Here is a 60948-nt window from a genome sequence, read left to right as displayed (position 1 = left end):
CCCACCACCTCTGCCCAGGACCATCTCCACCTCAGGAGCATGGGTTGGTCCCTGGTTTACACCGAGGCTGGCATTCTTGTCAGAGACCCTGGGCCCCAGCCTACACCCAGTTATAACAGTACCTTGTGGGGTTTGGGAGGAGGGACCCCTGTAAGCAGGTGTGGGCAAAGACTTGTCTCCGCCCATTCCCTTTGGTAGGTTCCAGAAAGTCTCCAGACCCATTCAGTAACCCAGCCATCTCATGTGTGTGTAGACAAGCGTTGATACTTATTTATTTTATGGGAATTGGGGAAAAGTTAATGTGGACATTCTGGGTCAGTTGGAGGCCAATGAGACGACATCAAGGTGGCCCTCCTGGAGGGGTGAAGGGAAAGGGTCAGAGAAAGGGGCAAACCCAGGGAGGTCACTTCCCTCAGAAGATAACTAGCTTGGGAGCAATGGCTGACACTGTGGGCTCACAGCCATATGTCCCGTAGCCCAGGACTCCCCCTTTGTGGAGGGTGTGAATTGGGAATGTCACCTTCCTGGAACTCCTGCCAATGAGGCTCTCTTTGGATGACAGGATTTGGGGAGGCAGGGCTGAGACAGGGAGGAGATGACAAGACTCAGGGAGGGTTCCTCAGCCTTCATCCCTAGGCCAGAGACCTTCCTAGGTCTGCACGTGCGTCAGCTGGATATCACCGGCCACCTCTAGAGTGTTGATATCCGGCAAGTTCATCAGGCGGTGGCGGTATTCACAAATATGCTGACCATCCACGGCCACCTTGAAGCAGTGACCTTCACATAAGATCCACACCTGGGCAGAGACACCACAACGGGGCATTTGAGAATCCAGGCTGTATCTTCTTCCCCGTGCTCTCCCCTCCCTTGGAAGCAAGTCCCAAACCTGGCCTTTAGACAGCCTGAATGCTCTGCCTTTTACTAGACAACAGCCTTCTCTTTGCCTAGTACATTCCCACATGCTGTTCTCCACCCTGCAGACAGAGAAAAGTGCTGGCAGCCCCTCCAACGGCCTTCCATGCCCCTCTCACCTCCTGACCCCCACCCATCCCCCACCATCTACTCAGACGGTGTCCCCACCCCCATCTCACTCTCCAGATGAACCCTAAGCCATTAGTGACAAGACTTGGCTCAGGATGTCTGTGTCTCCAGTGTTCCCTGCCTGGTCTCCACCAAGCCATTTTTAATGAAACAACTGACACAAATGTTAAAGCTTCCTGACCCAGGGCCACCGCTAACACTCATAACGCACTGTCTGAGCACCAGGCTAAGACATCACGCTATATGCGGTCACCGCCCAGAGTGTGCTGCAGACCCCATCACGTTCCACCCTTCTGCTCTATGAGACTCAGTTTTATTAGCTCTGTGTTCTCCTGAAACTAAAATCCAAGCTCGGGAGGCTGGAGAGGTGGCTCTACAGCTAAGAGCACCGTCTGCTCTCGCAGAGGGATCATTTCCCAGCACCCACTTGGCAGCACACAACCATCTGTGACTCTAGTTCCAAGGGATCTGATGCCTTCTTCTGACCTCTGAGGGCCTCAGGCATGTGTGAGCATGGTATGCATCCATGCTGAAAAACACTCGTACATAAAAAACCGAGCCAGGCAAGCTGCACGTCTGTTATTCCTTCCAGCACTTGAAAGGCAGGAGGATCAGGAGTTCAAGGCCAACTTCGAACATATAGCAAGTGTGAGGCAAGCCTGGGCTACATGTCTCGACAACAACAGTAACAAAATGCAAGCTCGTTTTATGACATTGCCCTGTGCTCTAAGTCTTGTGGCAGAGAATGCCGCCATTACATTTCCGGGGCAGGGTCTCAGCATTGATTTTTCTTATTTAAGCTCACTGGGTAATCTGATGTCAGAGCCAGGGTGGATAAGGTCTGCTCAGGGTCTCAGGCTCCCAAGCCTCAGTTCTACTCCAGCTCTTCCTCCTCGGTGACACATGACTGCGTAAGCAAGCGAGTGAATGGCAGTTCACCCTCGGCTTTGATCGGCACACGCTGGGTGTGCGACCTCCTGCAGGTGAACCGTCCTTGTGAGCTTATCTGCCCCTCTGTAGAACGCAGGAACAGCCAAGCCCCACAGTGCAGGGCTGTACGCTGCCCTCTTCAGGAAGCCAAGGCAGCATCAAAAACTCAAGGTCAGCCTGGCCAACAGAGTGGGTTCAAGACTAAGCTAATGAAGACCCTGCCTCAAAATAGAAGGAAGGAAGAAATAAAAAGAAGAGAAGGCAGGGTTAGGAAGCGGGCATGGTGGCTGAGGCCTGTACTCTCAACAAGGTAGATAGATCACCTGAGCTCCAGGCCAGACATCCTACAGTGTGAGCTGTAGGTAAGCCTGGGCTAACGTGAGTCCCTGCCTAAAACAAACAAATGAATGAACGAGGGCTGGAGATGTAGCTCAGTGCTACTGTGCTCGCCTAGCATAAGGCTGTCTGCCCGTCCATCCCCAGAACAGGGGGAAGTGGACACAGCAGATACAAACCCTTCCTTTGCCCTTACCTTTCAGAACTCATGAAATAATACCAATCTGTACAACACCCTCTCTCCTTTGGGGTGCAGCCCTCATAACCCCAGGAATCTGCTTGTAGCCCATCACAGACCCCTGCAGCCTCCTCATGCACCCCAGCATCTTACTGAGAAACTCTGGCCACGACTGAAGGGCATTCTCCCAGGCAGGCTTCGCTCTTCGGGCCCCCAGGAGTTGTTGATCTGAGTGTTTCGGACCACAACCTTCTCATTGAAACGGGGGTTCAGGTGGAAAGCAATGTCACCCCCACAGCGAAGGTTGATATAGAACCTGGAATGGACAGTTCACAGAGACCCTGTTTGGCTACTGAGCTCTGGGCTCGGCCCCTACCCATCACCCCAGGTGGCTCAGAGCCACAGGCTGGCCAGAACAACTCTGGGAGCCTCTGTTCTAGGAGCCCCGGGGGCCCGTCTTACCTCTTAGCATCTGACAAGACCACGCCTGATATGACGATGGACTTGGATGGGTAAAACCCATTTGGGATGCTGGTGAAGAAAGGTACAGCCTGTTGGGAGGGTGAGAAGAGAGTATCTTCAGCTGGGCTGCAGCAACAGCAGGGGACTCAGCATAAGTGTCTAAGGCCTCCAAAGCCTGGCCCATGGGGCCTGCACCTGCTAGAAGGAATCCAGGTTCCTTTTCCTTGGTTCATTAAATGTCAAAACAAAACAAACCTTCCACTGTTTCCCAAAATACATTTCAACTACAACTAGGGGAACATTGTTGGGGCACAAATGGCTTGTTGGGGTGTTGGCGTTTGAATGAGAACGCTCCTTCCCTGACCACACAGAGGCTCAACTATTTGAATAGTTGGTTCACTGTTGATGAAACTGTTTGGGAAGGATTGGGAGGTGTGGTCTTGTTGGAGAAAATGTGTTGCTGGGGAAAGGCTTTGAGGTTTCAAATGACCTGTACCATTCCCAGTCTCCTCTGCCCATCAACACCCCTCCCCCTCCCCGTCCCCAGGCCTCTTACAAAATGTGAGCTCTCAGCTCCAGCCCTGGCATTATGCCTGCCTATCTGCAGCCATGCTCCCTGCTGTGATAGTCATGGACTTTTAAGCCCCAAATTAAACGCTTCCTTTGTAAGTTGCCTTGGTCATGGTGTTTTATTACAGCAATAGAAAAGGAACTAAGGCAGGTCTACAATTTGCTCAAGGGAGCATTTTAAAGTTGAAAGCTCTTTTTCAACTGTCTACTAGTGGATATTTACATGGATATCTGAACTGTTTACCTGGATTCAGGAGCCTTCATTGATCCTGTAAGTCAGAGAAATTGTCCCACAAAGCCACTCTTTACCTCTCACTCTACTAACATAAGCCAAGGCTCTCCTCAGGAAATCACTTACATAGGCTGGGGTGGGGTATGCCATAGGAGGGATTCCAGGAGTCTGTGGAAGAGACATGAGTGACACATACTTCAAAGGACCTCTAACATCCAGCCCTTGAGGCCTCCCACCCCCCTTCTCTGTCACAGCAGCATCCACAGAACTTCCTGCCGTTTTCCTGGACCCCATGATGGTCCCCTGCCTTTTAACACTTCCTGTGCATCCCCATCAATCCAGACTCCCCCACCTCCACTGTGCTATGGGAAGGACAGGTAGACTGGCTATCAGTAGTGACTTGGTGGCAATTCAGGGTCGCTCTGTGCTAGGGGAAGGACAGACAGACTGGTTGTCAGTGGTGACTTGGCGGGGTGGGGGGAGGGGTTGAGCTTAGTAAGCAAACTAGGGCCTGGAGCCACCACATTCCAGCCTGGACAACTAAAAAGCCAGAATGTCTGCCAGTCATATTCCTATAAAAACTGTTTCTGAGTCTCTGCTGTCCCACAGGGAGTTTAGGCTGCTACTCAGAGGGCCCAGCCCCAGCTTTCTCCATGTATTTCCTAAGCACTTTGGTTCCAACTTTGTGACTCTAGGGGATTCTGCTTTTGACTAAAGGAAAGTGGGGGAGCTATGAGATAACCAAAAATTTTAGACTTACAGAGAGCATCTGTCCAGGGATGCTGTGAACTGTCTGGATGATAGTTTGAGCCTGGGAGAAAGAAGTAAGTTCTCACCATTAGAAGGACCACTACCTGCCACCAGGGGGCGCTACATAATCTCCACCCGTAAGCTTGAAGCTCCGACTGCAACAGGGTAGGTCTTTCACATGACTCCTCCCAGACACCCATAAATACACTGGGGCTGGGGAGGAGCATCTCGCTGTTGGAGGGGAAGATAGATTATGACTAGAGTTCTGCTTGTTCACCACCACCATGCATTGCTTATGGGACGCTGAGGGCTTTGCGTGTGATTCTTAAACACTCCCCTCCGACAGGATTCACCCTCAGCACCGTTCTCCATTAGATCAGAGCCAGCCGAGCACACCTGCAGCCCCTCCCACCAACATCCCTGAGGCCTGGTGGGTAGGGAGTGTGTGTCCTCTTGTCTGCCCTTATGAGGGATGCTGAGTCTCCTCCCTTTAACCCACAGCAAGAGCCATAAAGAAAAGGTTCTTTAAAAAACACACAAGAGAGCAGAGGACTTACCACGGGTGCCTGGTGGGCAGGCTGAAAGCCCTGAGTCTGAAAAGGATCAAGGAGGAGGGTTATCTCTGGGGTCACGTGGGGTGAGAAATGACCTCAGACTTCAGGTGTGGTTCTCGTGGTCAGTTTCACCTCCTTCCTGAGCCTGCTGCGCCCAAATTCTCACCCTCGCAAGGGTGCACTGGGGTACTCGGGGACTGTCCCTGGCCCCCTGAGAGAGGACTCGACCTATCTGACCACATCATTCTCTGGGCCCACAGAGGTGAGAGCAACATCCCCAGCTCCCCACGTTGTTAGCATTTAGCTTTGTCGTGTGCTGAGCACACAGCTCCAGTGCTTTCCAAAGAGGGCAGCATCCTTGACTCCCATCACCCCTGTTGAAGCCTGAGGCTCAGGAAGGTTAAGCAACTTGCCTGGGCTGGCCCAGGCACAGAGTAAGAAGGTCCCAAATGGAACCCGGCTAAGTCATATTGTATCTACCATATCCGTTGTCCTCCCTGTTAGCATTCTGTCTAAGCCCCGCCCCACAGTAACCTGGTAATAGCCACGTATGTCTGACATAAAAGGGGCTGCTTGCCCCTCCTCACTCCCTGTTCTCTTGTTCTCTCTTGCTCCTCTCATGCTCTTCGCCCCTCATTCCCTTCCCCCTTTTCTCCACATGCTCATGACCAGTGTCTGTCTGTCTGTCTGTCTGTCTGTCTCTCTCTCTCTCTCTCTCTCTCTCTCTCTCTCTCTCTCTCTCTCCCTTTCTCTCCCCCTCCTCCCCTTTCAAGTCCAATAAACTCTATTCTATACTGTACCATCATGTGGCTGGTCCCTCAGGGGGAAGGGATGCCTCAGCATGGGCCTGCCAAGGCACCCCCTTCCCCCACACCTCACCACATCTCCATAGAACGTAACCGCCCCCCTCTTTATATAAACACATCACTCCCAGGCCAGGGTCAACGTTGGGCTACCCTACAATGGCTTCCAGATACTCTACCAGACCTAGAGTTAGTATGGCAGAAGGCAGGTGCCATTCTGAGCCAACATGAACCACAACTGCCTGAGTGACCGCAGGGCTGCTGGCTCCTTCCCACCGCTCCTCCAGCATATCCCTCCCCCTTTGTTAGCTTCCTATTCTCCCTGACTGTGAGAAAAAAAAAATCCATGTTCTGAGTCCCTGTCGAATGCCAGCACCATGTGAGGAGCTGGAAATACATGAATGAATGAACAAGTCGTGGTGCCAGTCTTCCGGGGTTCCTGGGCATGGAGAAGGTGCACAGGCAAAGGAAGTCACGACCCACACAGCACAGACAAGTGCCAAGTCCACCGTAACATGAGGTGGGTCAGGGGAAATTCTTGAGTGCCATTTAAACAAAGAATTATAGTGTGATTATTAGTTTGCCAGGGGCAAGGTGACCAGAGGGGACAGCCTGTGCAAAAGAGAGGTGGCCAGAGAGGGCTTTGAGTGAACCGTGGAGGTGGCACGACTGAGCGGAGGTAGGAAGTGAGCTGGTGCCAGACTAGACAGTGTTCTGTTGTGTCTAGGAGGGGATCTGTGCTTGTATTTATTTATTATTTAGTTTTGGTTTGGTTTAGATAGGGTCTCACAAGCTGAGGGTGATTTTGAACTTCTGGTCCTTCCAGGCTCTGCCCCCAAAGTACTAAGATTATAGGCATCCACCAGGCTTTGTGCTCTGTTTAGAGACTTTCAGCCCTAACCCTAAAGAATTTTACAACGGGACACTGTGAGATGGAATGTGCTAGGCGAGGTCATTGTGCAGTAAGGAGCCAAGCCACACTTGGCACATGTGAGGAGTTACCACAGGCTAGACCGAAGAGTGGCTTGGGGGAGGGAGAGGGATGCTTAGAAGAACAGAGCCAGGAGGGGCACAGTGGATGCAACTGGGTTGGTTTGATGGGGTCTGAAGGCTTCTGATTAGCTTGTGGGCTGGCCCTGCCTCTGGGCTGTATCCTTTGAACCTCCTGGCCGAGGTTAACTCACTCGCTGTTTGCGCCCCTTGGGCATCCGTGGGAACTGGACTGGCTGAGAGAATTGCATTGTGGAGAAGACAGGCTGGACAGGGGCTGCAGTGGAGTTCTGTTAAAACAAAAGCATGTCTGGGTGACAGAAGCAGGAGGCACTGCCAAAGCAAAGCTAGGCCAAAAGTAAAGGCTGGCTCTGGCCAGGCAAAAAACAAGCACAGGCTCCAGACCCAGAGGAACGACACCAGGAAAGGGTTAGGTTGGCATGAGCAAGGTCAGGGTGCTCCTTTATGCAACTCTGTACCGTGGTTTTGTTTTTGTTTTTGTTTTCCGGAGCTGGGGACCGAACCCAGGGTCTTGCGCCTTGTGCTTGCTAGGCAAGCACTCTACCACTGAGCTAAATCCCCAACCCCATTTTTTTTTTTAAAGATTTATTCATTTATTATATGAGTACACTGTAGCTGTCTTCAGACACACCAGAAGAGGGCATCCAATCTCATTACAGGTGGTTGTGAGCCACCATGTGGTTACTGGGATTTGAACTCAGGACCTCTGGAAGAGCAGTCAGTGCTCTTAACCGCTGAGCCATCTCTCCAGTCCATAGCAGTTTCTTTTTTTTTTTTTTTTTTTTTTTTTTTGTTCTTTTTTCAGAGCTGGGGACCGAACCCAGGGCCTTATGCTTTCTAGGCAAGCGCTCTACCACTGAGCTAAATCCCCAACCCCAGGGTGCTCCTTTAGTCCCTCCCTCCTGCTTCCACTCCTGCAGGAAGGGTCAGGAAAAAATATCGAATGTGAGCATGAGGCTAGAGGGAAAGGAGCCAATTTTCCCACAGGATCACTAGATATATTTAATTAATTAATTTTTTATTCATTCATTCATATACTGTGTTTGGTATTTTTGTGACAGAGTCTCGTGTAGTTCAGGCTAGTCTTAAACTCACTATGTAGGAGAGGAAGAGGATGACCTTGAACTCCTCACTCTTCTGACATTGGAATCATAGACCCGAGACACTAGTCCCAGCTGGACTTTCAGATCTTGGCAGCACATTGAAAATTCTAAAACAAACCGGGTAGTGGTGGAGCACACCTTTAATCCCAGCGCTCAGAAGGCAGAGGCAGGGGGAGCTCTGTGAATTCAAGACCAGCCTGGCCTACATAGCCAGTTCCCCAAACAGCCAGGACTACATACAGAAACCCTGTCTCAATTGTCTTTTTAAATACAGACGAATGTGGTCTGTAATCCCAAGCATTAAAGAGGCTGGAGGCAGGAGGATTACACTGTAGAGCCAATCTGGGTTATAAAGAATTCAAGGCCAGCCAGAGCTGTATAATTAAAAAAAAAAAAAGTCCAGAACTAGTCCTGGTGTTACAAATCTGTCTGTAATCAGGACACTGGGGAGACTGAGACAGGAGGATGGACACAAGTTCATGAAACACTGTCACAAAATAAATAAATAATTTGTTTTCAGAGCTGAGCCTGGTAACATATATCTGTAATCCCAGCACTCAAGAGGCTGAAGCAGAAGAGTCATAAATTAGAGGCCAGCCTGGGCTACAAAGTGACATTCTGAAAAAAAAAAAAAAAGAAACAAAGAAACAAAGAAACAAAGAAAGAAAGAGAGAAAAAGAAAAACAAACAAATTCACATACACATAAAAAATTTGTGTGTTTGGTTTGATTTTTGTTTTTAATATAGAGGTCAAACAGACCCAGGCTGGACCCTAGGAGCCAGGTTGTGCCCTCTGATTTGGATTCCATTTGGTTCCCTTGCTCAAGCCCTTTTAGAACTCCCTGGTCATGCAATAGACAGTTGCAGACAAGGAGCAGCTCTGGCATTTTCACCAAAGTAGATTGTTCATCACAGCGAAACCAATGCCAAAAGGGACAGAGAGACAGATAACAGGCAGACAGACACCGAGTCAGCAAACCAGGGCACCTCCGAAGCCACCTGGGGCAGAGGCTTGCTGGTACCCTGCTGAGTGGGCACAGACCCAGCTGAGCCCAGCTGGTCACTGTCCTCTGCCCCTGGGACAGGTGCAAGCCTTTCCTGACCTGGAAGTTGATGAAGGACAGGTGCAAGCAGCCCGAGACCGAAATGGTGTCCACGAGGTGGTAGGGCACGCGGTGTGAGTACTGTACGAAGAAGTTCTTGTTCACCATCACCTGGGGGGAGAGAGTCACTGTGGGAGGAGTGCCAGGCCAGGCCACACCTGAGCTCTCCTTTCAGAAATAAGGATCTGAATCTTACATCCAACCCTTCAAGGCAGGAACATCATCTGCAATGCTGTGCCAAGAACAGAATGTGTGAGCCGCTGCACTCAGACCCATGATCCTCTGGGCTCCTGCTCCTGGCTGGCATTCACTTATTTAGTTCAGGCTTACTGTTGCTTTTCAGAGTAACTTTTTTTTTTCTTTTTTTTTTTTTCGGAGCTGGGGACCGAACCCAGGGCCTTGCGCTTGTTAGGCAAGCGCTCTACCACTGAGCTAAATCCCCAACCCCTTCTTTTTTTTTAAACATATTTTTTATTGTTTATTTATTTTATGAGTACACTGTCACTGTCTTCAACACACAAGGAGAGGATTCCATTACAGATGGTTGTGAGCCACCATGTGGTTGCTGGGATTTGAACTCAGGATCTCTGGAAGAGCAGTCAGTGCTCTTAACCACTGAGCCATTTCTCCAGCCCCAGAGTAACTTTTCAAAAGTAACTTTTGGAGTTACTTTATTTCACCTGTGTAGGTGTTTCTCCTGCATGTATATATGTGCACCACACACATGCCTGCGGTGACATAAGAAAGTGTTGATTCCCTTAGAACTGAAGTTACAGAGGGTTGTGAATTGCCAGGTGGGTGCAGGGAATTGAACCCTTGGGCCTTCACAAGAGCAGCCAGTGCTCTTAACCACTGCAGCCCCTAGGTTTATCTTTTCAAACTTAGCTCCTGTCAGGTAATTTTTTTATGTGGTTAAAACAGGGTCTTATGTAGCCCAGGCTAGCCTCAAACTTGCTATGTGGCTAAGGATGACCCTGAACTACTTGATCTTTCTGCTTCCATTACCCAAATGGCTGTGATTACAGCCATGTAGTACCATGATCAAATCCAGAGCTCTGTACATGCTAGAGAACTATATCCTAGACCTTACCTGGGCAATATTTACGTGTGCATTGGATGCTTATGGGCAGCAGAAGAAAGACAAACTCAGGTTGCACTTGGAGGGCACCCAAGTGCACCTTAGAGGCACCCTAGCGTCCCACAGACAAGCTCAGGAAATGTCCCACACACCCGACCCCTGCCCAAGGACAGTGCCTGGCCTGTAAGGACACTTTGCCTTTAGCAGAACCTGAAGAAAGGTTAGACCAATGTGTTTCAGCAGATACAGGTTAAGTCTGGGGTGTAGCTCAGGGCAGAGCCCTTGCCAATGTGCAGGAGGCTAGGTGTGATCCCGGCACCATAGGAAGCAGATGCTACTAGGGACCTGCCGTTGAGGAATGGAGTTAACTTGGGTTTTGGGTCAAATGAGGCTTCAGGACAAGAGGCCCTACCTTGCTTTTGACAGTTGTTAGCTGAGGGAAGGGAATCTTTCTAGTGCTGTAGCCACACTAAGCCCATAGTCCAGAAAACCACCCCACACCCATGCACACAAAAGCAACTGTAATAACATCCAGTGGGTGGTTGAGGGGGGAGAAAAGACCTAAAAGTCGGAGGGGGAACTGGAAAGACAAGGGTTCCAGAGGAGTGGAAGTGGGGATAAGATGCAGGGACCGGGAGTGTGTGTGTGCCCAAAACACATTCTACCGGTGTATGACATTATCAAAGAAAAATTACAGGGTTTCTGGTGGTGGTTGTTGGAGCTGTTGTTTGTTTGTTGTTTTGTTTTTAAGACACATGGGGGCCTCAACGCAATATGGTGACAGATTGATGTCTTATTTTCTAAGGAATAAAAGCAAGAGGTTCATCTGCAGATTACAGGCTGTAAGGCAGAGGGCAAAGGTCACATCTCTGTAGTGGCTTGGCTGGGACCTGATCTCATTGAATGTGTCTGTTTAAATGTGGTTTGCCCAGGGAGCGGGTCGGGGGAGGGATTCCCCACTCACCTTGAATTCCGACCTCTGTACCAGGAAGCAAAGCTCAAAGGGCATCCCCTTCTGGAAGGGCATCTGCATCTTCCTCTCCTCAGGCCCCCACTTTCCATTCTGCTTTGTGTTGCAAACCACATATCCTCCTTCCTCAAACCGGGGATTGAAGTGGAAGGCAATGTCATTTCCACTGAAGCCGGTCTGAAAGTTCACCGCAATCCTAAGGCAGAGAAAGGAACCTCTGGAGCATGGCTTACCCCCAGGGTGGGGCAGAAGTGCCTCTGACTGCCTGGCGTGTTAGCGCATTTTGAGTTCATCTAGTTCAGACCTAATATTTTTTGTGCAGTTACTGCATCCTTCTTGTGCTCCTTTCCTGTTTAAGATTCCTTTATTCTATATGAGTACACTGTAGCTGTCTTCAGACACACCAGAAGACGGCATCAGATCTATCATAGATGGTTGTGAGCCACCATGTGGTTGCTGGGAATTGAACTCAGGACCTCTGGAAGAGCAGTCAGTGCTCTCAACCACTGAGCCATCTCTCCAGCCCCCTGTGCTCTTTTCTTAAAAAGTAAAGTTGACAATTAGTAAGAAATAACAGCAAAGAGCATGCATCTTTCACCACAGACTGGCCACAAGATACAGAGAAAGCAAGAAAGCAAACTAGAACAGTGCTCGCTAGGTGCTAAGCGGGCTTCTAGGGGAGAGGTGTCATCAGTTGTCTCACTCAGCTGTGCACTGTGTGTGCATCTCTGTGATCAGAGTTGGTTTTAATTGTTGACACATCTGGGAAGGAGGAACCTCAGCTAGCTAATTGCCCCCAAGGATACCCCTAGGAATGAGTCTATGGGGTGTTTCTTGGCTGCTGATTGGTGCAGGAAGGCCCAGCCCTCTGTGGGTGGTGCAATCGAGCCAGTAAGCAGCGTTCCTCTGGCCAACAGTAGCTACTACTTTGCACTTGGATTCGAGGCCCATCCCTCGGGTGGGAGTTCACTTCAAAGTTGAACAAAAGCCTGTGGCTGGAAGGTGTTAGGCCCCGCTAAGTGGATACGATGTGCACACAGAGACACCTCTGTATTTATGTCTTTTATACTTTTATTGATTAAATTAATTATTCATTTACTGATAATGCTGCTGTCAGCTTCAGTCGAGAAGCTTCTTTTTGCAACAGGCATTGGTAAACTGCAGAAAGTGTGACAGCTGTGCATGGACATAAATAAGTAAAAGATAAATAATGAGAAACAAACGTACATGAGTCACCTTTATCAGCCCCTCAAGCCTTAGAGAATATTTCAGGAGAGAGGACAGAAGGACTGCGTGGACGATGCCCCGGAAGGGGGTAAGCACTGTGGAACACTTCTCATCCGCGTGTAACCTGGCCATGGTACTTCTGAACCCAGAGCAGCTACCGTTAGTCTGGAGACCCACTCAAGACTGGGTCAGACAGCATTCTGTCTGCAGGGAGGAGCGGCTCTCCACACCTCATCCTTTCCTGGGGATTTTCAGGCAATTAATGGGGGATGGGGGGGCAAGGAGTATCTTTCTTCAGCAATGTTGTCACATCACCTAAGTGTACACACTTGCACACACACACACACACACACACACACACACACACACATGTGTAATAATTTTAAAAAGAAAAAAAGAAACAATTCAAAAGTCATATGAACTGTTCTCCAGGCATGAAAAGCCTTCACTCCTAGTTTGGTCCTCACAGAGTGCCTTTGTGTTGGAGAGACATTAGGTACGGAAGTCAAGCTTAGATCCTGATCATAGCCCCAGTGTCTCCATATGACCCTTGACCCACACTAACTCTGTAAGTTCCCCTTTTACCAACAGTGGAAAATTCCCATTCTTGTCACTTTCCTGGGAGGAAGCCTCTCCCCCATGGTCACTTTTGAAGTACAGCTGGGGCTCCAAGAGGAACAGTTAAAATCACAAAACTTCAGGACAGGCAGGCTCACAAAAGGAGCATAATCAGTGTGTGCCCCACCTCTCCACATCACAGCCAGCTTGGATTCAAGATCCAAGTTCAAGTCTGAGACTCTCCTCCCAGGGGCCTCACAGTCCAGCCTTCCCTTTCCTGAAGAGGCTGGTGCCTCCTTATCCACTCACTCTGGACTCCATAGCCCTTACACAGAGCTCTGTCATCTGCACGCCACGCAGTACCCCGCACAGTGCTACACCCAGAGGCAGCCCAACAGACATCCCACCAAGCTCCTCTTACATGGGAAAGCATGTTCAAGTTTTCTGTTGGAAGATGTGTTCTGGAACAGTCTAGGCAACAGAACTCTGACAAAGTCCTCAAAGGCTGATGCCCTAGACATCAGGACCTATAGGAGCTCCTGTGGCCCTAAGGCAGGGCCTGTCCCATCTGGTCATGTTTGGGGGGCTTGACAGACACAGGATCACAACACTGAAGCCTGAGTCCTTTTTTGAGACAGGTCTCATGTGCTCCAGCCTGGTCTCAAACTTGATGTGTAGCTGAGGATGAACATGCACTCCTAATCCTCCTGCCTCTGCCCTCCTGGTCTGTTATGTGCTACCACATCTCCCTGTCCTGCTGCCCCGAGCCCCACCTCCCACCCCCTGTCCTAGGGTTTGAGCCTAGGACTTGCGTGTTAGGCAAGCATTCCACCAACCCAGCTACATCCCGAGCCCCTTTATTTGTCTTACATCAGACAACGCTGCTTTTCAAACTCCCCAGGATTATTTCTGCTTTGGCACATTGTAGCTTCTTCTATCTTGTGCTTTGAAAAACCCATGCCTGAGAAGGGATCTCTCCTAAGCTCCAAGGGAAAGGCACCAGCTTTGGGAGGGAGAAGGGCAGTCTGTAGCAAATGCTGGAGTGGGGCTTTCCTGGTGCAGGTCCTGAGTCTGCAGCTGGGAGGTTGTAGGACAATCCCCTACAGCACTGCAGAGATCTCACACAGGCCAACATGGCTGTGACTACTCAGGAGGATGGCAATGGTGGGAAAAGCTAGCTAGAATCCAAACAGTTGGAGATGTGAAGGAGACTCAGAAGTGTTCCCAATGTCCCATTTAAGGCCACAGTGGACTGTTGGGGGTGGGGATGAACAGCTGTGACTCTAGTGGGAGGTGGGCTGGCTCTTTAGCTGGCAGCTGCCACATAGACCCACCCAAAATAGATGAAGGCCACACCTCAGCGGAGGCCACAGGAAACCCAGGGCCTTCCTCAGCCCTTGAGAGCACTCCTGGGTGCTTCAGTGGCCCGGCCCTCTTTTTACTTTTTATTTTGAGAGTCTTGATAAGTTGCCTAGGCTACCCTTGAACTTATTCAATAGCCAGGAAGGCCTTGAATCTGAGATCCTCCTGCCTCAGCCTTCCTTGTAGCTGAGCTGATAGACCCATCAGGGGCTTACTTTTCTTTTTAAAGATAGGACATCATGTACCCCAGGCTAGCCTCAAACTTCTTATATAGCCGAGGTTGACTGAACTTTTTTTGTTTTGTTTTCAAGACAGGGTCTTGTCATGTAGCTCTGACTGTCCTGGAACTTACTATGTAGACCAGGCTGGCCTTGAACTCAGAGAGCCACCTGACTCTGGCTTTGAACTTCTGATCTTCCAGTACCAACCACTCCCATGCTCGGATGACAGACCTACACCACCATACCTAGTTTATGTAGTGCTGAGCTCTAACCCAGGGCTTTGTGTGTGCTCAACAAGCACTCCACTAAGTCAACTGCATCTCCATCATTGGGTTGCCCTTGACAGAAGCTTTAAAATATTTCCCTAGAACTCAAAAATTGATAGAAACACCTGGACAGACAAAGCCAGAGAGACTGTGCAAGAGTTAAGAATGCTCCCTGCTCTTCCAGAGGACCCTAGCTCAGTTTTCGGCATCCACGCCAGACAGCTTCAGGGGGATCTGATACCACTCTTCTGGCCTCCTCCAGACCTGCGTGTGTGTGTGTGTGACACACGCACACACACACACACACACACACACACACACACACACCACACACACACACACACACACACACACACACACACACACACACCACGCACACACACACAACACATACAATACACACATCTGAAAAGAAAATTAGATAAGGCTGTTGTGGGAAATAGAAGAACTCTCTTTGCAACACCATACCACAGTGTCAAGAGTGCATCTTGTGGCCTGCCGTTCTGGCCACTTCCCTCCTCAGACTCTGAGCTCTCTGGGAGCAGGATGCTCTGAGCCTAGGAGTCTAGTGAGTCTGTCAATGGCACCAGGATGGCAGGAGGTATGGGCAGGGCCAGCCCTCCATACCCTGTGGCTCCACAGTTGCTGAGGCTGGAGGTTAACATCAATGCCACTCACATACCTATTTGGAAAAGGGTGGACGGTCCCCTGGAGGGTGATCTGAAGTCCGTTCTGCAACCCTCCTTGGATTATTCCAGTAAAGGGGACGACCTGCAGAGGGGAAATGGAGAGATATCAGTTGTCTGACACTTGCCCAGTGTGACGGTACCCAGTTAGGGCCGGGGAGGACATGGCCACCAAGGGGCTAGAATCCCAGCCACACAGATCTTAGAGTCCCCCACAGAAGCGGGCCCAATCCAGTTAGTTACACAGTCATTCTGAAACTATCAGACTACCGGGTTTCTGAGGCTTGGCCGGCAACTGACCTCAAGTCACTTCCTTCCACAGTCTGTTGGAAGTGACAGCTGTAAAACCTACAAGAAGGAAACAGCATGAAAATGGCCTAGAAGGTAGGGAACTAGAATGCTGGTGAGGACTGCCAGCCCCAACCCAACTTCACCAAAAGACCTCAGGGCCCTGACTGGGGACTCAGGAGCCCAGAAGACCAAAGGGTCCCACCACTGTGTTTTGGAATTCAAGCCCTTTCCTCTTAAGAGATGGTCGAGAGGACGCTATCCCCCAACCCCCACCTCCATGTAACAATAATGGTTGCTTGTTACATGCTTGGTGTTACACGCTCCGTTCTTGGGGCCAGCTCTGCTGCAGGTTGCTGGAGGCAGCCTTGCTCCCAAAGCTCTCAGCTTCTGTTCCTTCCCTAGAGCTGCCCTTGCAGCCTGTGAACCCAGGGTCCACTCCATCCCAGGGCCCACCAGCCATCTCTCTGTCAGGTCTCTCCCCACTCTCCCTAAAGTGACTGGGCCCCAGTGGGAGGCTCAGAAGGGTTCCAGGCTTGAACCCTAGTCACTGATCAATATCTCCGTGGCTTTTGAAAACTTAGTCTCTCTTTGCCTCAGTTTCCTCATTGGTAAATGGAGATAAACCATCTCGCCTGCTCCTGGACTCAGCTCCGTCACAAGGCTGGCACCCCTCTGCCCTGACTCACCTTGCCTCATCCTCTCAAACCTGAATTCCCAAACTAGTGACTCACAATCTTCCAGTATACCCTTTTCTACCAAGGGTGGCTCTGCTGCCTGCCAGGGCTGTCTCCTGGCTGATTCTCCTATCACTCCAGGGTGTTTAAGTGGCTTCTCTGACACCTCCTTTGGGTCAATGCCCTTGGTAAATTAAATGCTCTAGGAGTCAAAATGGTGCCAGAGTTGAGTGATGTGGAGAAGCAGGGACTGGGACAGATCGGCCTCACACTGTATCTGGCAGAGCCCTATCCTCTCAGCTCTAATGAATAGTCAGCACCCAGGCCCAGTGCTGGGGGAACAAAGCAGGCAAACACAAGAGACAGTTTAGTATCCTGGGACCCTATTTGGCTTGGAGTTAGGCACATTCCGACCCTTTTAATAATTCACTAGACAGCCTCTTTCCTTCGTCTGCACTTACTATGCACATACGTACATGCACGTATGCAAACAATGCAGCTAGAGACCACAGAGGCTCCTGGAGCTCACACCTGCACCAGGCTGTGCCACTCCCACAGCTGAGCAATGGTGTAAATTCCCCTGCCCCCAGGTAACAATCGAATCCAGACAGCTCCCATTCAAATATATCCTCCAATGTGTTCAGGTAGGGAGGAGAGAACAGTTCAATCTAGTCTGGATGGATTGGGGTGTATCTTCAATGGGACAAAATTGGAAAGGGAGACTCTCATTTAACACCCCATGCCTCTGCGTGAGGGAAGGGGCACCCACAGTAGGACAAATGAATGTATACTCCAAACTATCAAAACAGAGAACCATTTAAACCAGGCCCTTTAGCAACCAGCTCCTCCTTCTCTCGAATCTTAAAAATGGAAGCCTTGAACCCTAGCTGAGCCCTTAGAGTACACCCGGCCCGCTGTCACTTTTGAGCATCTCCCATGCTAACCTGCCGGGTTGCTTCAGATAAAGCTGTGTGGCTTCCTTTGCAAATCCCTGTGAGTCAAGGGATCTTACTGAATAAGTTGCCAAGAACTTGGAAACACTGACAATAAGGAAGGGGAGCTGCCGAACTTTCACAAGAACACAAATCTGGGCCGTCGCGTCGGGGTGATTTTATGTTCTAATTCTGGGGTGCTCAGGACTCCTTCAAGATGTATACGAATTTTGGTCAGGTGAGAGTCTATGCTCCTGCGATCTCAGCCTTGGAAAGTGGATGCACGAAGACCTGGGTTCAAATCTATTTAATGTCAAAAACACGTCCTGTATTGCAGACATACGTGAGGGACTATTTTCAGTGTCAGGCGTTGTTTTGCAATAACTCGAGATCAGAAAGGAAAGTAGGTGGGTGGAGGTATAAGAGAGCAAGAAAGGTGGGTCATGGGATAGCTGGCCATTTCAGACACTTCTTGGCAAGCGCCAACTAAGTTGTCACAGCCCGACAGAAAACACTCACCCACAAAATTCAGCCCAATGGCTGTTAGAGGGCAAACGCTGGACCGGCGGAGGGATCTGCCATGTCTTATGTCCTATCTAGGACCTTCCCTATGATACAAAACTGCTAATATGTCAGTACTAAAGGCAGAGAGAATACAGGATTGGCTTCCTAGACATGGCCTTATGGCTACCGAGAGCATTTACTGTCCCTTCATCCTAAGCAAAGAGACCCCCTCAGCAGTAAGCGCAAATACCTCTTCATTCTAAACTTAGACTCCTCCTTCTAAAACCAAAGACCGCCCCCTAACCTCACCTCCCACTCTAAAGTCTGTAGATTTAAAGACCTTCCTTTGTCTGTGGTTTGCTGGTCTTTGTTCTGCGTTGTTGTTGCACCTCCGCCATGTTTCTTCTAGCTTCTGCTGCCGTTAGTGGCTGGCGTTATTAGGGAATTTGATCCTGTCTATCACTAACACCCCCTCCAGGTCCTCCCGCCTTATCTAACTGTCACTGCCTTCTGACCTTTACCCTTGGGTTGTCTGCCTGTCCAGAACCCATGGAAGCCTGAAGCGGCTCCCTAGACGCTCCAGACCCATTTGACGAGCCCCACTGTGACCAGTTCGGGGAAGTGTCTTCTCACATCTCATACTGGCTCTGTCACCGAGTGTTTTGGCAACACAGCTTGCCCGTGTCTGAGTTCCCGTATTCACACCCTCATCCCCACTCCCATGCACACCTGCGGAATGCAGGAGCCCAGCCAGCCTGAGGGAGCTGTGGATCGGCCTGCGGGAACCGTGTTGTTGTTATTTTGTTTCTGTGACGCTAGGGATTAAACCCAGGGTCTCAAACTTGCTGGACAAGAACACTTCCTGCGTCCCTAGCCTGACAAGAGATGATCGGTCAGAAGGGTATTGGAAACTCCTCCAGGAGCAGGAGAAGAGCACAGCCTGCTCAGGACAGAGGACCCAAGTGCAGATCCCAGGATCCACACGTGCAACTCACTGCTAGTAACTTCAGCACAAGGATCTGATGCCCTCTTCTGGCCTCCTTGGGCACTATACACACATGGCAGATGCTCACAGAGACGCACACATAAACAAAACCCAAAATCAGTCTTTTGAAAAATAAAGAAACTTCGGGGTTGGGGATTTAGCTCAGTGGTAGAGCGCTTGCCTAGCAAACCACAAGGCCCTGGGTTGGTCCCCAGCTCCAAAAAAAAAAAAAAAAAAAAAAGAAAAAGAAAAGAAAAGAAAAAATAAAGAAACTTCCTCCCTCTCCTGAAATTTCCTTACAACTTTGTGCTGGCAGCTGAACACTTGATACTTAACCCGCCCACACTCCTTGAGGGCCACAAATTGTGAGGCTCAGGAGGCATGCGTGATAGCCGTGAGGTCATGTATGTGCACAGAAAGGGTAGGAGAAAAGCAGAGGCAGACGAAGAACAGAGGCGGGTAGGTCGCGGAGGCACGGCAGTACAGATCCCTCTCTGAAGTATCAGTTTTCCCAAAAAAACCAAAACAAAACAAAAAAAACCCCTTCGTGAGACTTCCTGTCTCTGTTTGTTGAGGCAACCTCATGTAGCCCAGGCAGACTGTAGCTGAAGATGACCCTTGAACCTCTCAGTCTTAAGCTCCTAGATGTTAAGAGAGCCACCCCCCACCCCACCCCACCCCCGCTTAGATTTTAGTATCTTAAATGGTGTCCCTAAAATCTGAGACGGATTATTTTGACATGAGCGAATCTTATAAGCAAAACACGCGAATAGCAAAAAGACGGGAAAGGACCTAGAGTCCACTAAAGAGAAAAAGCCAATACAGAATACCGGAAGCAAATGTTTTGGGGTTGTTGTTTTGTTTTGTTTCTGGGATGCTAGGGGTTAAACCCAGGGTCTCAAACTTGCGAGACAAGCACACTTCCTTGTATCTCTATATACGTGCAATAAATAGTATCAATTATGCTCTTTGCATATGACCGATTCAGTGTAGAGAGGATGGAGGCGGGAACACCGAAAAGGCGCCACCCGTGGTATTTATTCATTTTTGTGTGGTTGAGGAACTCAGAGGACAGCATGAGGAGTCGGTTCTCTCCTACCACCCTGTGGGCTCCAGGTCACCAAGCCCAGTGACAAGAGCCCTCACCTACTGGGCCCGAATGAGATCGGTTGTGTAGAAAGTGGGAGGGGCTACTTGTACTCGGTTACTAATTCACAGATAAACTATCTCTGGAGAAACTCTCCAGGACTGAGAGGCTGTGTGTGGCACGCCTCGCCCTTCCCTCACCCCCAGCAAAGGCCCAGAACCTGGGAATATGTTGACTTAAGTGATAAAGGGACTGTGCACTGTGCAGATGGACTGAAGTCCCCGGACATGGGGAGATTGCTGAATTACCCAGGCCAGCCTCACAAAATCACCGGTATCCTTTAAGAAGGGGGTCACGGGGTGGGGCTCTGAAATAGATGGAAGAAAGGAAGAGAGCTCTTCTGGTAAGACGCATCGGTAGATAAACGCACTTGTAACCAACCCAGATGATGCAAGTTAGACCTTCAGGACCCAAAGGATGCATAGAAAAGTCTGCCTCCCAAAGTTGTTCTCTGACCTCTGTCACTTACATGCAGAGCAAACAAGCAAAGAAACAAAAACAAACAGATAGATTTTGTTTAAAAGAAGCATGAGCTGCTGCTGCTGCTGCTGCTGCTGCTGCTGCTGCTGCTGCTGCTGCTGCTGCTGCGTTTAGGGTAGCATTTGCTGCTGGACATTGAAACCGAGGCCCTTGCAGGTGCTGAGCCAACAACACTAAATCACAATCCTAGAATTTGAAGTTTGATGCTGAGACTTCTGCCCTCCCTGATCAGTGACAGAGCAAAGGGTTGAGTTAAACGTGGGGAGCCCGGGGATCTCAGATCTTCAGCGACGCAGCTCAGCAGAAAATAATGGAACCAGCAACGGATCCCTGCTGCGCCCAGGAGATGCTGTTGTTTTTCTCAGGATTTCTCCATAGGGGCTGGAGAGATGGCTCAGCAGTTAAGAGCACTGCTCTTCCAGAGGTCCTGAGTTCAAATCCCAGCAACCGCATGGTGGCTCACAACCATCTGTAATGGGATCCGATGCCCTCTTCTGGTGTGTCTAAAGACAGTTGCAGTGTATTTACATACATAAAAAAAATCTGTATAACCCCCGAGGTCTTGGCTCTCACCTCCTTGTGCTAGTCTGGACCCTGGGCAGGTAGGTCAGTCATCTATATATGCCTTCATCCCTGCTGGGACTAGTGGGGTAGCAATGGCAGCCTGAAGAATTCCTGGGAAGATGAGGCACGATGCCAACAGGAAGTCCCTGGTTCAGGGGACCCTTGATTGAGCAACTGTTCACCCTAAGAAGAACGCACCCTCCTCCCTGGCCAGACTTATCTTCTACCCAGAGGCTAAGATCTTTTGCTTCCATTTCCTTTTGGGGCATGCAGAAGGCAGAGTCTACAGCCAGAGTGTGGTCAGCTCAGTGGTCCACTGGGGCATATACAGTCCAGGCACCAGCAATATCTGACGTAATTTCAAGCCAGAAAGCCCAGCCTCGAAGACCCTGACAGTCCCTAAAGCACCCTAACAGCCTTGGTTTTACTGACTTTGTGGATGAGGAAACAGAAGTGCAGAAAATTAAAAGCAATTTGCCTGGTTGAGGACAAGCCTGAGGTTTGAACAATAGAACTAATGTTCTCAGCCATAGGTGACATAGGCTCGCTTTCATGAGGAAGCACATAAATGTCCTTGGCCCCTGGATCACCAGGGTCACACAAGAAGGTCATCCTGACCAGCTCCGTCTTCTTCTGGACCCTCATGGGAGTCAGCAACCAAGCCTGGCCCTGGCATGGCCCTCAGGCCAGGACAACACTGTTCCTCAGCAGGACAGGAGTCACATGACTTTTGTACACCGTCAGTCAGTGTGTGGCCCACATCTAGAGAAGTCAGTGAGTCACTGAGGGAGGCCAGCCAAGTAGAAGAAACTGCGACAGTGATCAGGAACTGCACATGGTCTCCATGTCTCCCACCAGGAACCTGCTTGATTCCCTCCGTCCTATGAGAGGATTTCCCTTCATATTTGAAAATATTGCTTCCGCCTTTATTTATTTATTTATTTATTTATTTATTTATTTATGTTTGGCTTGATTATTTTAAAGGCAGGTTTTGTTGTATAGCCCAGGCTAACCTTGAACCCACTATGCAATCCAGGGAGGCCTAAAGTGCATGGAGACCCTCTTGCCGGCCTCCCAAGTGCTAAAAAGTCTACCTTCTAAGTCCAAGTTGTTAGCCCTGTCTGGTGGGAAACCAGAGTGGGTATATCACGCCCCTGTGGCACATTCTGTCTTTGAAGGCGCCACAGAGGCACTGGACAGCCCTTTCTAATTTTCCCATCTACCTTTCGGAGCAGCTGTCAAGTCAGAAGCCTCAACAGTGTAGCTGAGGACATGGCAACTTCCGGTAGCCCCAAGCAAAGCTCAGAGCGGTGCTAGAGTAGGTTGATGCTGGGCTCTGGTAACCAGCTCACCTACAGTATCCTGCGGTCTCCGCCTGCACACACTGTGAGCACAACAGAAGGTTCTGGGACACTCACTTCTGCCTTCTTTCCTGCCACCTTCCTACGAGTGTCCCCTCTTCTGAGAAAAGCACTTTCCTTCATTGTCACCTACCATAGCTGAGGACATATGGCAAGGCCTCAAGCTCCCAAAGCCTCAGTTTCTCCACACACAGTGTGGCTACCAAGCTCCCTAGTGTATAAACATAACCACCTATAGACAGAGGAAAAAAGGAGCCCACATGAGCCCTCTGCACACTGCACTAAAGGACAGTCCCTACCTCCTTGCCTGTCTGCACACATTCTGGAAGTGTTCGTGGGTGAATTCTGATGTGGCCTTTAGAGGACAGACAGTTTTTGGGGAGGGTTTCCCTGTTGCCCTCCCGCCTACTCCCAGGCACCTCCATGTTCCGGGTGCTGTTTAAACACCCAAGTGTACTATCTGCTTTCTCTTTAACCTCAGGAGACAGAGTCTAGCATTATTTCCATTTTAAAGACACAGTGCTAAGGCCCAGAGAGGAGAAAGTACCGAGTGTGACATCACCTAGTTTGTAAATTGCTGAACAGAGGTCCGATACCTGCCACCACCACCACCCACAATTCCACCTACAACGCCATATAAACCATCTCCTTTCTAGAGGCTAACAGGGTAGCTCAGAGAAGGCACCTATTACTCCACCTCATAAGTCATGAGTGGAACCCTTGAATCCCAGAGGCACAGCAAGCTTAGCGTCTTCCCAGGATGACCCTGCCTGGCATGTCTGCCCCTTATGTGTCGTCTGCAGGACACCCTCACCGCTCTCCGTGCAGCTCTGTTGCTTCCCCAAAGACCCAGAGCAACTTCCCCTAGATGTGGCAATTAGCTCTTCCTGAATCACCCACGACTGTATCCCACAACTCACTGGGTTCATGTATGGAGGCTGGGTGCTGAAGAAAGCCATCTCTTCTGTCCCGGGAGAACCAACGCTCTCTTCCTCACTTGCTGGACAGAACTCTGCACAGGGCGGGACTCAGCTAGGAAATAGAAACCACAGCTACCTGGCACTGACTCAACGGGGAGGAGCCAGGAATCAGTGGCTGAAGGAAGTGTCTAGAGAAAAAATAAAGGTGATGTCAGGGTGGAGGGCTGAAGGTGGGAGGACACTGGGTGCTCCCTGCGACACCTTGCCTTCCCCTTCCTGAGCTTTGCCCAACAAACCTGTCACTCGGCCAGCAGGAGTTTCTCCACAGCCTCGGCCAGAAGCGGATGTGCTTCTAAGCCTGTGTCATCACCCCATCCAGCAGAGCCGAGGCTTCGCTTGCCCTCTGTGTGGGCATCCATGTTAAAGACCCTCTTCAGTCTTTTGTATGTGCAGCAAAAGGGATGCTCAGAAAATTTTAGGGGCAGCATGAGCAAGGTTACCTAACTCCTGACGGGCACTCTAAAATCCCTGTGATGATTTAGGCTTTCCAAGAAGTATTTCTCCCTTGTGTAAAATCTTAACCATGTAGAACTATTTTTGCAAGAAACATACCACCGGGGTTGGGGATTTAGCTCAGTGGTAGAGCGCTTGCCTAGGAAGCGCAAGGCCCTGGGTTCGGTCCCCAGCTCCAGAAAAAAAAGAAGAAAAAAAAAAAAAAAAGAAACATACCACCACTGAGGTTGTTAGTATGGAGTATGTGGGTGCCCTGGGAACTTCATTTCCATCTGCCTGTGAATTTATTGTCCTTCTTGTCTCTCCCCTATTCTCCTCCCTCATTACCCCTAGTACCGTCATTTTGGGGTAAGAAGAGGAAAAATATTTTGGACACAGAATATCCCAAGTGACAAGGAAGGAGACCCAAGGAAATGTTTGAAATAGTTTTCAAGCCAGGTGGAATGACACATCATGAATTTCCAGCCTGCCTTATCTACAGCATGCATACCTCTTCCCTTCCCCTCTCTCCTCTTTCTCCTCTCCCTCCTCTTCTTCATGTAGGCCAGGTTGGCCTTGAACCCAGTACATAGCCAATGACCTTGAACTTCTGATCCTCCTGCCTCTACCTCTAAAGTGCTTGAATTATAGCTTTGACTCACCTGTACCTGATGGTGCTGGGGTTCAGGCCTAAGACTTCCTAGGAGCTAGACAAGCACTCCACCAACTACATCACCAGCCTTTCCCTGCCCAAAACCAAAACACAAAACCAAAAGCCTGCTCTTGTGGTTTAGGTTATGAGGTAAGGAAAATAATCGAAGAAGCAAAGAATTGCAGGATGGGTTTGGGGTGGGGGTGGGGAGCCAGGACAATAGACTTTCCTGGGTTCACTCAGGTCTTTGGCATTGCACCCCTGCTAACTAGGAGCAAGCTCGCTGTGAGAAGCTGTTTCTTTATTTCCAGAGAAGCATGGGCTGCAAATTTATTCCCACAGCATCAGTGCTCGGAAGTGCACCCTGCACCATGGGACGATTGGGTTTGGGGACTGGTCCTTTACATGGACCAGTGTGGCTTAGCAAGACAATCTCTGTGAATTTGATCTCTTACCTATATTTCCACCTCTGCCTTCAACCGTGAGGTCATCAGACAGTATCTTGGTTTGTGCTTCCCGCCCTCCAGGGTAGCGAGAAAGAGACACACATTCTCTATGAATTAGTGAGCCTGCAACGTTCTGCTACAATCTCACAAAATGGCCCTCCAGGTACCAAGGGGAAGCCCCTCATTTGCCAGGCCAGGCACTTAGCTGAGACACTCTTCTTACACTCAGCTGAGACACCAAAATTCGCCAAGACTAATTCTTAGCTATGCTTCCTTAGAGGTCACGTGTCTCCTTTTACCTTCGTCCTAGTGACAAGCTCCCCACTCAACAGGAACTGACTGGATTTAAAGAGCAGACTATCTTATCCTGTTGGAGCAAAATGGGAAGGAAATTCTTCACAGTCCTCCGGCTATCACTGAACCATGGACAGTTTTGTCACGCGAGGCAACTACCAATGGGTTGGGATTGGGGGACAACTGGAACCCCCATTCTCTGCAAGTTGGGATTTAAAAGAAGACTGCTGCTTTGGCTATGATACGGCAGCCACGCGCTCCTCCTATGCCGGGGCCTTTCCATGGCTAAGCATTTTCCCAAGGGAAAGGAGCACACAAGTTGTTGTTCAGAACAATCCTGTGCACCACAGCTCCAAAAAGAAAACAGCACACAGTCACGTGAGGGAGACACCAGGGAACTGGTACATTTGAAGAGCCCTTGGCTCCATGGGGATGAGGAATAAAGGAAAGAGACAGACACGGTTGAGCCTGCGCAGTGGCAATTCCGCGCACATCGAATCCAGCAACAGGCTGGCATTGGGGCTGCTGCCTGAGAGAGGCGTTAAATGCTCTGGGTCTTGGTCTGGAAGATGGTTCCTGCTAATCACATAAAATTCTTCTATTGAGGGCTGGAGAGATGGCTTAGTGGTTAAGACTGCTCTTCCAGAGGTCCTGAGTTCAAATCCCACCAACCACATGGTGGCTCACAACCATCTGTAATGGGATCTGATGCCCTCTTCTGGTGTGTCTGAAGACAGCTACAGTGTACTTATATATAATAAATAAATAAATCTTTTTTAAAAGTTCTTCTATTGAACTTTATTGAACCAGCATCTGGTTTCCTTCTAGGCAGATAGTACCTCAATAAAGCACAGCAAAAAGGAAAAAAATTCGCCTAGAGCCCTGGAGGACATGGGCCCAGCTGAGTTTAGGGAAACAAGTCATTTAGGAGTGACATTTGATCTGGAGGTGAGTCACAGTCAGCTGTATCACTAACCTGTCATTCCCCAGAGGAGGGATCCAGGGCCCTCTGCCCTGAAAGGCAACTCCACAGGCTAATGTATTTTTAGAGTAATCATTGCAGCAGGGAAATATCTTCAAAGCACTGTGACAGTCTGCAGAGAATCCTGACTTTGTCTTTTATAACATACAAAAAGCTACCTTTATAAGCGGGTGAGATGGCTCAGTGGGTGAGAGCCCTTGGCGTGGGAAGGATGAGGGCCTGAATTTTTTCCTCAGAATGAAAGGTGGAAGGGAGTAGCTGGGTGGTGATGGCACAGGCCTTAACTCCCAGCTCTTAGAAGGCAGATATCTGAGTTCAAGGCCAGCCTGGTCTACAGAGCGGGTTCCAGGACAGCCAGGACAACAGAGAAACCTTGTCTCAAAAAAAAAGGGGGTTGGGGATTTAGCTCAGCGATAGAGCGCTTGCCTAGGAAGCACAAGGCCCTGGGTTCGGTCCCCAGCTCCGAAAAAAAGAAAAAAAAAAGAAAGAAAGAAAGAAAAAAGAAAGATAGAAGAGAGAACTGACTCCTCCCATACTGAATTCTATACACTATTTACAATATATTATGTATTTATGTAAATATATAAAAATATACATTAGCATGTATATTTTCTGGGTGTTTTTGTGTGTGAAGTATGTGTGTATATATATCTGTGTGTGCTCACACATGTGTGTATGTATGTGGAGACCAGAAGTTGGCAAAGACAGTTTCCTCAGTTTCTCTCTCATCTTGTTTTCTGAAACAGTTCAGACAGCTTTCTGAACCTGGAGCCGACTGATTTGGCTAAATGCCCCAGGCAGCACTCTCCAGGGATCACCCCGTTTGTTCCTCTCACCATTGGGTTTACAAATGTGTTCTGGCTTTTTACATGAGTGCTGGGACCTGAACTGAGGTTCTTATGCTTGAGCGGTGGCTGTGCCATCTCTCCAGCTACTTTTCTGATATAATAATAATAATAATAATAATAATAATAATAATAATAATAACCAAATGAGATTTATTTTGTTTATGTCTCTATATGTGGGGATTGTGGGCTGATGTCTATAAGCAGGTGAGGGCTGGCACAAGTTAAGTCAAGGCCATGATTGGGCAATAAAAAAGCAAGGCAGGGGGGTTGGGGATTTGGCTCAGTGGTAGCAAGCACAAGGTCCTGGGTTCGGTCCCCAGCTCCGAAAAAAAAAAAGTAAGGCAGGGACATAGTTTTTGTAAGGTGAGAGGGAAGAGAATGGGAGAGAATCAAGATGGAGACGGAGAAGGACGACACAGATGCGGGTGGTCTTTTTTTTTTTTTTTTTAATTTGTTTTATTTATATAAGCACACTGTAGCTGTCTTCAGACACCAGAAGAGGGCATCAGATCCCATTGTGGATGGTTGTGAGCCACCATGTGGTTGCTGGGAATTGAACTCAGGATCTCTGGAAAAGCAGTCAGTGCTTTTTTTTTTTTTTTTTTTTTTTCTTTTTTTCAGAGCTGGGGACGAACCCAGGGCCTTGCGCTTCCTAGGCAAGTGCTCTATCACTGAGCTAAATCCCCAACCCCGCAGTCAGTGCTCTTAACCGCTGAGCCATCTCTCCAGCCCCCCGGGTGGTCTTACATGGCCCTAGGTAGTTATAAATATTTCTTAAGGGATGGATTTCTATAGGACAATTTATCTCATCCAGGTGGGCGGTTTATATCTTTATCAATGGGTTGTGAGTTTATTGTGTGGGTGTATTGTAAACTGAGAATTTAACATATAAGTCTGACTGTTAAGTTACAGTTTATTGAGTCTTGATTTTACCAGGTAGCTGGAACCAGAGAATTTGCTGCAAGTAGAGAGCCGCCGGGAGAGATGCTAACCAGAGCCCTCCAGTGCTGGAACTAACTCTAGGGAGCAGCGTGGCAAGGCGCTAGGCTGGAAGGGCTGCAGACCTCGTGGGTCAGAGAGTTCTTGGGGCCAGCATGGAGCAGTGCTGTGCTGAGATAAAGACACCCCACAGAGCCATGTGGCCCTACAGGACTGGCACTAGCACAGAATGAAAGGTTTTTTAAGTATTTACCATAACAGGGGTGGGCAGGGGATGTGTATGAACATTCTGTTACCTGAGGCCAGGAGAGGATGTTGGAGTCCCTGGACCCTGGTGTTGTGAGCCACCCTACCTGGGTGCTGGGAACCGAATTCTAGTCCTCTGAAAGAACAGCAAGTGCCCGCAGCTGCTGACCCATCTCTCCTCTTCTCTGATGTTTTTGAGAGAGCGTCTCCCTATGAAGTTGTAGATTGCTTGGAACTCATGATATAGACCAAGCCAATGGTAAACTTTTGGAGAATTGTCCACTTCCCTTTGACAAGTGCTGGAATTACAGGCATGTGTCACCATACCCAGCCTACATAGCATAGCAACCAAGTATATCTTGGGGCTTTATTCACTTGGGAGTGCCCACTGCTCAGAGACTCTATATCTGGGAAAGATATTTTTGTGGGTGGTGGTGTTGGGTGCCTCGTACAAGTTAGCAGAGTATTCTAATGCTAAGATGTGTCTATATCTGAAGTGTCAATCTGCCTCGTAGAGCCTTTGAGAACAGCAAAAATTCAGCACTAAAATTTCAGGCTGCAGATCCATGTCAAGTCCACTGTTTGTCCTGGTTGTAACACCATGGCGCTTGTGTTCCAAGCTTCTGTAAAGTGGTTTTCCTCAAGTCCCTCAGTTGCTTCATGGCTTTGGGATTATGCATGCTTGACAGTCTAAGCTGATTCATGAGTGTCCCAAAGGGGATATAAGGATGTGAGTCTCTTGATTGTATAATTTTCTGGGTTATTGACCCAAGTAGTGAACCATTTCCATAGTTACAGAAAGAGGAAGGGCCTGCTTGCCTTTTTTCTTTTTCTTTTCCTTTCTTTCTTTCTTTCTTTCTTCCTTTCTCTCTTTCTTTCTTTCTTTTTTTTTTTTTTTTTTTTTTTTTTTTTTTTTGAGAAAGGGTTTCAGTGTAGCCCTGGCTGTCCTGGAACTTGCTCTGTAGACTAGGCTGGCCTTGAACTCAGAGATCCTCTGCCTCCCAAGTACTGGGGTCAAAGGTGTTCACCACCGCAGCCTGGCAGTTTGCTTGCTTTTTGATGAAGAAAGCTGTTTTCGTTATATTCAGAGTTGCCTGTTTTATTTAGGGGTTGTGGGGTCAGTCATAAGTGGTTATATAAAAAACAGTGGAACGGAGAGATTTTACATTATTACTGCTTACCATGATATTTTTAGGCTTGACATTTTTATTTTTACATATATAATTTACCTTCAATGCATAAGAAAATAATTTAAGCACCATGGTAAGAAAAAACCCTCCAGTTCAGAGACTGCCAGTAACCCGGCAAAGGAATTTGAGTTCTGGGGTCTCGGAAGCCTGGAGTGTGGCAATTTTTGTGTCTTCCCTAAACATCTTTTTGAGGTTTGCTTCTGTGGTGTTGGTTGTTAGCCTGACCCCTTCTAGGACCGACTATCGCCCTAGCACATGGCGCTGCTACTGTGTGTTCGCCCATCTGCTTAAAACTTGCCGTATTGTCTACATTTATCACGGGGTGCATGTGTGGGTACTGGGGTGTGTGCCATGGCGTGAGTGTGGGACAAGTTGAAAGAGTTCATTCTTCTACCACATGTGTCTGGGGATTTGAACTTACACTGGGACACTTGGAAGCAAGCGCCTTCACTGGCTGAGCCATCTCGCAGGCCCCTGGTCGCATTTGATGGACAGTAGGGTTCATTCCATTTAGGGATGTTAGGCTTAAAGCTGCTGTGAATTTCTTAATTTCCTCCACCACCTCCTCCTCCTCCTCCTCCTCCTCCTCCTCCTCCTCCTCCTCCTCCTCCTCCTCCACCACCACCTCCTCCTCCTCCTCTTCCTCTTCCTCTTCCTCCTCTTCTTCCTCCTCTTCCTCTTCCTTCTCTTCTTCCTCCCCCATCCTCTTCCTCCTTCTCCTTTTCCTCCTCCACTTCCTCTTCTTTTTCCTCCTCTTCTTCTTCCCCTCCTCTTCTTCCTTCTCTTCTTCCTTCTCCTCCTCCTCCTCTTCCTCTTCCTCTTCCTCCTCCTCTTCATCCTCTTCCTCCTCTTCCTCTTCCTTCTCTTCTTCTTCCCCCTCCTCTTCTTCCTCCCCTTCCTCCTCCTCCTCTTCCTCCTCTTCCTCCTCCTTTGTTCTTTTAGGACAGGGTTTCACTCTGTAGCCCCAATGGTACTACAATTCTCTCTGTAGACTACTAGAATTTGAACTCACAGAGGTCCACCCGCCTCTGCCACCAGTGAGCTTGTGATTAAAACTATGTGTCTCTCAAACTTCCCTATCTTGTACACATCCTTGTGTGACCTAGGGTTTTTGTTGTTGTTTTGTTTTGTTTTGTTTTAAAGCAGATCCTCCTTTAGCCCAGACTGGCCTTGAATTCTCAGTGAATTAAGGATAACCTTGAACTCCTGATCCTCCTGTCTCTGCCCGATGAGTGCTGAGGGTTTTGTGTAATTTAGGCAATCAAACCCCAGGACTTCGTGCTCCCTAAGCAAGTACTCTGTCAAGTGAGCAATCACGTAAGCTGTTATTTACTTTGAGTAATACCTAGGGAGAGAATTTCTAGGTCATAGGAGGTTTGTCGATGAGAAACTACAGAGTCAGTTTCCCAGTGGGTGAGCAGTGCATGGTCTCAGCTAAGGATGAGTTGTTACCTGGTCCTGCTGATACTAAGCATGGACAGCCTCTGTTTTTAGCTGTTTTAGCAAATAAAAACACACAGTTTTAAAAACTTTTTATGTACTGGAAATATACCAGCATCCTCTTACATGCTGGGTAAGCTACATTCACAGTCCAAAGCTTTCAATTTTGAGGAAGTCTTTTCTGTGAATGGTTGGTATCATGGGATACTAAGAAGGCTGTGCCTGGGAGACACGGAGCCTCTTACGATCCTTTTCTAAAAGCTTTAGAGTTTTAGTTTATATAGGAGTCTAGAAATCACATCTATGTTTTTATTTTGTTTTTAATATATGGAGGCCACTATACATGCTTTTTTCCTTTTTCTTTCTCCCCTCCTCACCCCCAATACCGCTGTTTTTCAGAATTTGCTCGGTATGATAGCTCATGTCTATAATCCTAGCACTCTGGAAGCTGAAGCAGGAGAATCACAAGTGAGAGCCCAGCCTGGGCTACGTAGTGAGTTCAAGACTGGTCTAAGCTACTAGTATTTTTTTCTGTTTCCACATTGCTGCCTTGTTGGGCATTGGTCTCAGGAGTATTCCCTGGTCATGTCCTGTTCGGCTGCTGTGCTCAGCCATCCCGCTGCCCGATCAGCTATCCCACTGCCTGATTACACTTGTGTCACACAGTGTACACACTTGATTACTTGTATAGTAAGTCATGAAACCATCATGGTGTGAAAGATACACACTTGTTCTTTTTCAAAAAAAAAAAAAACTGTTTTGAAGCTGGGTATTAGACACATAAACCCAGCATTTGAGGGGTAGAGAGAGGAGGATCAGGAATTCAAGGTCATCAATTACATTTCCAGTTTGAGACTAATCTGGGCTACAAGGAACCTTGTCTCAAAAAAAAAAATAGTTCAAGGTCATCCTTTATAGCAAACTCTGGAGGTGGTCCTGGGCTTCAGGAGACGGTATCTCAAACAAATGATTTGATCTCATCTAGATAGTGTGTCCTGTGTGGTGGTGGGGGGCTGGGATCAAACTCAAGGCTTTATGGGTGCTACGCAGAGTACCTACCTAGCCCTCTTCATGTCTTTTCCCATAAGGTTTAGAATCAGCTGGCTTATTGTCTCCAGAATCACCAGAGACACATTTCAATCGGAAGTAAGCTATATTTATTTATGTACTTACTTATTTATATATTTATTTTTGAGACAAGGTCTTATTATGTCTCTGTGTCACTTTTTGCAGGGCAGGCTTGTAGGACTCTCCAGGGTTTGACAGTGTTTACCCACTCCTGAGCCTTGCTGATGCATGTGAAAGCCTTTGTTCTTTTGGCCTTTCTGTTTGGCCATGGTGGGGGTAACAACTGGGCGCCAACATCTTTGATGTCAGTTTTTGGTTTCAGTTTCTGTTTTCCTGTTGAAAATATAAACTTGTTTCTCCATTGTGCTTCCCAGGAGTTAATCTCCATCAGGTGGTTGGGGTATATATACTGTAACCTCAGTAAAGCTCTGGCATTCTTTTAGTGTCGTCCGTCCATCCCCCCACCCCCCCACCCCCACCCCTGGAGCTGAGGACCCCACCCCCACCCCCGGAGCTGAGGACCCCCCACCCCCACCCCCACCCCCACCCCCGGAGCTGAGGACCCCCACACCCACCCCCCCCCCCCACCCCCGGAGCTGAGGACCCCCACCCCCACCCCCACCCCACCCCCGGAGCTGAGGACCCCACCCCACCCCCACCCCGGAGCTGAGGACCCCCCCCCCCCCCCAGGAGCTGAGGACTGAACCCAGGGTCTTGAGCTTGCTAGGCAAGCACTCTACCACTGAGTTAAATCCCCAACCCCTGGCGTTCTTTTAATATGAATGACCTGAGTATGTGTTCTTTCAACCTTACAGGCTGACCCCATACTCAGAGATCTGACTGCCTCTGCCTCTAGAATGCAGGGCTCACATAAAGGATTATCTCGCTCACTTTTTTTTTCTACTGAAGAAGAGTTGTGGGGCTGCACAGATGGCTCAAGCATTTGCTAATCCTGCAAAAAATCCAGGTTCAACTCTGAGCACCCACAGGATAGCTCACTACCTTCAGAAGCCAGAGCTCCAAGGGACCTGATGTTGCCTGACCTCTGAGGACGCCAAGCATGCTTGTCAAGGTGCACATTTGTTCAGACAAACACCCATAACACATACAATGAAAGATAAATCTAATAGAAACGTTATGTATATGAAATTAAAAGTTCGTGGTAATCAAAAGATTATGTAGGTATTCTCATTTCTCTAGTTTATACTACAACAGATATGTTATTTGTAAACCTCGGCCTTAATTATGCCTAATTAATTGCAGCAAATATACCCACTTAAATGTTTATTTGTATTAGTATTATTGGGGTATTCTGGTGCTGCAGTGTGCATGAGAAAGTCAGAGCACAGCTCTCAGGAGTCAGTACTGTCAGGTTCAAAAGGAAACTAATTCCCCAAACTCCAAAAGGTCATCCAAATGTCCAGAGATGAGTTCAGTCTTGATTCTGGGGATTTTTGTTAGTTAGATAAAAGCCAGCATTCCCCAGAAACCTGTGAAAGTGGTTCCCACTTGTGGAAATGAGCCATTTCCCCTATTTCTGGCAAAAGGGAGATATGGCTCCCCCATTAACTTATGCCTCTGGTGCCTATCAGTTTGTCAGAGTCCATGTTAGCCCTGAGGCTCCCTCAATATAACTTATTACACCACATTTCAAAGTCCAAGCTAGCATCCTAGCCCTTCCTGCCTCCTCCCCTACCCTGAGCTCCTGCCAGCTTCTACTTATTCTTCTTATAAACCTTATCTTCTCTATGTCTGTTCCTGCCTCTCTCTCTCTCTCTCTCTCTCTCTCTCTCTCTCTCTCTCTCTCTCTTTCTCTCTCTCTCTCTCTGTGTGTGTGTGTGTGTGTGGTCTGCAAACCCTGCTCCTGCTTTTCTGTTCTCTCTCTCCTACTGTCGTCTCCTTTCTCACAGATAGCCTTGCCCAGGCCTAGTTGGCTGGCCAAGTTCAGTCTACTTTTTCCTCTCTCTGCTCTGGCCTCTTCCGGATGCCTCTGACTGCTCTCTCTCTTTTTCAGACCGATATTAAAAGCCTTCCCCTTGACCATACCTGGCAGTGGTCGTGCTGTCTGTTGATAGGTGTTTTTCTTCCATTGCAGGTTCCCAGTATGGAACTCAGGACTTCAAGTTTGTACTGAAAACGCTTGGCTACACTGAGCTCACCGGCCCCCAAGTTTTCTTTTTCTTTTTCTTTTCTTTTCTTTTCTTTTTTTCTTTCTTTCTTTCTTTTTTTTTTTTTTTTGGCAAGTAAAGGAACTAACATTGAATTTCTCAATACAGTATTTGAGAGCCTTCATACTTAAGGGATGTGCAAGTTTATTCTTGTCAAACTTCTCTCAATCCAGATTTTCAACCTGAGACGCAGAGGGGTGACAGATAAAAAGGTTTACTATTTAATAAAACAAGATTTACTTTCAGAGTTTGTCAGCTACAGTCTTTTATATCAATGTAAAGTATTCAGAGACTCTTACATTTCTGAATTCTTTAAAAAGTTCTCACATTTGTTTATTTTGTGTGTGGTGGGGGAGGGGGACATGCAAGCCACAGCAGGCATGTGTAGGCACCAGGCAGTGAGGGGAGTCAGTTCTTTGCTTCTATCTTGAGGATCCCAGGTCCCCAGTCAATCAGCCTGAGCAGCAAGCATCATTACCTATAGTGTCAGCCTAATGCTATTTGTATTTTAATGCTAATACTGGGTCCCCACGGCCCAAAGAGAGGAGTCCACAGGTGCATATGATGCTGACTGATCCTGACCTTAAGTTATTTCTGTATGGTAAAGATGCCAACAGCCAATAGCTGGGCAGAAGAGACATAGATGGGGTTAGGATTTGAGGGCTTGGGGTTAGAGGAGAGATGAGGAGGAAGAGGAGGAGGAGGAAGAGGAGGGGAAGGAAAAGGAGAGGAAGGAAGAGGGGGGAAGGAAGGGAAAGGGGAGGAGGAGGAGGAAGAGGAAGGCAGGAGAGGGCCTGGAGAGATGGCTCAGTGGTTAAAAACACTGGCTGCTCTTCCAGAGGTCCAGGGTTCAATTCCCAACACCCACATGGCAGCTCACAACTATCCAGTTCCAGAAGATCTGACATCCCACAACCACCGATATATGTGCAGGCAAAACACCAATACATACAATAAAAAGTAAATATAAATAAATAAATATAAGAAGAAGGCAGAAGGAAGGAGGAGAAGCCGCTGTGGGTTAGGAGTTAAGACAAGGCAGTGTTAGGGCAGCTCAGTTGGATATAAGAGCAGCCCAGTTGAAACATTGTAACAACCCGAGGTTATCAATAGGAAAGTAGACTCTAACAGCATGGAGAGTAGGCAGCTGCCCAGCAATTGCGCTGTTTTAAGGCCTATTGTAAATATAAAGGCCGTGTGTGTCTTTCATGTAGGAACTTAAATAGTCTAAGGCAGGGTGGGAACCTCAGGCCCGGATTTAAATACTTTCTACATTTACCTGCCTCTGGGCTCTTCTGAGTCCTGCCTTAGCACAGGGGGCCATGACAAGGTGATGATTCTTATCTTTGAGAAAGTGTTAATCACACATTTTTTAGCCAAATTTGAAGTAAGCTTTATTAAATATTGGCCAGACAAGTGGATATTAGTCAGATCCATACCCAAACTCCCAGAGAATGGCCACAAGTCACATTAGTCAGGTGCTGATAAAGACAAAACCCTCAGAGCTACATACTTCCCGCCTTGGTCTAATTGGGGGCAGGCATATATCCTGACGTACTTCCTGCCTAAGCAGCAATAACCTACCTGTGATCAAGTACAATTTGAGCAGTGGAAGCAACCAGCCTTGTTTACAGAAGTGAAAATATATGGCTGTTATCTTAGACGAACCACAACCCCCAGCATTCTAGGAAGTTGTCTGTTTTTGGGCAAGTGGGGCTCGTCTGTTAGGGGTGTTTTTGTTTTACCAATCTATTAAGTGACCTTTAGCCCTCACAAAGGCACAGTACACACACACGCACACACACACACACACACACACACACACACACACACACACACACGCTAGCACACCCAAACTCACCCTAAGTATGCTTTTGGGCTGGGGATGAGGCTGAGTGGAGTAGCTGGTGGAGCATGAGGTCCCCCTAGAGCTCTTTCCAGCGCCATCAAAATAAGGAACCAAGTCTATAACTTGAGTTCTGTGCTTTTGTTGTTGTTGTTGTTGTTGTTCTTGTTCTTGTTCTTGTTTATTTTTGGGACAGGGTCTTATGTAGCCTAGGCAATCTCTGAGCTCACTGTGTAGCCTTAAACTCCCAGTCCTGCTGCCTCCTCCATTTTCCAAGTGCTGTGATTTACCACACTGCCTGAGTTTGTGGTTTGCATTCACAGGTAAAGAAGTGCAAAGCAGTTTTGCTTGTTTTTTTTTTGTTTGTTTGTTTGTTTGTTTTTTGTTTTTTTAAAGAACAGGGGCATTCAACTGTCATGTTTAAATGTAAAAGGATTTGGTTTTATCTTTGTGTATGTGTTGTATCTGTGTGTATACAAGGGTACGTGTTTGTGTAGAGCCCATGGAGATCAGGAGAGGTGACATATCTGGGAGCTGGAGATAGGGACTCTTGTAAGCAACCATGTGGGTGCTGGGAATCAAATCCAGGTCCTCTGCAAGAGCAGCAAGCTATGAACTGCTGAGCCATCTTTCTAGCCCTAGCATATACATACGTGTGGTGTGTGTGTGTGTGTGTGTGTGTGTGTGTGTTTGTATTTTTTTAAGGTCTTGTCCCACCCTCCATAACCACAAAACCCATAAAACTCATTCCTTTCTGTATCTGAGCAGAGACAGCAAGGACCTAGAGCTGCCGTCATCCCCACTGTCACCCCTCCATCTCAGACAGGCCCCTCCAGCATCTGCTAATTCTTAACTCCATGGGACCATGGGGAAGAGAGTAGCCAGAAAGCACCCTAGTGAGGGCAGACTGTCAGGGGTAACATGTGGGACTCCCTGCACCGCTCGGAGAGGCTGTCCCCTTCTCACTGCCCCACAGAAGCTCCTCTTCCAGCTTTTAGTTTGTGGGGACAGGGTATCATTCTGAAGCCCTGGATAGCCTCACACTCACAGAAATCCTCCTGCCTCAGGTTCTCAGCTGTGCCTCTTGCAGTGTTCACATCTATACCTTGTAATCACTGGGCAACGCTTCATGTGAATGCTCACAGTGAAGGGAAGTCAAATGGGCAGCGGTGCCTTTTGGATGGGGGAGACTCCAGGACTCGCACAGCCTGAAACTCCCGTGTAGCAGATCCACCCTTCTGCTCTGGACAGCTGCTGAGTCATGCTTATTGCCTAGAGGAATCGAAACTGAGCGCTGGGAAGCAGACACCTGGAGGGGTGTGGAGACCGGAACAAGAATTCCCTTCTGCAGCAGAGCAAGAACCAAGGCTCAGCCCTGCCCGCCCTTTGGGTCCCACTCCAATTCTCCCTCCCTCAGGACAAGTCTTCCGGGGGAACCTGACACTCTGGAAAACTTCTTAAGGATATTAACTGATTTTCTGGGAACAGAGTGTAGGAGAGGGAACAAATGCTGCAGCGGTGGCCAACCCTCCCCACCTTGAGGCTGTAACAAGCCTTAAGCAAACCTGTCAGCCATAGCTAAGAAGGGACAGTTAGCATAATGAAGCGCCAACCGCTTCAGGGATTGCAACAGGGCAGCGTGGTTGTAGGGCGGGACTGGAAATTGCACGTTTCAACCATAGTCCCTTTTGAGCTACATACACATTAGGGCGCTGCCAGGGCTAAAGTTTTGCTTTAAGTCTTAATTACCAAGCTTAAAGATCTAAAAACAGAAACCGCCCCTAACCTGCGAGCCCTGACTGCCCTAGGACAGACCACTTCCTAGAATGCCAGGTGCTGATGCTCGAGGAAGATAACAGGCCATGTTTACACTTCTGAAAACAAGTCGCTTGCCCCCAAGCACGGGATGTGCTTGACCACATGTGCGTTGAAGTAACTTAGGCAGGAAGTATGTAGCCTTGTGGGGTTTGCCTTTATAAGCACCTGACCAAGGTAATTTGTGGCTATTCTCTGGGACTCCTGGGTACGGATCTGGCCAGTGTCCATCCTCCTGGCTGGTGTCTATTGTCCCGGCCAGTATTTAATAAAAACTTGCTTCAAATTGAGCTAAAAGTTGTGACAGTGGTCTTATGCTCACCCGGTCGGGTTATCAATGCATCTTAAAGAATGGCTCGTGTATCCAGCACAGGCGACCACAGGCACAGGTGCCAGATCAAGTTAAGGTCAGGGAGAAGGCCAGCTCCTGAGCCTCACAAGCCCTCCGGAGTCTATATGACCCACGAAGATTCTCTGCAGCAGGAAAAAGAAACTCCCAGAAAAGGCCAGAGCCTTAGGATGTTTACTGAACGTCTGTGCATGTCCGGATAGGAGTACGGTTCTCCCAGCCTGGGGTGAGGGGCTCCTTCCTTTCAAAGGGTAATTCAATTGTCATTTGGGTTGGCAGCGGTGGAAATTACTACCTGCAGTGAAGGAAGTGAGTTTGCTTCAGGTCTGAGGAAAGTCTGTGTGTGGAGCCACAGCAGTTGGGGGAGACCAGATAAGAGAGTTCCACTGTCGATACTCGGTTCCCTCACCGTAAGTCAAAACTGGTGGCAGATCTGCTTCCTAAGGACTGCGGGTTAAGGAGCTGCTGGTTGTCGGGCGTCCAGGATGTAGAATGAACACGCTGGGCTGGCTTCTGTCTTTTGTTTCTTCCTGACCTTGCCACGGTAGTAAGGCCAGGGTGGTCTTCTGAGGGAAGTGGGTGTTGTAGAATCTCAGCTCTTGTCCAGACAGACCATACCAGGCCAATGCAATTCCACGTGGGAGAGGTTTACTGGGGGTTATGGAGACAAAAGGGAAAGAGAGAGAGAGAGGAAGAAGACGGGGGCGGGGCAGGGGGAAGGCAGGAAGAGTCTGCTCTTTATTTAAACCGTGATGTAACCACTCGCAGGTAAAGGTGGGACATAATCCAAATGGATGCTGGGAATGTATGGCCATTGACATGGCAATAGATGCACAGATCCCTGTGACCTGTGGGTAACATCGCCGCTGGATTCGGAGGTGAAAGTGGACCAACAGTGGGTCTGGCTGAGCAGAGATAAGTGCCCATCATGGACAGGACAGCACGCTAAGATGATGGTGACAGAGGGGCTCTGTCCACACACATGTTTGTGCACACTTATATCTCCATGCAGCAAAGCAGCAGGCAGCTCCCAGGGACTGCAGAGCACAGGTAGAGGACAAAGCGAATGACAGTTACACTGGAGAAGACCCAGGCCCGTCCAGTAGCCCCAGGTCCAGGCAAAGGAGTCACAAATAGGAAAGGGGCATGCTTATTTTAGCGGGATCCCTGGGAGGGATTGAATGTGTGGGTTCCCAGGAAACAGGGAATTCTGGCTTAGCTCATTTGTAGCAGTGGTTGTCTGGAAGCGCCGAGAGGCCTTCTATGGGAGACTGAGGCTATGGCTCTGTAAGTGAAGGCCTTCTCCATGCTCCCCACACAGTTTTGATGGAAGAGACAGTCCACGTTTATACATACCATTTATCGACTGTTCAGCATCTGAGACTGTGTCTTCCCATCCCCTGAGTGGTATCTCAGCACTTCCTTATAACCCAGTCCCCAACAACGACGCAGGGAGACAAAATCTAGGAACACAGTCTAGCCTTTCCCTCCACTCCAGTGGCGGGGCAGAACGCATAAACATACGTACACACATAATGTATACATACATTATGTACACATACACACATAAGCATATGGGCATACATACATATATAAACATACACAGACATACATACACACATACACATAGGTACTCACACACTGAGAGGCCAAACCTATTCCATCTTGGGACTGGCCTCCATCCTAAAGAGAAAAAGAAGCCAGAGAACTTGGCCTGCAACTGTACCCAAGCTGCACCCAAGAACCAGGAAGGACCCCACGGCTTGTCCTTGGCCAGAGTCACTCCCTAGCTACTTCCTAGCAACAGTGAATCAAAGATCAGTCTGATTGTTTCAGATGTACTTTCAGACCGTTTGTGATTACGGTTTTGCCTCAGAGCACCCACCTGTTGGCTGACAACAGACATTCAGTTAGATGCTTGCCACGATAGACCCCACCTTACTTACTTTCATTTTCTATAAAACCTTGTCTCCATGAGAGTTCAGGGCTGCCTCACCAAAAACCGTGGGCCTGTGGTGAGCAAACACAAACTCGAGTTTGTAATAAAGAGATTCTAATGTGATTACATCGGAAACGGCTCGTTGGTGGTCTTTTGGGGTTCAGAAATGCTTCGTGGCACAACAACACAAGTATTCAAAAAGACTTTAATATAGAAAAAAGGTACAAGAGCAGGTCCCCTGCGTCTGAGACACTGCCGGAACCTGAAGGGACCGACCAGATAAACAGTTCTCTGCACCCAAATCCCGTGGGAGGGAGAGCTAAACCTTCAGAGAGGCAGACACGCCTGGGAAACCAGAAGAGACTACACTCTGCACACATTACTGATTCCAGAGGAAAACACCAAACGCCATCTGGAACCCTGGTGCACGGAAGCTCCCGGAAAGGGCGGCGCAGATCTTCCTGGTTGCTGCCTCCGCGGAGAGCTCATAAGCAACACCCCACGAGCAAACTTGAGCCTCGGGACCACAGGTAAGACAAACCTTCCTGCTCCAAGCGACCTGCCTAGTGAACTCAGGACACAGGCCCAGAGGAACAGCTGAAGACCTGTAGATAGGAAAAACTACACGCCTGAAAGCAGAACACTCTGTCCCCATAACTGACTGAAAGAAAACAGGAAAACAGGTCGACAGCACTCCTGACACACAGGCTTATAGGACAGTCTAGCCACTGTCAGAAATAGCAGAACAAAGTAACACTAGAGATAATCTGATGGCGAGAGGCAAGCGCAGGAACCCAAGCAACAGAAACCAAGACTACATGGCATCATTGGAGCCCAATTCTCCCACCAAAGCAAACACGGAATACCCAAACACACCAGAAAAGCAAGATCTAGTTTCAAAATCATATTTGATCATGATGCTGGAGGACTTCAAGAAAGACATGAAGAACTCCCTTAGAGAAACACAGGAAAACATAAATAAACAAGTAGAAGCCTACAGAGAGGAATCACAAAAATCCCTGAAAGAATTCCAGGAAAACACAATCAAACAGTTGAAGGAATTAAAATGGAAATAGAAGCAATCAAGAAAGAACACATGGAAACAACCCTGGATATAGAAAACCAAAAGAAGAGACAAGGAGCCGTGAGATACAAGCTTCACCAACAGAATACAAGAGATGGAAGAGAGAATCTCAGGAGCAGAAGATTCCATAGAAATCATCGACTCAACTGTCAAAGATAATGTAAAGCGGAAAAAGCTACTGGTCCAAAACATACAGGAAATCCAGGACTCAATGAGAAGACCAAACCTAAGGATAATAGGTATAGAAGAGAGTGAAGACTCCCAGCTCAAAGGACCAGTAAATACCTTCAACAAAATCATAGAAGAAAACTTTCCCTAACCTAAAGAAAGAGATACCCATAAGATACAAGAAGCATACAGAACTCCAAATAGATTGGACCAGAAAAGAAATTCCTCCCGTCACATAATAGTCAAAACACCAAATGCACAAAATAAAGAAAGAATATTAAAAGCAGTAAGGGAAAAAGGTCAAGTAACATATAAAGGCAGACCTATCAGAATCACACCAGACTTTTCACCAGAGACTATGAAGGCCAGAAGATCCTGGACAGATGTCATACAGACCCTAAGAGAACACAAATGCCAGCCCAGGTTACTGTATCCTGCAAAACTCTCAATTAACATAGATGGAGAAACCAAGATATTCCATGACAAAACCAAATTTACACAATATCTTTCTACAAATCCAGCGCTACAAAGGATAATAAATGGTAAAGCCCAACATAAGGAGGCAAGCTACACCCTAGAAGAAGCAAGAAACTAATCGTCTTGGCAACAAAACAAAGAGAAGAAAAGCACACAAACATAACCTCACATCCATCCTTAATATCTCTCAACATCAATGGCCTCAACTCCCCAATAAAAAGACATAGATTAACAAACTGGATACGCAACAAGGACCCTGCATTCTGCTGCCTACAGGAAACACACCTCAGAGACAAAGACAGACACTACCTCAGAGTGAAAGGCTGGAAAACAACTTTCCAAGCAAATGGTCGGAAGAAGCAAGCTGGAGTAGCCATTCTAATATCAAATAAAATCAATTTTCAACTAAAAGTCATCAAAAAAGATAAGGAAGGACACTTCATATTCATCAAAAAAAAAATCCACCAAGATGAACTCTCAATCCTAAATATCTATACCCCCAAATACAAGGGCACCTACATACGAAAAAAGAAACCTTACTAAAGCTCAAAACACACATTGCACCTCACACAATAATAGTAGGAGATTTCAACACCCCACCGCATCAATGGACAGATCATGGAAACAGAAATTAAACAGAGACGTAGACTAGGAGAAGTCATGAACCAAATGAACTTAACAGATATTTATAGAACATTCTATCCTAAAGCTAAAGGATATACATTCTTCTCAGCTCCTCATTGTATTTTCTCCAAAATTGACCATATAATTGGTCAAAAAACGGGGCCTCAACAGGTACAGAAAGATAGAAATAATCCCATGCGTGCTATCAGACCACCACGGCCTAAAGCTGGTCTTCAGTAACAATAAGGGAAGAACGCCCACATATACGTGGAAGTTGAACAATGCTCTACTCAACGATAACCTGGTCAAGGAAGAAATAAAGAAAGAAATTAAAGACTTCTTAGAATTTAATGAAAATGAAGGTACAACATACCCAAACTTATGGGACACAATGAAAGCTGTGCTAAGAGGAAAACTCATAGCGCTGAGTGCCTGCAGAAAGAAACAGGAAAGAGCATATGTCACCAGCTTGACAGCACACCTAAAAGCTCTAGAACAAAAAGAAGCAAATACACCCAGGAGGAGTAGAAGGCAGGAAATAATCAAACTCAGAGCTGAAATCAACCAAGTAGAAACAAAAAGGACCATAGAAAGAATCAACAGAACTAAAAGTTGGTTCTTTGAGAAAATCAACAAGATAGATAAACCCTTTGCCAGACTAATGAGAGGACACAGAGAGTGTGTCCAAATTAACAAAATCAGAAATGAAAAGGGAGACATAACTACAGAATCAGAGGAAATTCAAAAAATCATCAGATCTTACTATAAAAGCCTATATTCAACAAAACTTGAAAATCTGCAGGAAATGGACAATTTCCTAGACAGATACCAGGTACTGAAGTTAAATCAGGAACAGATAAGCCAGTTAAACAACCCCATAACTCCTAAGGAAATAGAAGCAGTCATTAAAGGTCTCCCAACCAAAAAGAGCCCAGGTCCAGACGGGTTCAGTGCAGAATTCTATCAGACCTTCATAGAAGACCTCATACCAATACTATCCAAACTATTACACAGAATTGAAACAGATGGAACACTACTGAATTCCTTCTATGAAGCCACAATTACTCTTATACCCAAACCACACAAAGACCCAACAAAGAAAGAGAACTTCAGACCAATTTCCCTTATGAATATCGACGCAAAAATACTCAATAAAATTCTGGCAAACCAAATCCAAGAGCACATCAAAACAATCATCCACCATGATCAAGTAGGCTTCATCCCAGGCATGCAGGAATGGTTTAATATACGGAAAACCATCAACGTGATCCATTATATAAACAAACTGAAAGAACAAAACCACATGATCATTTCATTAGATGCTGAGAAAGCATTTGACAAAATTCAACACCCCTTCATGATAAAAGTCCTGGAAAGAATAGGAATTCAAGGCCCATACCTAAGCATAGTAAAAGCCATATACAGCAAACCAGTTGCTAACATTAAACTAAATGGAGAGAAACTTGAAGCAATCCCACTAAAATCAGGGACTAGACAAGGCTACCCACTCTCTCCCTACTTATTCAATATAGTTCTTGAAGTTCTAGCCAGAGCAATCAGACAACAAAAGGAGATCAAGGGGATACAGATCGGAAAAGAAGAAGTCAAAATATCACTATTTGCAGATTATATGATAGTATATTTAAGTGATCCCAAAAGTTCCACCAGAGAACTACTAAAGCTGATAAACAACTTCAGCAAAGTGGCTGGGTATAAAATTAACTCAAATAAATCAGTAGCCTTCCTCTACACAAAAAGAGAAACAAGCCGAGAAAGAAATTAGGGAAACGACACCCTTCATAATAGACCCAAATAATATAAAGTACTTTTGTGACTTTAACCAAGCAAGTAAAAGATCTGTACAATAAGAACTTCAAGACTCTGAAGAAAGAAATTGAAGAAGACCTCAGAATATGGAAAGATCTCCCATGCTCATGGATTGGCAGGATTAATATAGTAAAAATGGCCATTTTACCAAAAGCGATCTACAGATTCAATGCAATCCCTATCAAAATACCAATCCATTTCTTCAAAGAGTTAGACAGAACAATTTGCAAATTCATCTGGAATAACAAAAAACCCAGGATAGCTAAAACTCTCCTCAACAATAAAAGGACTTCAGGGGGAATCACTATCCCTGAACTCAAGCAGTATTACAGAGCAATAGTGATAAAAACTGCATGGTATTGGTACAGAGACAGACAGATAGACCAATGGAACAGAATTGAAGACCCAGAAATGAACCCACACACCTATGGGCACTTGATTTTTGACAAAGGAGCCAAAACCATCAAATGGAAAAAAGATAGCATTTTCAGCAAATGGTGCTGGTTCAACTGGAGGTCAACATGTAGAAGAATGCAGATCGATCCATGCTTACCACCCTGTACAAAGCTTAAGTCCAAGTGGATCAAGGACCTCCACATCAAACCAGATACACTCAAACTAATAGAAGAAAAACTAGGCAGCATCTAGAACACATGGGCACTGGAAAAATTCCCTGAACAAAACACCAATGGCTTATGCTCTAAGATCAAGAATCGACAAATGGGATCTCATAAAACTGCAAAGCTTCTGTAAGGCAAAGGACACTGTGGTTAGGACAAAACAGCAACCAACAGATTGGGAAAAGATCTTTACCAATCCTACAACAGATAGAGGGCTTATATCCAAAATATACGAAGAACTCAAGAAGTTAGACCGCAGGGAGACAAATAACCCGATTAAAAAATGGGGTTCAGAGCTAAACAAAGAATTCACAGCTGAGGAATGCCAAATGGCTGAGAAACATCTAAAGAAATGTTCAACATCTTTAGTCATAAGGGAAATGCAAATCAAAACAACCTTGAGATTTCACCTCACACCAGTGAGAATGGCTAAGGATCAAAAACTCAGGTGACAGCAGATGCTGGTGAGGATGTGAAGAAAGAGGAACACTCCTCCATTGTTGGTGGGGTTGCAGACTGGTACAACCGTTCTGGAAATCAGTCTGGAGGTTCCTCAGAAAATTGGACATTGAACTGCCTGAGGATCCAGCTATACCTCTCTTGGGCATATACCCAAAAGATGCCCCAACATATAAAAAAAAGACACGTGCTCCACTATGTTCATAGCAGCCTTATTTATAATAGCCAGAAGCTGGAAAGAACCCAGATGCCCTTCAACAGAGGAATGGATACAGAAAATGTGGTACATCTACACAATGGAATATTACTCAGCTATCAAAAACAATGCCTTTATGAAATTCATAGGCAAATGGTTGGAACTGGAAAATATCATCCTGAGTGAGGTAACCCAATCACAGAAAAACACACACGGTATGCACTCATTGATAAGTGGCCATTAGCCCAAATGCTTGAATTATCCTAGATGCCTAGAACACATGACTCAAGACGGATGATCAAAATGTGAATGCTTCACTCCTTCTTTAAAAGGGGAACAAGAATACCCTTGGCAGGGAATAGAGAGGCAAAGATTAAAACAGAGACAGAAGGAACACCCATTCAGAGCCTGCCCCACATGTGGCCCATACATATACAGCCACCCAATTAGACAAGATGGATGAAGCAAAGAAGTGCAGGCAGACAGGAGACGGATGTAGATCTCTCCTGAGAGACACAGTCAGAATACAGCAAATACAGAGGCAAATGCCAGCAGCAAACCACTGAACTGAGAACAGGACCCCTGTTGAAGGAATCAGAGAAAGAACTGGAAGAGCTTGAAGGGGCTCGAGACCCCGTATGAACAACAATGCCAAGCAACCAGAGCTTCCAGGGACTAAGCCACTACCTAAAGACTATACATGGACTGACTCTGGACTCTGACCTCATAGGTAGCATTGAATATCCTAGTAAGATCACCAGTGTAAGGGGAAGCCCTGGGTCCTGCTAAGACTGAACCCCCAGTGAATGTGATTGTTGGGGGGAGGGCGGTAATGGGGGAAGGATGGGAAGGGGAACACCCATCAAGAAGGTTAGGGGGATGTTGGCCCGGAAACCAGGAAAGGGAATAACACTCGAAATTTATATAAGAAATATTCAAGTTAAAAAAAAAAAAAAAAAAGAAAAAGGTACAAGCCTAAGTTCCAGAAAGACGCCTTAAACTTGCCCTTAGCAGTGGGCTGGAGTGAGCTTGGATTGTGAGAAGTCAACACTGGGAAATACACTGTGTATAGGAAGGCCCAGGACAGCACTTTGCATAGGAACTTGGTGAGATAAAGTGTGTGTGTGTGTGTGTGTGTGTGTGTGTGTGCGTGTGTGTTTTAAATCTCAGATCGGCCAGGACTCTTTCAACAGAGTTTGTATAAAACAGCCACATAATTTAGAAAAGGCCAACCAGGACAGTCCCTCCAGCCTACCTTTCTAAGCATCTGAAAAGTTTTTGCAATCCAAGTGTCTGGAACTAATATTTGTGTAAGTGGTGATAAATACTTATAATACAGGTGCTTGGAGGCAGAGGCAGGAAGATCGGGAGTTCAAGAGTTCAAGGCCAGCCTTGAATACATGGGGAGTATAGCTAGCCTGGGCTCCTATGGAACCCTGTCTCAAAAATAAGTCAGTAGGGGTTGGGGATTTAGCTCAGTGGTAGAGCACTTGCCTAGGAAGCGCAAGGCCCTGGGTTCGGCCCCCCGCTCCGAAAAAAAAAACCAAAAAAAAAAAAAAAAAAAAAGTCAGTAAATAAATAAATAAGCTATGAGAGGGAGGAGTCTGTCTTAGGGTTTTATTGCTGTGCACGAACACCATGATCAATGTAAGTTTTATAAAGGACAGCATTTAATTGGGGCTGGCTTACAGGTTCAGAGGTTCAGTCCAGTATCATCAAGGTGGGAGCATGGCAGCATCCAGGCAGGCATGGTGCAGGAGGAGCTGAGTTCTACATCTTCACCCAAAGGAAGCCAGGAACTGATTGAGCATCCTCAGGCAGCTAGGAGGAGGGTCTCCAAGCCCACCTCACAGTGACACACTTCCTCCAACAAGGCCACACCTTCTAATAGTGCCATTCCCTGGGCCAAGCATATGCAAAGCATCACAGGTTCTCAGACCTTCAATCCCAGCACTCGGGAAGCAGAGGCATAGGCGGATGGGTCTTTGTGAGTTCAAGGTTAGCCAGGGCTACCTGTTGAAAGAAAGGAAGGCAGGAAGGCAGGAAGGAAGGAAGGGAGGAAGGCAGGCAGGCAAGCATCAAGGCAGGCAGGCAGGCAGGCAGGCAGGCAGGCAGGCAGGCAGGCAGGCAGGCAGGAAGGAAGGAAGGAAGGAAGGAAGGAAGGAAGGAAGGAAGGAAGGAAGGAAGGAACAAAGAAAGTGAGGAGGGACTTGTAGTTACTAGACCAGAGTTCCGAGGTTAGCCCAAGGCATATAGTAAATGGTATTTCAGGGTTGTTTGTTTTTTGAGACAAGGTTTCATTATGTAGGTCAGGCTGGTTTCAAACCTTTAGTCCTCCTGCCTCAGTCTTCCAAGTGCTGGGATTATAGGTGTGCATCACCAAACCTGGCTGCAATAAGGTTTTAATCAACGATTGATTTAAAGAAAAGTGGTGGTGTTTAGAGAGGGAGAAATTGAGGAATATGATACATGACTGTCAAGCTGCTAGAGCTACGAGGGCTTAGAACACAAGTCAGTAGTGGTGCAATTGCCTAGCAAGCACATATGAGGCCCTGAGTTCAATTCCCAACAACACATACATATACACAAGAGCATACATGAACACCACACACACACACACACACACACACACACACACACACACACCCCACCACCACCACCACCACCACCCACCACCACCATCACCACCACCGCTGCCACCGCCACTGCCTCCACCATCGCCATCGCTGCCGCCGCCGCCGCCATCTGTGTATTTAGCATGAAGGATGGAACCCAGGGCTTCATACATGACAGGCAAGCACTCTACTCACTGACCTCTGACCCCAGCTGTAAGACACCTGCAAACTGTTCACTCCTGTGAACCAGGCAGGCACGCTCCCCAGTGGGGAAAAGTTTCCTGAGCCTTTTCTTCCCAGGCAAGGAGACTCTTATCTCTGCTGGGAGGAACAATAGCAGATGGCAGATGCCAGGGTGTGTACACCGAGGTCATGTCCACCCTGCTTGAAGTCCTCACCTAACCAGCTCCCTTCATGTCACCAGCCTATACTGCTGATGGTCTTCTGTTTGTCCTTCTGTGCTGTCCCTCCTTCCTTTTACCCAGTCTCATGGGACAGAGTCCCCCCCACCCCGTGTGTCCTGTAGCTGTCCCCAGGAAAGGAGCCATTGTTGATCGGATGCCAGGTTGCATTCTGAGGAGCTCTTGGCACAGGAAAAAAAATGTCATTTGAAAATTTCACATTTCGACTGAAGCTCCCAGCATCCCCATAGAGTTCAGTAATTGACAAAGCTAAGAATCAGAGAACCCCCAGGCAGCTGTTGAGTAGAAGATCCAGAAGGTAAATGGAATGGCCTGATGCATCGGTCCATGGATGCCCTCCCTGGCCATCATCACCTCATAGCTACAGAGATGTCTAGAGGTTGTCCCACTGTTCCTCCAGAGCTCATTAATCTGCTGTTGGCTGTGTTATCTTGACTGTGCAAATTTGCCTTGCAAACCAGACAGACATGGGGAACTCAGCTTGTGTGCCCCCCATATCCCAATAAGAGATCTTGTCACACAAAACAAAATGGATGTCTCATAAGGAAGAACACGTGAAGTTCACTTCCGAATGCTCACACATGTGTGTATACCTGCACACACATAAAATGCACATATACTCACACATACACACAAAGGAAAAAACCATTCAGGGGAAGTAACCAGACATAGTGGCACATAGCTATGATCTCAGCATCTGGTTCCTATGTCAAACCACCCTTGCTTTCCTGGGACAAATACCATTTGGGATTGGCAAGCCATCTTTTAATATGCTAAACTTAGTTGACATCTTGTTGAGGATTCATCATCATCGTCGTTGCCATCATCACCACCACCACCACCAACACCACCACCACCATCACCACCACCACCATCACCACCACCACCACCACCACCACCATCACCCACTACCACCATCACCACCACCACCAACAACAACACCAACACCACCACCACCACCACTACCACCACCACTACCACCACCATCACCACCACCACCACCATCACCACCACCACCACCACCACCACCACCATCACCACCACCACCACCACCATCACCACCACCACCACCACCACCACCACCACCACCACCACCACCACCACCACCACCACCACCACCACTGCCATCACCACCGCCATCACCACCGCCATCATCCACCACATTGCAGGAGTGTACATATGGAAACCAGAGGGAAATGCTTTGGAATTCTCTCTGCTTCTGCTTTTACCTGAGTTCTGAGTGGTTACTGGGACTGCACAGCAAAACCCTTTGCCTGTTGAGCCATCCCAGCTGTCCTGACTATGAGGATTTTTACATCCGTGTTTATCACGACACCTTCTTCTAGGTTTTTAAGAATATGGGCTTTGTATCAGTGTGATACTGGCTTTTCATGTTAATAAGTGTTCTCCACTCTTTGATTTTTCATACATGTTTAAGGAATATTGGCGTTAGATCATTAAATGTTTAGGTAGAATCTGCACATTAAGCCAGTGGGTCCAGGGTTTCGCCTGGAGAGTTTAGGTGACCAGTTTCATCTCGTTACTAGTTTGCAGCTGTGTCTGCAAAATCCTTTTTTTTTTTTTTTTCTTTTTTTTTGGAGCTGGGGACCAAACCCAGGACCTTGCGCTTGCTAGGCAAGCGCTCTACCATTGAGCTAAATCCCCAACCCCGCAAAATCCATTTCTTTGATTGAGTCTTGGAGGGCTCTGTGTCTGGCTCGTCCAGTTTACTTCATCTGCGGATATACATTCTGTCTTATAACCAACCATCCTATTTCTGTAGAATTGGGCAGTAACGTCTCCATATTCATTCCTGGTTTTGACAATTCCAGTCTTCTGTTTTCTCAATCCATTTAAAGGTTTATCAATCCGGGTAAATCCTGTCAAAGAGCCAGCTTTGGATTTTACCGGACTTGAGCAGTTTCTCAGTCTCCGTTCAGTGCACCCACCTCCGCTCTAATCTTGTTTTCTCTCAAAAACATTTACAGCCACAAATTCCTCACTGAGCAGGTTTCTCTGACAGCAGCTCATTGGTTTGCAGGGTTTTCGTTGTGGTTATTTTTATTGTTTATTTGCTTTTGCCGTTGCTGTCTTACAAGGCAGAGTGGGGTTCCCGAGGATTAAAGGAACTGCTCATAAAAAGGTACCTGAGAGTATTCGAGTAGGCTGAAGAGAAGTTTGACAACTGTGGCTTTTTAATTTAAGTGTTTCTGAATTTCATTGGTGGGTTTTCTCTAGTTCACGATTAGGAGTATTTTGTCAGCCATTGGTCTAAGTTTCCAACATGGGCGCTGTGGTGGTTTGAATATGCTTGGCCCAGGGAATGGCACTCTTAGGAGGTGTGGCCTTGTTGGAACTGTGCAACTAGATGATAATGGATTGAACCTCTGAACCTGTAAGCCAGTCTCAAATAAATATTGTCTCTTATAAGAGTTGCTTGGTCACAGTGTTTCTTCAAAGCAATGAAACCCTAAGACAGGCACTTAGAACTGAACTCTGGTCCTCTGCAAGAGCAGGATGTGCTCTTAACCACTGAGCCATCTTTCCAGCCTTGAGAGACACCTGTTCTGAGATCTAGGCATAAGCAATCAATCAATCAATCAATCAATCAATCTCTCCTTCTGCCCTCCTCCCTCCCTATGTTAGGGTCCCATACAGCCTCAGCTGGCCTGGAATTCATTATCTAGCTGAGGATGGGCTTGAACTCTTGATCCTCCAGTCTTGGCTCCGTAATCCCTTCTTTAGGGAGATGCTCCTTAACTCCTGGCAGGGGTTCAGACCCCTGAGCACTCCATTTCTGTCCACCCATTCACCTACATGGTCCCCAACGGTCGTCTGGACTGGCCAAAACAAACACGAGCCTCAGGACACCTTTGTAAACTTTATTCACAAACTCCAGACCCCTAGGCCTGGCTTAGCCACAGGGTACATTCATTCTTAGCAGTGGCAAAAACCCCAATATAACACATTCATTGAGACTAACCATTTTAATTTAAATTAAAGCATTTCTGGAAGACAAATGCAATTGATAGAAAATATAAAAACTTTTACTGTACAAATTTTACATCACATTCAAAAGAAATGTCTGCCTCGTGGCCACAGAAGACGCTAGGTGTACACACTGATCACGTCCTGGCTAGCGCTGAGCACAGTATGGCTGTTCCACCCCAGCCTGTCACTACAAAGAAACACAGGCTTGCCACTCCCTGCCCGGAGCACAAGAAGACAATGGCCCAGGGCTTTGATTGGATGCATTAGGAGAGGAGCGGCCCAGCGCTAGCTAGGACTCACTTCTTGCCACTCTGATGGGAAAAGGGCCTCACACTTTAGGTGGGCAGGTTCTCTGCAGCTTGGGCCTTTTTCATTGCCTTCATAGTGGCCATGGGGGCTGAATTCACAGTTATCTGTCATCCTTCATGTGTTTCCCAGGAGACAAGGAGAGTACACAGGAGGTGAGCTTTCCTAACATCAATTCACAGTCACTTACTAGAAAGGGAAGTAGGGACCAGGGTGGGGAACTCTCTTACATGAAGGGCAGAACAGAAGCAGGACCTGGAGAATGAGGAGGAGGGTTCCAGCACTACATACAGGTCCACCCTCGGCAGATGTCGGCCTCCAGAGAATTGGCCCCCAGAAGATGGCCAGCTCCTCAAGCCAGGGACCACGACTATTCCTATCTGGTTCTCAGCACACGCATAAGACCGCATTCAATGCAGGGCTCAAAACGGTCTGATCTGGGATGCTCACAGTATGTAGCAAGACCTAGGCTCGCTGTCAGTGGGTATGTGCTGTCTGCTGTGATTTGGTGTCAGGGGATAGCTGAAAGGGTTGACTCAGCTGGCAGCCTGATGGCTCATGTCCTGGTGAGGGGACTGGCCAGAGCCTTATGCACTGTGGTCTCTGGGAAGGTGCAGGCCTGAGATGCCTGAGACTGCCCGAGGCAATGGGCACACACTATGTGTTTTGAAGTAGGGAGGTCACATCAAGGGCTGTGGAAAGCTGAGGGGTGGAGAAATGACTGGACAGCCCACGAGCTGAAGAGAGGCTCTTCCTTCCTACCCTGAGGCAGGGTCAAGATGCTACTATCCCAACTGTCCCATAGCACGAACAAATGTGCTAGGGTAGTGGGGAGTTTCCACAACTTCTCAGAGAGTGGCCTGTTTTGAGACTGAACCAGACTTGGGTGCTGTGGAAAGCTCTGAAAACTGACACTTTACTAGGAGTTTAACTGAGAGGGAGCCACATGGCCACTCCAAAGTGGGACTTTAAGCCTGTGGGTCTGAATCCAACCACGTTTCCACTACACCCCCATTTCTTCCCTCCTCTGATTGTGGAGTCTGATGCTGCCTACCCTCTGCTCGAGGACCAACGTGCTCGGCAGCTGACAGCTTCTGGGGAGCACAGCTGATTTACTACAGTCCTGCCCCTTCTGCTCATGGGAATGAACGGAGAGGTCTAAGGCTCAGATCAGAGCTTACCTAACTGATGTACGTGGACAGGCTGATAACCCAAGCTGAGTTCAGAGCATGCACAGGGGACAGAATGGGCTAAAAGGTTTCCATGAGATGGGGAAGGGGAAGTGGCAGTAGGTCTAGAACATTCTGGGGTGACAGACAATGGGTTTTAAGGTGCTAGGGCCACTGCAGGCTGTGTCTGCCAACTTCCCCGCTCTCCTTAACCAAGAACTGACTGAACACACACCCCATGGGCTAGCCCTCAGCTCCGGGAAGAGGGGTGAATCAGGCACTGGGAAGTGTCTGATGACAGAGGCTGAGTTCCACAGCCTTAATCCCTACCCGGAGGCCTCAGATAAGATGTGGGTATCTCCACAGATGTTTGGCTATTTCCTTCCCCTGCAGTAGGAGCTGGGCTAAGATCCATCAGCTCGGTCTAGAAGCCACAGAGATTCTGTCTGTACTTTTGTTTTTTGTTTTTGTTTTTGTTTTTTAAAGCACAGCAAACCTGGATTGGAGCAGAAATGGACTCCAGCTCTCCAGGAACTCTGACCCTGTAATCCAGATTCCCAACCAAGGCTGTTGCTCCTTAGTGTGGTTCAGGGCCCAAGCACAGGCCAAGGCAAGCCTGCCACGTGCTTCTCCCAGAACGGCCACATTTATGCTGCCTTTTGCTTTTCTTCTTCCATCTGGCTCAGCCCTGGGCCCCTCCGGAAGGGGGAGGGGAGGCACTGCTGCTGCTCCACAGTGCCAGCACCCTTCTGCAGAATTATCCTTACGTACTGTAAAATACCAAGCTTGCTGGGCAGAAACCTCTGTGTAAACACTGGCTGTGGCGGTATCATCTGGGGTCGCGTGGACGGCTGCAATCCCGAGCTCCACACACGGTGATGCGCGTTCTTCATGGAGGAGTCACGCTCCTAGTCCGCAGCCTGGGATGCAATGTTTCTGATTCCTTGTGGTGGTTTGCATGTCTCGTCATCATGTTTCAGAAAGGAAGACGCTGTCTGCATGAACGTGCATGGCTGGCTACATCTTTGGATTACTGGACTCCAGGGTCCCCAGGCCAAACCTTTCAAAGCGGGGCATGACTTTGCTGCTGTTAGCACTGTGAAGAGGAGCAGAGACACGGGTTATGGCTCTGCTGCTCTCGTCCAGAGTTAAGGTGTCGCTGGCTAAGCAGAGGAGCTCAGTGATGTCAAGTGCTCGGTCCATAGCCATGGCAGAGGTGATCTGGCCATCCTAAGTCCTGGGCCTCGGCCACATTCCCTAGCTGGCAGGGATGAGGGGGAAACAGTGGCGTGTTCACCTGACCGCCCAGCACCCGGCATGGCGGTAGCATGTATGGTTTCTGTACTGGCTGCTCCACATGGCTGTGGAACTGGGTGAGGGAGGCCTGAGGACCGCGATGTCACACACTCCTTTTAGAAATGGTGCTCACATGGGGTCTGCTGAGGCTGCTATGGAGTGGAATCCTGAGCCCAGCTGCAGAAATCTGATCAGGGACAGACATGAACTCCTGACAGATGGTGTTGTAATGTGTATCAGCAGGTTTGCCTCCATTACTAAGCTCTGGTGGCAGGTATCGCTTTGTTTACCACAGTTTTGAGTGTGGCTCCTAAGGACCTCGCCTTTCTGAACTGATGCCTTTCACAGCAACACAATTGTGTGTGTGTGTGTGTGTGTGTGTGTGTGTGTGTGTGTGTGTGTGTGTGTGTGTGTGTGCTGTCCTATCTGCAAGAGAGAGGACTCTAGTCAGGGTCCATGACCTTAGTGCTGGCTCTGGGCAGTTCTGAACTGTGACACCTTTTGCAGGACACCGTCCCCAGCGTCACCATGCCCCTCCCCATCCTCTGAGCATGCTCAGCAGGGGCTCAAGAAGGTGTTAGTAAGGGCTGGGGAGCAGAGGAACACAAGCAAGAGCCACTCTCAGGAGAACAAGAGAGAAAAGACCGTCTTATCCACGAAGGCAGCTGAAGGCTGTTCGTCCGCCTTGAGGGGGTCACTGTTAGTGCCATCCTCCCCTGGCAGTGACACAAGTCAGGCACCCACTGGCCATGTGGGGGGGAGGGAAGCTGTTAAAAACAGAGCACAGGGAGGAGTCTGGAGCAGCAGAGCCGGTGTCCCCTGGGTTAGTGCCGCTGGCTGGCGTTTGGAGTCTTAACGGAAGTCAGGAAGCTGAGTTGGTGATTAGGAGAAAGGAAGCCCCCGGGCATGCAAGACAGCCAGGTCTACAACCTAAGGACAGAGGAGAGAGTGGTATCAGAACCTGGGCCTCAAGGAGCCAGGGCTCAGGAGCCGAGCCAGGGCAGCTGCCCAGGAACCCTCCTGAGAATAGGACCCCCCCCCAAACCCACCCCTCAGAATGGCTCGGGGCAAGCACACTGCCCAAGGAAGCTTCTCCAAGTTCCCACAGGGCGGTTGTAGGCACCCCATGGCTCCTTGTGATGATCAAACTAGCTTCAGAGATGATCACTTCTGCCTACTTGGTTCTTTCCCTCTCTCTACATTTATTATTATTATTATTATTATTATTATTATTATTACCGTTATTAATATTTGTAGTTCTGGGGTCGAAACCAGCCTCATGAACACTAAGCTCTACATTGAGTCACACCCCCAGCTGCTCATTGGTGCTTGTCTGTTTGCTCTTTGACACAGGGTCTCTCCTGGCACTCACTATATAGACCAGGATAGCCTCAAACTCAGAGATCCTCCTGCCCCTGCCTCCCGAGTACTGGGATTAAAAGGCGTGTGCCCATCACCATGCCCAGCTGCCATTGACGATTTTATTTCTGAGATTTTACTGTATAGCCCAGGCTAGACCCAAACTTACAATTCCCCTGCCTCAGACTCCTGAATGCTGGGGTGATAGGCATGTGCCATCACAACCGTATCACTGGATTCTCCTCTTCTGAGCTCTAGCCGAAGTGGGATTTTGGGGGACTTGCTCAGTGAGTTAAGTCCCCCTTGCCCACATGCTAGCTAGCTCATGGGGTAGGGAGAGGGGCCCTCCCTGCCACACACTGTGGGCTTCTCTCACCCTCTGTGAGAAACCCAAGTCTGGTGGCCCTTGCTGGTGGCTAGTGCAGGAGGTCAGCGTGGATTATGGGAACCAAAGCAAGGACGTAAGAAGCTGGCATGCAGAGACAGAATGGGAAGGGCGGGTAGACAGCCACACACAGGCAGGGAACGAGAAGAGACGGAAACACACTATTCCTCCAGAAGTGGACAGGAGCTCTTAAAGTCAGGGTGACCATAGCGTCCTTTCCCATAGTAGCGACTCCGCCAGCGGCTAGGGGTGCCCGAGACCAGTTCACCAGCAGTTGAAGAGAGCCGTCCAACGGTCCAGCCCGGTGGGTGATGGCAGCCAGCAGACAGGTGGAGGAGTCAGGAAGGTGGAACGGGAGGGAGATGACAAGACAGACCAGTGCATCCGCCACCCCCCAGAAATGGAAAGCGATGAAGTCGATGGGAAAGAAAACAGAAAGTGAGAGTTAGAGACCCCACGTCTGAGGAAGCAGAGGCCAGGATCACCAAGCTCACAGGAGCCTGGGAGCTGGTGGCTGTGGCCTGGTAACGGTCCCTATTAGTGGACTCTGTTTCCCATCTGTGAGCTGAGAGGGTGGAGCTGATCTGTTTCCAGAAACAGGAGTCATCTCTGAATGCCAGTGCCTGCCCGGTGCGGGCATGGTTTCCTACAGGAGGAAGCCTGTACCCAGCGCTAAGATCTACAGCAGCACAGGGCTCAGCCCTTGGGGCCTCATCGCCCCTCCCCCACTGCCACCGCCAGCACCTCACTTGCCAAGCTTACAGGATTTGCCACCTGACACTCGGCAACGTTTGCGCACTCCGGATCTTACCTGACTCCACTGTGGAAGCTGAGACAAGTAATAGGGCCCAGATCCTGACAAAGGGTTGTGGCCGGAGGGTGGTCTTTGGGAGGGTAAGCCAGGGAGCCAGAGTAGAAAGAGAACAGGACAGAGTACAGGGGAGATGACAGTGGTCCCCGCTGCTCTGTGCCTCAGGGCACAGAGGACCATGAGGGGGAAAGGCTTCTGACATATAGCTCAGTGGCGTGGCCCACGAGGGGGCGGCAAGCTTTCAGTGCCAACAGTTCAGTGACTAAGTGGGTACCAGCCTAAGTAATACTGATGCTGCTTGCTGGGGGCTGTTTTGGTGCCCACATGGTCCTGACCACTGACCCCTTCCCTCACCATGGTCTAGCCTGGGCTTGGTGTCAGTGATGGTCTAATACAGTGACGTGTGGATTTCCACAGGTGGAAACGAGGTGCCCCCTATTACAGGGCGCCTCTAGAACCAACTGGGAAGATGAGACTCCTTCAGCTTACTCTGTGGAAACCTCAGATTGCAGTCTGAGGCATGTCCAGCAGAGGGCGCCCTCAGACACTCCAGACAGAGGCTCTCCAGATCTGGTTCATGGAGGGAGTACTTACTCAGCCGACTTCCAAAAGTGCCCAGGGTGGGAGAGCCGCCGGTTCAACTTGGGTAGCTTCTCCAGCATGTCCATCAGCAGGCTGAAGCTGGGTCTTTCCTGCAGGTCGAAAGCCCAGCAGGCAGACAGGATCTCCTGCAAAACAGCACCGAAGTTGGTGTGTGGGTAGCTGGGGAGTGAGGCACAAGGACAGAACGTTTCACAAGGATCCCCATGAAACTCTCAAGTGTCCGGCACATCTGTGGACCCACAACCCTGGGAGGTTAGTTTTTCAGATGATCTGTCAACCTTCCGGGTCAAAACAAACTTGCCTGCTTTCCTTCCTCCTCAACCTGTTGGCCACCAAGTCAAGCAGAATAGAAGCAGGAGAGGTCAAAATGAAAGCAGGTGGCCTTTCAAGATGGAGGTGCCAGTAGGAAAACGCAGGGCTCTTGGAATGTATAGAGAACTGCGCTGCCACTAGGGGGCGCCTCAGTGTTCCAGGACTGAGACAGGACAGGCAGGACTAAATACAGGAGCCCTGAGAACCCTCTTAACAGTTGTCACAACAGAAGGAAGGCTTTCTTCTCAGGGTCCACTCAGCACCCCCAGCACCCTCTGCAGCCTTGACACCCAGGGGCATGGCCGGCACATGTGGCCAAACACCAGGCACAGAACCCTGAGTCTTTTGTTCCCCATATAACGATCTCTGTGCCTGGAACACTAGGAAAGCCAGAGACCCTGTCTGTGGTCCTTCTCATCGTGCCATGCTTGTCCTTGCTTCCCTCTACTCACTCCGACTTCCTTCCCCAGACTGACGGACGCCAGGACGCGCTTTACTCCTTCCCCACTTCCAATCTGCCAGATCAAGGCCTCGGCAGGTTGGTGCTTAAAGGGCCAGTCTCTTGCCTGCAGTTCATACCACACCGTCCTGTGGAGACACACAACGTATTAGAGCTGCATAAAACCCCACGTTAGCAGCCAGAGACCAGTCACTGCCAACAACTAGCACAGCCATGACTTTCCAAGGCACACTTCCCAGCCCAATGGTCCCAGGGCCTTCTCTCCTGCACGTGGGTGCTGGTGGTCTACTCACCCAAACGCATAGACATCGGCGGCTTTGGAGAAGGGCAGCTGGTCCTCGTCCCTTCCGGGTATCATTTCCCGTACAATCTCGGGGGCCAGGTAGCACAGCCAGTCGTGTGACAGTTTCAGTTGGTTCTCTCGCCTGGGGCCCAGGATAAGAACACAGGCCCCTCAGTGGGGAGCGGGTGGTCTGACTATACACATCTGATACTCACATGCGAAGCCAAGAGAGGAGCATGGAGGAGCAAAGGTCTTGCCTTTGAATAGGATGGGAGGGAGGGAGGCCACAATTGGGAATGGCAGGGAGCTGCTGGTGACAGAGTTTGAGTCCCTGAGCTGGTTTGTCTAGGTCTAGGATGACTGCGGATGTCAAAACTGAATGCTGACTCCCTGGCATGCCACTCTTCCTAAGGCCCCCATTCTTAGGGAGGGCTTTTTTGCCAATGTTCTTTCTCATCAAGGGTAAACAAGCCTAGTCCCTTATCCATCACTGACTAGCCAATCTGAATGTGAGCGAGGGGACTCAGCCTCCGTGGGTACCCACCCAGAAGTCGAGTACCACGAGGGACCTAAATATTATCCAGACCCAACTCTGGCCTGAAACAGCATGGCTGACCCACAAACTGAGGCAACCTAGGCTGTGTAGGCAAGGCTCTCTCCAGTCACACAGCCAGAGGTACTCCACACTCACATACGCTCCAGCTCTCGGCTCGTGCAGACACCCACAGCCAACTCACCGTTCCTCTCGGACCACGCCCGAGATCCCAAACAGCCCGAAGTCTGTGATGACCACTTTGCCATTGTCATAGAAGACATTCTTGGACTTGAGGTCCTTGTGCACGATGCCTTTTGCATGAAGATACCCCATGCCCTGGAAGACATCCAGCCTTGTGTCAGTGAGTGGGGGACGCTAAGAGATGGAGCAGAGCCTGACCATCAGCCCTTTCCCAGGGCTTCCCGGGGTCTCCATGGCAACCCCCAAGGGTGCAAGCCTTTCCCTGAAGGTCAGGTCCCTCTGCTCTACTTGACTCTCAAAGCATCTCAGTTTGCTCCGAAACGGAAGTGAGCTGGGTGTGCTGAATTGGGGTTCCCAGGGGGAAGAGGAGGGGTTTCACCAGGAAAGAAACAGGAGGAACAAGAGGCAGGCAGAGGCAACTCCAGAGTCTTCCTTCTGGACCCTGGAAGTGGCCACCCTGGCTACCTTGGCTCACACGACCCAGGGGACAGCTCCCAGTTCTGAGAAGGACAGAAAGTGGGGAGGAGTAGGATTCAGGTGGGGGGTGAGGAGATGGAACAGTGTCCCTGGTGAAAGAGCACAGCCCACACTGGAGGCAGAGGTGACACCTCGGGGTTTTGGTCTTGGAGGTTTACTTTACAAGTGTGGGCATGGGAAAGGGGCAGACTGAAACCCTGGTCTGTCCCCAAAGGCCATTGTGAGGATCTTTTCTAAAGACATTCATGCACAGAGTGCTCCAGAGAAGAGGAGGGGCATAAGGGAAGGAAGGTCAGAGGAGACAAGAGGGCGGACTGACGCAGAACTGCAAGGGCCTGACAGGATTTCATGCAGCCCAGCTTTGAACGTGCATGGTGGCCAAGGGTGACCTTGAACTTCTGATCCTCCTGCCTCTACCTCCCAATAGGAGATTACAGGTGTGTGCCCCTGTAATACTTATGGTGATGGGGACTGAACCCGTGGCTTTGTGCGTACTACCCAAACACTCCATCAGTGAGGTATATCCCCAGCCCGAGAGGCTGCAGCCTTTCAACACAGACAGGATCTTTTAAAAAGGAGAGGAAGCTGTATTCAGTATTCAGGGTCCTCTGCTTTGGAGACATGGTGACCTCCCTCCCTATGTGGTCCAGGCTGGTTTCAAACTTTCAGTGCTCCTGCCTCAGCCTTCTGAGCTCTGGAATTTATGATTTCCAGTCACAGCACTTGGCTTTATTTTACTATTACTTTTTCAATTAGATTTATTCACTTTATGTGTGTTCTGCCTACACGTATGTGTGTGCAGCATGTGTGTGCTTGGTACCCGCAGAGGTCAGGAGAGGCTTTCGGATCCCATGGAACTGGAGGGCTAAGGATGCTAGTGACAGAGCCACCAAATGGGGGCTGGGAATCGAACCCAGGTCCTCTGCAAGAGCAGCAAGTGCTCTTAACTACTGAGCCACCTCTCCAGTCCTCTTAACAGTTGTTTAAGCAATGAGTGAGAGGTTCACTCTAGTTCATTTTTAAACTGAGTGGGAAAGAGCTGCCTGCACTGAACAAAAGGACCTGCTCCCAGGAAGCCTAGATCTGGATAACTAACAGAGAATTTGTAGAAAGCCTGGGTCTTTTTATGCCCTGGCGTGAAACACTGTTTCCCACTGCTGGTGCTAAGAAACCCTCATCAAGCACTAGCTCCATGACTCCGTTCTCTGTACAGATGATGCCATTCTGTCTCTGCTCTGACCTAATCAAGGAGGTT

At 48.5% G+C, this 60948-nt stretch overlaps 2 protein-coding genes across 5 annotated transcripts in view; both read right to left on the bottom strand.

The window, feature by feature from the left end:
- Window positions 1–242: 242 nt before the first annotated feature.
- Window positions 243–23407, bottom strand: Lgals9 (galectin 9). Of its 2 annotated transcripts, XM_032912843.1 has the most exons (11): window positions 23300–23406; window positions 15438–15526; window positions 11116–11317; window positions 9074–9184; window positions 7041–7136; window positions 5057–5092; window positions 4510–4560; window positions 3876–3917; window positions 2948–3036; window positions 2639–2801; window positions 243–796 (listed from the first exon to the last, which is right to left on the bottom strand). In XM_032912843.1, exons 1-11 carry the CDS (start codon window positions 23336–23338, stop codon window positions 650–652), a joined length of 1065 nt encoding a protein of 354 aa, XP_032768734.1. In that variant the 5' UTR covers window positions 23339–23406; the 3' UTR covers window positions 243–649. The 2 variants fall into 2 exon arrangements, with proteins under 2 accessions (XP_032768734.1, XP_032768735.1); XM_032912844.1 differs by lacking the exon at window positions 7041–7136 and having other exon boundaries at window positions 23300–23407.
- Window positions 23408–53603: 30196 nt separating this feature from the next.
- The window catches only part of Ksr1 (kinase suppressor of ras 1), a 131998-nt gene continuing 124653 nt past the window's right edge, over window positions 53604–60948 (bottom strand). For 2 of the 3 annotated variants that reach the window (XM_032911857.1, XM_032911856.1), the window contains 5 exons: window positions 59218–59351; window positions 58491–58622; window positions 58190–58325; window positions 57417–57550; window positions 53604–54067 (listed from right to left, as the gene is read on the bottom strand). In XM_032911857.1, the coding sequence (XP_032767748.1) occupies window positions 53989–54067; window positions 57417–57550; window positions 58190–58325; window positions 58491–58622; window positions 59218–59351 (615 nt within the window). In that variant the 3' untranslated portion in view covers window positions 53604–53988. Of the gene's footprint in view, window positions 54068–56173; window positions 56255–57416; window positions 57551–58189; window positions 58326–58490; window positions 58623–59217; window positions 59352–60948 lie in introns of all 3 variants that reach the window. The other variant, XM_032911858.1, reaches the window with a different exon arrangement.

The sequence above is a fragment of the Rattus rattus genome, chromosome 9 (genome assembly GCF_011064425.1).
Source record: "Rattus rattus isolate New Zealand chromosome 9, Rrattus_CSIRO_v1, whole genome shotgun sequence".
NCBI classification, from domain to species: Eukaryota; Metazoa; Chordata; class Mammalia; order Rodentia; family Muridae; genus Rattus; species Rattus rattus.
Note: the sequence above shows the minus strand (reverse complement) of the source record. Positions and strands in the feature narration are given on the sequence as shown.

What these genes read in the sequence shown, in the direction of transcription:
- Lgals9 (XM_032912843.1), bottom strand. Translation starts at nt 23,338, where the DNA reads ATGGCTTTCTTCAGCACCCAGCCTCCATACATGAACCCA. An exon ending in TACAGAGGTCGGAATTCAAG is followed by an intron (nt 9,185 to 11,115) that starts GTGAGTGGGGAA and finishes CTCTCCCCCCAG; the next exon opens with GTGATGGTGAACAAGAACTT. An exon ending in TGTCCTTCATCAACTTCCAG is followed by an intron (nt 7,137 to 9,073) that starts GTCAGGAAAGGC and finishes TTGTTTTAACAG; the next exon opens with AACTCCACTGCAGCCCCTGT.